The sequence below is a fragment of the Hemiscyllium ocellatum genome, chromosome 44 (genome assembly GCF_020745735.1).
Source record: "Hemiscyllium ocellatum isolate sHemOce1 chromosome 44, sHemOce1.pat.X.cur, whole genome shotgun sequence".
Lineage (NCBI taxonomy): Eukaryota > Metazoa > Chordata > Chondrichthyes > Orectolobiformes > Hemiscylliidae > Hemiscyllium > Hemiscyllium ocellatum.
In genome coordinates this window covers 2941315-3012593 of record NC_083444.1, presented here as the reverse complement: position 1 = coordinate 3012593, position 71279 = coordinate 2941315, and the positions used below count along the sequence as shown (strand labels likewise).

General features: G+C 48.4%; 2 protein-coding genes across 2 annotated transcripts in view; both read left to right on the top strand.

The window, feature by feature from the left end:
* The window catches only part of LOC132835175 (serine/arginine repetitive matrix protein 1-like), a 16241-nt gene extending 15499 nt beyond the window's left edge, over positions 1-742 (top strand). The window contains exons 9-11 of the mRNA XM_060854523.1: positions 1-38; positions 132-222; positions 532-742. The exon at positions 1-38 is cut by the window's left edge and continues 121 nt beyond it. Of these exons, the coding sequence (XP_060710506.1) occupies positions 1-38; positions 132-170 (77 nt within the window). The 3' untranslated portion in view covers positions 171-222; positions 532-742. The remainder of the gene's footprint in view (positions 39-131; positions 223-531) is intronic.
* A 14830-nt stretch (positions 743-15572) lies between these two features.
* On the top strand, positions 15573-62694 carry dvl2 (dishevelled segment polarity protein 2). The gene is made up of 15 exons (XM_060854490.1): positions 15573-15812; positions 34573-34642; positions 41040-41161; positions 41992-42098; positions 42491-42620; positions 45231-45321; positions 45686-45755; positions 46868-47007; positions 48285-48361; positions 51066-51133; positions 52249-52383; positions 54623-54754; positions 55680-55856; positions 59022-59249; positions 61245-62694. The coding sequence occupies exons 1-15, from the start codon at positions 15652-15654 to the stop codon at positions 61688-61690; spliced, it is 2154 nt and encodes a 717-aa protein (XP_060710473.1). The 5' UTR covers positions 15573-15651; the 3' UTR covers positions 61691-62694.
* Positions 62695-71279: the final 8585 nt, after the last annotated feature.

Here is a 71279-nt window from a genome sequence, read left to right as displayed (position 1 = left end):
CCAGGAACAGCAGCCCCTGCTCGATGAATGTGGACATGGTAACTGTCGCTCCCCTCCACCTTTCACCCACCTTCACTCACTCCCTGCTCATTTTCTTCAGTGTGCATCATCCCTCTTTTTTTTATTTCCAGGATGAACCAATGAAAATGCCCAAGGCAGCTTACTTCTGAGACTGTCATAGAATGTGCTGGGTTTCTGGTTGAGTCAGGACCTTCTGATGCAGTGAGTAAACCACCATTAGCTGCTGCCCTGCGCGATCTCCCCTTCCCTTCACATTGATACTCCGAGAATTCCCTGAGAATACACTGTCTCCCAGGCCAGTCAGCGGTATGTCATGTAACCCTCTGGAATACACCTTGTGCCCCAGGGGCTCTGGGGAATCCCCTCTTCCCCCAGCTTCCTGACTGCGCCCTATCCCACCTGCCCCTGGGTCTGCACCTTGCCCTCTGCCTTGCCTTGCTCCACCCTCCCCTCCCTGACCATGCCTTCCCCACTCCCCCGTTGTAACTGCTGTGTTTTGCTCTCTGATAGGTATCGATCCGCTCAGTGAGCGTGGGTTTGAAAGGAGATGGGTGACTGTGTTTCCTGTGGACAGCAAGTGCCCTGCAGCACGCCCTCCCGCTGCACAAACGACAGATTCCGTTTTTTTTAAACAGATTCCTATTTATTTTGTATTTGTATTTGGAAACCGAGGCTGTAAGTGTTCCTTGTGTCGAATTAAATTAATTATGTTTTCTTGAAAGCTGACTGGGTGGATTTTGGGCTGGTGTCTGCCAACGATTGGTATCCCCTCCTTCCTGACTCCATCCAGCACCTGTCTGAGTCCTGGAACAGCCAGCACACACACTCGCATCTGTCTGTGCCCTCTCAGCGGTCCTCCTGTCTGCTGATGCCAGGCAATCGGCCAGGGATATGGGTGCCCAGTTTGTGAGCTATGCCAAGGAGAATCATTTAGAATCCCGACAGTGCATATAGAGATCATTCAACCCATCGAGATCACACCAGCCCTCTGCAGAGCATTCCACCCAGACACACACCCTTTATCCTATCCCTGTAACCTCGCATTTCCCATGGCTAGCCCACCTAACCTGCACATCCCTGGGCACTATGGGACAATTTCCCACGGCCAATCCACCCTAACCTGCACATCCCTGGGCACTATGGGACGATTTCCCACGGCCAATCCACCCTAACCTGCATATCCCTGGACATTATGGGACAATTTAGCAAGGCCAATCCACCCTAACCTGTACATCCCTGGGCACTATGGGACAATTTCCCATGGCCAATCTACCCTAACCTGCACATCCCTGGGCACTATGGGACAATTTCCCATGGCCAATCCACCCTAACCTGCACATCCCTGGGCACTATGGGATAATTTCCCATGGCCAATCCACCCTAACCTGCACATCCCTGGGCACTATGGGATAATTTCCCATGGCCAACCCACCCTAACCTGCACATCCCTGGGCACTATGGGATAATTTCCCATGGCCAACTCACCCTAACCTGCACATCCCTGGGCACTATGGGACAATTTCCCATGGCCAATCTACCCTAACCTGCACATCCCTGGGCACTATGGGACAATTTCCCATGGCTAATTCACATCTTTGGACTGTGGGAGGAAACCGGAGCACCCGGAGGAAACCCACGCAGACACGGGGAGAACGTGCAAACTCCACACAGACAGCTGCCCGAGGTGGGAATTGAACCCGGGTCCCTGGTGTTGAGTGTTTACCACTGTGTCACCCGTAGATGCTGTTGTTCCCACCAACTCCAGTTTGAGCCCACGTGTTGAGGAACAGCGGGGCAGGAGGTGGTGGTTATTGATGAGGAAAAGTCACCCCGTTCTCCATCCTTCAATCCAACCGTTATTATACCCCAGGCCAACCCTCATACTGGAGCTGCCAATGCACCAGCAACAGCAATTCCATTTCCCCGTCCCTGAGAGGAATTACCAGGGAGCACAGGCATTCGTGTGTGCGCGCCAGGGTGGTTTGACCTAATCAAGCAGCTCACTTCCTTGGCACACGCAGAGCTGCCACATAATTCCAGAGAATTCCAGGCTGTGGTTACTGACTCCCACCTGACATGAGGCAGGGTCCTCAAGATTCAGGAAAATGGAAAGGGATCAGGACAGGGGGGTAGGATTGGGGATTGTTCGAGAGGAGCGATTCAGGATCGTTACAGGGCTGAAGGGAGGGATATGGGATTAGTTTGGGATTGATGCCGGGCTGTGGGGAGAGAGCGAGATGTGGGATTAGTTTGGGATTGATGCCGGGCTGTGGGGAGGGAGCCGGGATGTGGGATTAGTTTGGGATTGATGCCGGGCTGTGGCGAGGGAGCGGGGATGTGGGATTAGTTTGGGATTGATGCCGGGCTGTGGGGAGGGAGTGGGGATGTGGGATTGGTTTGGGATTGATGCCGGGCTGTGGGGAGGGAGTTGGGATGTGGGATTAGTTTGGGATTGATGCCGGGCTGTGGGGAGGGAGTTGGGATTTGGGATTAGTTTGGGATTGATGCCGGGCTGTGGGGAGGGAGTGGGGATGTGGGATTAGTTTGGGATTGATGCCGGGCTGTGGGGAAGGAGTGGGGATGTGGGATTAGTTTGGGATTGATGCCGGGCTGTGGGGAGTTGGCGGTGATGTGGGATTAGTTTGGGATTGATGCAGGGATGTGGGATTAGTTTGGGATTGATGCCGGGCTGTGGGGAGGGGGCGGGGATGTGGGATTAGTTTGGGATTGATGCCGGACTGTGGGGAGGTAGTGGGAATCTGGGATTAGTTTGGGATTGATGTCGGGCTGTTTGGCGGGGTTGGGGATGTGGGATTAGTTTGGGATTGATGCCGGGCTGTGCGGGGGGAGCGGGGATGTGGGATTAGTTTGGGATTGGTGTGGGATTAGTTTGGCGATAGCTGGCTGTTCTCTGTGCCCTTGGTTGATCAGGAGTTAACTTCCCATCTTTGTGATCTTTTCATGAGCCTTCCTCAAATCCTGAACTCTGTATTTTGTGTCCTTTTTGAAATTAGGGGTGGAGCACAGACAGATACTTGGCAGTTTGTCTGTGGTAAGCGGTGATGAATATTCTCTGTGAATCAGTGAGAGTGCAGGTCAATCCAGTCTGGATCAGTTTCTGGTGTGGGACCTTGCTGTGTGTAAATTGGTTGCAGTGTTTTGTACATCAGCACCAGACATCCGAGCAAGTACATTTGCTGTAAGGCACGTTGACCGAGAGGCGGTGGAAGGCATTATGGAAATGGGATTTCTCTTCAGTGTGGAATTCAGCCGGCTGTGTGGGTGTGTTTTCGGATCACTTGCCCTGGTGAATTTATTTCGATTTCAGGGACAGTTTTGGGATTGTTTTTGCCCTCCGTGTTTCTCAGCTCACAGCTGCTGGTGGCTATGAAGGTTCCTGCTTCCGATGGATTGAGGCAGTGGGGTTTCTCATTGTCTTTCTGTCTGATCACTCTCACAGCCTGACACCGTCCTCCTGACCATCCACTGATTCCCTTTCAGGTTCCATCTTAGACCACAGAAGTCAGAAACACCGGGATATGGATTTAATGGACTGTGTCTGTGTCTGTGTCTGTGTCTGTGTCTGTGTGGGCAGTGACCACCCTTTTCATTCACAGGCAGGTGGGAATGGAGCAGAGGGACAGGTTTTAAGGAAGTCCTCCATTGTTGACTTCCCACAACCTTTGTCCAAACTCCCATTAAGCTCGTTCGGCCAAGCCTCTGCTTGCTGGCCTCAGTTAGGCCCTGACCCTGGATTCCTTCCCCGCGACTTGTTTTTCCTTAGTGGGATATGGGTGTCACTGGCTGGGCCCAGCATTTCCTGCCCTGTCCCTAGTTGCCCCCCCTTGAGAAGGTGGGGGTGAGCTCTCTTCTTGACCCGCTGCAGTCCATGTGCTAGAGGGTAGACCCACAATGTCCCTGAGGGAGGGAATCCCAGGATTCTGACCCAGCCACACTGAGGGAGCGGTGATATATTTCCAAGTCAGGATGGGGAGGGGCTCGGAGGGGAACGTGCAGGGGGTGGGGTTCCCATGTACCTGCTGCCCCTTGTCCTTCTGGATGGAAGGGGCCGTGGGTTTGTAAGGTGCTGCCTGAGGGTCTTTGGTGAGTTTCTGCAGGACATCTTGTAGATGGTACACACTGCTGTTACTGAGGGGGGGTGGGTAAGGGAGGGAGGGAATGGTACACACTGCTGTTACTGAGGGGGGGTGGGTAAGGGAGGGAGAGGATGGTACACACTGCTGTTACTGAGGGGGGGGTGGGTAAGGGAGGGAGGGAATGGTACACACTGCTGTTACTGAGGGGGGGTGGGTAAGGGAGGGAGGGGATGGTACACACTGCTGTTACTGAGGGGGGGTGGGTAAGGGAGGGAGGGGATGGTACACACTGCTGTTACTGAGGGGGGTGGGTAAGGGAGGGAGGGGATGTTTGTGGGTGTGGGGCCAATCAAGCGGGGGCTGCTTTGTCCCTGGATGGTGTTGAGCTTCTTGAGTGTTGTTGGAGCTGCCCCCATCCAGGGGCAAGTGGGGAGTATTCCCTCAGCCTCCTGACCTGTACCTTGTGGATGGTGGGACAGGTTCTGGGGGGAGTCAGGAGGGGAGTTACACGCTGCAGGACTCCCAGCCTCTGCCCTGCTCTTGTAGCTGTTGTGTTTATGCGTGAATCCAGCTGTGTTTCTGGCCAATGATAAGCCCCAGGATGTTGATAGTAGGGGATTCAGTGATGGGGGGAGAGGGAGACTGTGAACAGAAATGACAGGACAGCAAATTTAACTTGTGTCACTGAGGAAATGCTCTGATTTCTCAACAAAGGAGGTTATCGCAGGGCACTTACCTCCATGCAATCAGGCAGCTTCACGTGGCTTGGAGGAAGGAAATGTTTACGACAGTTCTTTGAGGAAGTGGCACGCAGCGTGGATAAAGGAGGATCTGTAAATATGGTGTACTTTAGAGTTCCAGAAGGGAATATCTGGGTGCAGGAACTGATCAGGAATACATGTCAGATGTTGCAAAGGGGATTGAGTATTAAATAAGGGATGTGTTGTTCCAGACTTACAGGGAATTGGTGAATGTTGTGTAGAAGTTTGGTCTCATTATTTAAGGAAGGGCATAATTTGAAGGGCTTATGCTCGAAACGTCGAATTCTCTATTCCTGAGATGCTGCCTAACCTGCTGTGCTTTGACCAGCAACACATTTGCAGCTGTGATCTCCAGCATCTGCAGACCTCATTTTTTACTCCATAATTTGAAGCTACCCAGAGTAGGTTGTCTTGACTGACTCCTTGGATGCTGGGAGTTATCCGATCGGGAAGTTAGAGTCTGGAGTTTCGGAGAGGTGGTCTTATTTGAAACGCTCGGGGCTGGAGAGTGGATATTTCCACATTGTGGACAAACGTGGGGACACAGTTTAAACAGGGAAGCTCTCCCGGTCAAGACCAAGATGAGAACTGTTTTTCTCTGAGGGACTTTACCTCCCAGCGCCAGGGACCCAGGTTCAATTCCCGCCTCGGGCGACTGACTGTGTGGAGTTTGCACATTCTCCCCGTGTCTGCGTGGGTTTCCTCCGGGTGCTCCAGTTTCCTCCCACGGTCCGAAGATGTGCCGGTCAGGTGAATTGGCCATGTAGTGTTAGGTGAAGTGGTAAATGTAGGGGAATGGGTCTGGGTGGGTTGCGCTTCGGTGGGTCAGTGTGGACTTGGGCCGAAGGGCCTGTTTCCACACTGTAGGGAATCTAATATAACCATTGTCGTATTTAAGCGGAGTGGACTCGATGGGCCGAATGGCCTTACTTCCACTCCTATGTCTTATGGAACTCTCTTGCACAGAGAGTGACAGAGGCTGGGTCACTGAATCAGTTCGAAGGCAGAGATTGATGGATCCTGACCCACAAGGGAGCCCAAGGTTCGAGTGGGGAAAGTGGGGTTGAGAATTCTCAGGTCAGCCATGATCACGTTGAATGGTGGAGCTGAGTCGATGGGCTGAATGGCCTACTTTGGCTCCTACAGTCTCACCCTCCCCCTTCCCGATTTCTCTAACCCCTGCCAGTTCACTGAGATCACTGCTCTCCTCCCGTTCTGGCTTCTCTGTATAAAGTCATACAGAAACAGACCCTTCAGTCCAACCCGTGTGCACCAACCAGGTCTCTGGGAGCTGAGCTAGCCCCATTTCCCAGCACCCGGCCCACCTCCCTCCAAACCTGTCCTATTCAAATATCCCTCCAGATGTATTTTCAACATTGCAATTGTAGCAGCCTCCTCCACTTCCTCTGGCAGCTCATTCCATACACGCACCACCCTCTGTGAAAAAGTTGCCCCTTGGCTCCCTTTTATATCTTTCCCCTCTCACCCTAAATCTATGCCCTCTAGTTCTGGCCTCCCCGACCCCAGGGAAAAGACTTTGTCTATTTACCCTATCCACGCCCCTCATAATTTTGTAAACCTCTATAAGGTCACCCCTCAGCTTCCGACGCGCCAGGGAAAACAGCCCCAGCCTGTTCAGCCTCTCCCTGTAGCTCCAACCCTGGCAACACCCATGTCAATCTTTTCTGAACTCTTTCAAGTTTCCCAACATCTCTCCTGTAGAAATCCCGATTAGTGATTGCACGACTCTGATCAGTTCCACCCCCTGACCGACCTTTCCCTTCACCTCCAGGTTAGGGGGTCATCAATTTTCCCCAGACTTGGGGTTGAGCTCGGAGAGGTTTAAGATTAGATTAGATTACTTACAGTGTGGAAACAGGCCCTTCGGCCCAACAAGTCCACACCGACCCGCCGAAGCGCAACCCACCCATACCCCTACATTTACCCCTTACCTAACACTAGGGGCAATTTCCCATGGCCAATTCACCTGACCCGCACATCTTTGTGACTGTGGGAGGAAACTGGAGCACCCGGAGGAAACCCACGCAGACACGGGGAGAACGTGCAAACTCCACACAGACAGTCACCCGAGGCTGGAATCGAATCTGGGACCCTGGAGCTGTGACAGAGCAGTGCTAACCACTGAGACACTGTGCCACCTAAAGAGAGAGAGAGAGACAGAGAAGTGAATTAATTTATTAAGGGGATGGCAGGGTGAGGAGGGTCAGGATTGGTCCAGCAATGCTGGTTTATGTGTGAAATAAGTAACACGGGGGGGGCACAGATGGTGCCAAGGACCTGGGTTCGACTCCAGCCTCTGGCTACTGGCTGTGCGGCGTTTGCACATTCTCCCCGTGTCTGTGTGGGTTTCCTCCCACAGTTCAAAGATGTGCAGGTTAGTGTGGATTGGCCATGGCCGAAACATCGATTTTCCTGCTCCTCGGATGCTGCTTGAACTGCGGTGCTTTTCCAGCACCACTCTAATCTAGACTCTGGTTTCCAGCATCTGCAGTCATTGTTTTTACCCTGGGAAATTGTCCCATAGTGTCTAGGAATGTGCAGACCAGGTTGGTTAGCCGTGGGGAAATGCAAGGTTACAAGGATGGCTGAGGATGTGAGTCTGGATAGGGTGCTCTTTGGAGGGTTGGCATGAATTTGATGGGCTGAATGGCCTACTTCCACACTGTAGGGTTTCTATGATTTAGCCCCGCCCCACCATTCAATAAAATCCTGGCTGATCCAACTGTGACATCATCTCTCTCTCCCTGTCTCCGCCCTCATTCCCAATAACTCTTCCAAAACGGAAAGAAATGCAGATGCTGGAAATCAGAAACCAAAACTGAAAATGCTGGAAAAGCTCAGTGGGTCTGGCAGCATCCGTGAAGAGAAATCCCAGTTAACATCTTGGATCCAGTTCTGAGGAAGAGTCGCTGGACCCGAAACGTTAACTCTGATGTCTCTCCATGGATACTGCCAGATTTGCTGAGTTTTTCCAGCAACTTTGGTTCTTGTTCCCAATAATTCTCGCTTCCCTTGTCAATCAGAGACTGTCTAACTCAGCCTCCACTGGGATGGAGAATTCCAAAGCCAAACTACCCTCTTGAGGATAAATTCCTCCTCATCTCCATCTTAATGGGAGACTCTGTCATGTTGAAACTCTGTCCTCTAGTTCTGTATTTCACCATGAGAGGAGCAATTCTCTCGATGCGTATCCTCAGTCTTTCAATATAATGGCTTTTTGCTCTTCTAAACTCCAATAATTACCAGCACAATCAACTCAACCATTGACCGTTCATCAAATGTGTGGAATGAGCTGCCAGAGGAAGTGGTGGAGGCTGGTACAATTTATAACATTTAAGAAGTGTCTAGGTGCGTATGTGAATAGGAAGGGTTTTAAGGAACATGGGACCACTCACAGACTCTGAGAAATCTGTCCTAGTCTGTGAATTAAACTAAAAAGATGCCACAAGGTCTTTTCCCTGGGGTAGGGGAGTCCAGAACTAGAGGGCGTCGCTCTAGGGTGAGAGGGGAAAGATATAAAAGGGGCCTAAGGGGCAACTTTTTCATGCAGAGGGTGATGCCTGTATGGAATGAGCTGCCAGAGGAAGTGATGGAGGCTGGTACAATTACCTGGATGGTTATGTGAATAGGAAGGCTTTATAGGAATGTGGGCAGGTAGGACTAGATTGGATTGGGATATCCCGTCGGCATGGATGAGTTGGACCGAAGGGTCTGTTTCCGTGCTGTACATCTCTATGACTCTATGCCAGAAAAACCGACTTCCTAGCAGCACTGGAGGCCATGCTAAACAATCAATGGACTGGATGAAGAAACGTTACAGACTCTGAGACAGACAAAGGCCCTGACCCTGAGCAGGAATGGAAACTGGAACACACTCCCCACCGACGAAAGGAAAGCGCTGAAGAAACTCAAAAAGGGGGACAAGAACATAGTGATAAAGTTTGTGAGAAGATTTGTAGCTCGGGTGCTCGTTGTTGTGGTTCTGTTCGCCGAGCTGGGAATTTGTGTTGCAGACGTTTCGTCCCCTGTCCCGGTGACATCCTCAGTGCTTGGGAGCCTCCTGTGAAGCGCTTCTGTGATCTTTCCTCCGGCATTTGTAGTGGTTTGAATCTGCCGCTTCCGGTTGTCAGTTCCAGCTGTCCGCTGCAGTGGCCGGTATATTGGGTCCAGGTCAATGTGCTTATGAACACCAACTAGCCACGAAACGACACAACCAGCTATCCTTAGTAGCCACACACTCAGATGACAAGCAACATGAGTTTGACTGGGACAATACTACTATTATAGGACTATTCCTGAAGAAGGGCTTATGCCCGAAACGTCGAATCTCCTGCTCCTTGGATGCTGCCTGACCTGCAGCGTTTTTCCAGCAACACATTTTCAGCTCTGATCTCCAGCATCTGCAGTCCTCACTTTCTCCTACTATTATAGGACAAGCCAAACACAGAACAGCCAGGGAATTCCTAGAGGCATGGCACTCATCCACAGATTCGATCAATAAGCACATTGACCTGGACCCAATATACCGGCCACTGCAGCGGACAGCTGGAACTGACAACCGGAAGCGGCAGAGACAAACCACTACAAATGCCGGAGGAAAGATCACTGAAGCGCCTCACAGGAGGCTCCCAAGCACTGAGGGTGTCACCTAGACAGGGGACGAAACGTCTGCTACACAAATTCCCAGCTCGGCGAACAGAACCACAACAACATAGTGATGCTCCAAGCTGCCAAAGGAAGGATGATGGTCATACTCAACAGGAACCAGTACCCTGAGAAAACCAACAAACTACTTAGCAATACTGCTACTTATCAACAGGTGGCGATAGACCTGACCCCCACAACCCGAACCCGATTACCATTACAGTAAACCCAACCTGCAAAAGATGAAACCTGACAGACTACCCGAGGTTCACAAAGCAGCAACCTACCCCCCCCCCCCCCCCCCCCCCCACCACCCCACCTCAGAGCGATTATATCACTCCCAGGGGCACCTACATACAGGCAAGCCAAGGAGCTGCACACAAAACTAAACCACCTAACAGAATAGGGTCAGAGAGCGACACAGCACGGAAACAGACCCTTCGGTCCAACCCGTCCATGCCGACCAGATATCCCAACCCAATCTAATCCCACCTGCCAGCACCCGGCCCATATCCCTCCAAACCCTTCCTATTCATATCTCCATCCAGATGCCTCTTAAATGTTGCAATTGTACCAGCCTCCATCACTTCCTCTGGCAGCTCATTCCATACACATACCACCCTCTGTGTGAAAAAGTTGCCCCTTAGGTCTCTTTTATATCTTTCCCCTCTCACCCTAAACCTATGCCCTCTAGTTCTGGACTCCCCGACCCCAGGGAAGAGACTTTGCCTATTTATCCTATCCATGCCCCTCATGATTTTATAAACCTGTATAAGGTCACTCATCAGCCTCCGATGCTCCAGGGAAAACAGCCCCAGCCTGTTCAGCCTCTCCCTGTCGCTCAAACCCTCCAACCCTGGCAACATCCTTGTAAACCTTTTCTGAACCCTTTCAAGTTTCACAACATCTTTCCGATAGGAAGGAGACCAGAACTGCACACAATATTCCAACAGTGGCCTAACCAATGTCCTGTACAGCCACAACATGACCTCCCAACTCCTGTACTCAATACTCTGACCAATAAAGGAAAGCATACCAAACACCACCTTCACTATCCTATCTACCTGTGACTCCACTTTCAAGGAGCTATGAACCTGTACTCCAAGGTCTCTTTGTTCAGCAACACTCCCTAGGACCTTACCATTAAGTGTATAAGTCCTGCTAAGAATTGCTTTCCCAAAATTTAGCTCCAACCAACCACTCCATTCATTCCTCCCAAGAGTTCCTCAACATCATCAGAAACACCACAAAAGAAGAGGATGAAATAATGATTTCATTTGATGTAACCAGACTCTTCACATCTATGAACATTGACCTAGCCAAAGATACCATTGCTCTGTTATTGTACAAAGCAGTGACTAGGACACCTGATGACACCAACAGCATCAACAAGAACAGCATATTAAAACTACTAGATCTCAACTCACTTTATATTCAATGGCCAAATCAACGGCATACTGATGGGGTTCCCCAATATCAGGACTGAAAGCAGAAGCAATAATGTAATGCTTAGAATGGTCAATCCCGCCCCACCATTCAACCCAAACTCTGGATCCATTATGCAGATTTCTCATCACTAAACATACACATCTGGAAGAAACCCACCACCACACCAATAACATCCTCACCGGAATAAGATTCAGTAAAGAAGAGGAAAACATCAGCAGATGCCCCTTTCTGGAGGTGTTAGCAAAATGCACACCTATTGGGGGAACTCCAGACCAGTGGGTACAGGAAGAACACCCATACTGACAGATACTGAACTATAACAGCAACTACCCCAGCACCCACAAACGAAGCTGCATTAGGATATTATTTAAACAGGCAAGAACATGCTGCAGTAACCCAGAATGTCAGCGGGCAGAACAGGAGCAGGAACACCTGTTCTAAGGATTTAAACAAAACAGGTAGCCCAAGAGAGATATCCTCCGGTACTTTATGGTACAAACCTAAAGCTGAAAACACTACACAGCCAGACACAACAGCAACAATACTGTACATCACAGACATATCAGACATACCACCCAACTGCTCAGATCCCTGGGAATCTTCATGACTCACAAGTCAGTAAACACCTTCCACCAGCTCCTTACAAAGGTTAAAGACCTGACACCCACATCCAACAGGATGGATATTCTCTACAAGCTACCCTGCAAAGACTGTGAAAAACACGACGTGGGATAAACAGGAAGAAAACTGACTATAAGAGAGCACGAATATCAGCTTGCCACTGCCAGCACTCTCTCATTTCTAACCCACGCAGACAATAAAGAACACATACTCACCTGGGACAATGTAACCATCCTAGTACAGGCAAAACAGGGACATGCCAGAGAATTCCCTGAAGCCTGGCACTCCAACCAGAACTCAGTCAATAGATACATTGAACTGGATCCTGTGTACAGGGATACAGATACACTCAGATACAGAAGTACCAATAAACAGAGACATATAAATACCGGGCAGGACAGAGCACCGACACCTTATCAAAGACGCACTGATGTTGTCACCCACGAGGGGACGAAACGTTTGCAGAGAAACACACCAACCTGGCGAACAAATCCACAACCCCAGCTACAAATCTTCTGAAGAGCTCTAAATGGGACTAGGTTAATATAGGATACCTGGTCAGCATGGACAAGTTAGACCGAAGGGTCTGTTTCCATGCTGTATGACTCCGTAAATCCCTTCATCCCTGGAATGACCCTTCTGCCTCTAACGTCCCCCCCCTTAAGTAGATGGACCAAAGCTGCCCAGAGAACTCCAGGCGTAGTCCCACCAATGCCCAGTAGAGGTGCAGAAAACTTCCTTATTTTTCAATACTCCATTGTCCTTACAATAAAGATCAGCAATTCATTTGCTTTCCTAAAAGGTATTTTGTAATCAGGCCTTTAATCAGTGATTTCTGAGGAAGGGTCACCGGACTTGAATGTTAACTCTAATTTCTCACCATGGATGCCGCCAGACCTGCTGAACTTTTCCAGCAACTGTTGTTATTTTTGTTTCTGATTTATAGTGTCCGCAGTTCTCTCAGACCTGAATTCTCTCTGCCTCCCTGGTATACTTGGTGTCGATGCATACTAACATGCCATGATTCATGTTTAATGTTCCATTTGATCTTGCTGAGCTGATGTTAATGGAGGGTGATTGTGGGCAGGATTTTGTAATCTGACTCAGTGCCATTATTTTGGTTGAACAAACAAAGGCGAGACTTATACAATTAAAAGCAGGGCCCTGGGTAATGTTGTAGAACAGAAAGGCTGAAGGGTTCAGGTACGTAATTGTTTGAAGTTTGCGGCATGTTATAGGGTGGTTAAGAAGGCAGTTAGCATACTTGCCTTCATTGCACAGATCTTTGAGTATAGGCCTTGGGATGTCATGTTGAGGTTGTACAGGACATTGGTGAGGCCTGTTCTGGAGAACTGTATGCAGTTCTGGTCACTCTGTTACAGATGTTGCCGGCTATGGAGAGCTCAAGCCATGAGGAGAGGCTGGATAGGCTGGGACGTTTTTCACTGGAGCGTAGGAGGTTGAGGAGGGACCTTATAGAAGTTTATCAAATCACGAGGAGAATGAATAATTTGAATTACAGGTGTCTTTTCCCCAGGGTGGGGGATTTTAAAACTAGGGGACATATTCTTAAGGTGAGAGGAGCAAGATATAAAAAAGACACAAGGGGCATCGTCTTTTTTTACGCCGAGAGTGGTTCGTGTGTGGAATGAACGTTCAGAGAAAGTGGTGGATGCGGGTACAGTAAAGGACATTTGAATAAGTATGCGAAAAGGAAAGATTTGGAGAGATATGGGCCAAGCGCAGGCAGGCGGGGCTAGTTCAGGTTGGGATTATGGTCAGCATGGACTGGTTGGACCGAAGGGTCTGTTTGGGCTTATATTAATATCGCACAGAATGGTGAGTATTCCCCAGAAAAAGACTTCAACCATTCAGGTCAAGTGACGTTCAGTTCACTGATGCGAAATATCAACTGTTTCTCACTACGTGCCACTCGTTGAAAGCTTAGTGGCCCTCTGCTTTTCTTTCAGATTCCCAGCATGGTTCTTTTTTAAATTTAGTTTGGCCACGTCCTGTGTGATTGGTGTTGTTTCAGATGTTGCCCCATCTGAATTGAATCTGGACTACTCTGATTGCAGGTGGTGGGAGTGCCTAATGGAGGGAGGCCGTAGGATGGTCAGAGTTGGGACTCAGAGCCAGGTCGTTGAGACAGAATGTCTGGTATTGCCCCACCCCAGCCCAGTCTGATAAGGACAGCCTGAGGGCGGTGATCAGGCTGATTTGATTTATCGTAGTCACATGTACCTAAGTACAGTGAGAAGTTGTGTTTTGTGAGCAGTGTAGGCAGACCAGAGCAAACAAGGACATACGGAACATAGCATGTTTAAACAGAGCAAGGAATACAAGGTTATGACTTCATAGGAGGGGCACACAGCGTTATTCGATGTTATTGAGCAGATTTAATAGATTTGATTCGATTATTTACAGTGTGGAAACAGGTCCTTCGGCCCAACAAGTCCACATCAACCCGCCGAAGCGCAACCCACCCATACCCCTACATTTACCCCTTACCTAACTCTACGGGCAATTTAGCATGGCCAATTCACCTGACCCGCACATCTTTGGACTGAGGGAGGAAACCCACGCAGACACGGGGAGAACGTGCAAACTCCACACAGTCACCCGAGGCTGGAATCGAACCTGGGACCCTGGAGCTGTGAGGGAGCAGTGCTAACCACTGAGACACTGTGCCACCTAAAGAGAGAGAGAGAGAGAGAGACAGAGAAGTGAATTAATTTATTATGGGGGTGGTAGGGTGAGGAGGCCCAGGATTGGTCCAGCGATGCTGGTTTATGTGTGAAATGAGTAACATGGTGGGGGGCACAGATGGTGCCAAGGACCTGGGTTCGACTCCAGCGTCTGGCTACTGTCTGTGTGGAGTTTGCACCTTCTCCCCGTGTCTGTGTGGGTTTCCTCCGGTTTCCTCCCACGGTCCAAAGATGTGCAGGTTAGTGTGGATTGGCCATGGCTGAAACATCGATTTTCCTGCTCCTCGGATGCTGCCTGAACTGCGGTGCTTTTCCAGCACCACTCTAATCTAGACTCTGGTTTCCAGCATCTGCAGTCATTGTTTTTACCCTGGGAAATTGTCCCACAGTGTCCAGGGATAGCAGTGGGGAGGAAGTTGGGAGGGGGAGGTGTGTCTTTATGCTTCTGTATTTTCTGCCTAATGGAAGAGGTTATAAGAGAGCATTAGCCAGGGAATGTGGCGGGCTCCTGCATTGGAACACTTCTCCAAAGACTAGGTGAGCAGACTGGGCTAGCACAGGCAGGGGCGATGGGCTGAACGGCCTGTGGGGGCGGTGTGAGCAATATTCATAAACCCGCAGACGTCACAATGCGTGGCTCCGCCCCCCTTCACATCGAACCCGGGGACGGAGAGAACTTGAATAGGGGCGCATGCGCTCTGAGCGGATCGGTCAAGGGGGGCGGTTTCGGGAGCGAGGGGGGGCGCGTGCGCAGTGGTATAGGACACCTGGGGGGGCAGAGGCGCAAAAAGTGGCGACGCGCAGGCGCGGTTGTTCGAGGGGGGCGGGGTGTGAGGGGCGCGCAGGCGCGGTCGCGCGGGGATCTCAGGGGGTGGTGAAAGGCGCGGTGATGCGGGCAGCTGGCGGGGGAAGGGGGCGCAGGCGCGGTGGAATCTGAGGGTGAGGGAACGCGGTGGCATCAGAGGGGCGCGCAGGCGCGGTGGAATCCGCTGGGTGATGGGGCGCGCAGGCGTGGTGGAATCTCAGCGGTGAGGGACGCGCAGGCGCGGTGGTGCAGTGGAAGCTGCTGGGTGACGGGCGCGCAGGCGCAGTGGAAGCTGCTGGGTGACGGGCGCGCAGGTGCAGTGGAAGCTGCTGGGTGACGGGCGCGGTGGTGCAGTGGAAGCTGCTGGGTGACGGGCGCGCAGGCGCGGTGGCATCTCAGCGGTGTGGGAGGCGCAGGCGCAGTGGAATCTCAGCGGAGAGGGGCGCGCAGGCGCGGTGGTGCGGGGGGCTCTGAGGGCTGAGGGGCGCGCTCGATCCGGAGGGAGTGAAGCTCGAGCCGCCGCCATGGCCGAGACGAAAATAATTTACCACATGGACGAGGAGGAGACGCCGTACCTGGTGAAGCTGCAGTTACCCGCCGACAGGGTGACGCTGGCCGACTTCAAACTGGTTCTGAACAAACCCAACTACAAATTCTTCTTCAAATCCATGGACCAGGACTTCGGGTAAGACCAGGGCCCGAGGCCCGGGGGGTGGGGGGAGAGAGAGAGAGATCATACCCACCCCCAATCACATCTCACCCCACCCCCGGGTCAGACCACCTCCTCCTCCTGACCTCCCACCCCTCACCCCCTCCCCCACCCCAGGGTCAGACCTCCTCCTCCTCCTGACCTCCCACCCCTCACCCCCTCCCCCACCCCGGGGTCAGACCTCCTCCTGATCTCTCACCCTTCACCCCCTCCCCCACCCTGGGGTCAGACCTCCTCCTCCTGACCTCTCACCCTTCACCCCCTCCCTCACCCCGGGGTCAGGCCTCCTCCTCCTCACCATCCACAAGACCCCCCTCCCAACTTACCCCTGTACGTGACACTCTGTCTCCTGTCTCGCCCCCCCCGACTCCCCCACCCTCCCACGTGTGCCCCGTCTCTCCCCACATCGTGACTCCCCCTTGTAATCCACCCCTTTCCTGCATTGCCTCCCTCTCTCCACGTCGCCCCCACTGCCAGCGTTGTATCACCCCTCCCCTCGTCGTCAGCATCCCTCCATGACTCACCCCACTCCCTGCGTCTCATTCTGCTCCCCTCATTGTCTGCCCTGTGTGGCTTCCCGCCCTTCCCCACCCACCCCACTTACCTGCATCGCAACCCCCCCCGCATCACCCCCCTCTGCACCCCCCCTCCACATCGCCCTCCCTCGCGTCCCCCTCCCTCGCGTCGCCCCCCACCCCTCCTTCGAGTCACCCCTCCCCCGTGTCGACCCCCCACCCCTTCCCCACATTGCCACTCCCACCCCTTCCACGCGTCCCCCCCCACCCTTTCCCTGCACCCACCCCTTCCCTGCGTTGCCCCCCCACCCCTTCCCTGCGTCGCCCCCCCACCCCTTCCCTGCGTCGCCCCCCCACCCCTTCCCCACATTGCCCCCCCCACCCCTTCCCCCGCCGCTCCCCTTCCCCGCTTTGCCCCCTCCCCACGTCACCCCCCCCTCCCCCGTCCCCCCTCCTTCCCCGCGTCGCCCCTCTTCCCCATGTCGCCCCCTCGTCACCATCCCCTACCCTCGTGTCACCCCTCCCACGTTATCCTCCTGTGTCACCCTCCACGTTGCGTTGCCCCCCCCCCCCCACATCCCCCCCCCCCCACATCGCCCCCCCCCCCACATCGCCCCCCCCCCCCCCGGCTTTGTCACCGATCCGTGTTCTCCCCCCTCGCCTGTTTCCCCTTTGCCTGTCCGTGCCCCCTCCTCCCGTCCCCCCCTCCTCCCTGTTTCCCCACTTCTCCCCCTTTCCCCTCCACAACTCTCCTCCAGATCTCCCCCCACCCCCAACCCCCCATTCTCACCTTCCTGCCATCCGTTCCCTCTCCCCCTCCCCCAGTTCCCCCACTGGTTTTCCTTCCTTTCAATTTTTCTTCTGTCCCTCTTTCTCTCTCTGTTTCGGTTCCCCCCCTCCCTTCTCCGTTTTGAAATTCCTCAATGTGTCCCTTTGGGATTTGAAAGGAAAGTTTCCAGATGTTCCATTTTCTGGGCCCTTATTTTCATATCCTAGCGAATTTAATGCCTTTCCTTGTGTTTTGTGAAGTGTGTGGTGGTGTGGAGAGGGTATCTGGGCCCTCGGTTTTTTTGTGTGTGTGTGTCTCTGCCGGCTGCCAGCAAATTGTAAGTGTTTAACCGCCCCCAAGTCTCAGTGTGAGCAGATCGAATCTGGATCCACTTAAAACTTCCCTGCTCTGGAAACTTTGCATCTTTCTCTGAGCTGAAATCTCACCTTAATCCTATTGAGAGCAGCAAAAACTAAATGCTGTTTCTCATGTTTTACTTGGAGTTTGTACCCTGTGGTGGTGGTGGGAGGGTAGGGGAAGGAGTTGGTGGTCGCAGGAGGGAGAGAGATCTCCAATTTAAATGTTTCCATCTTGCTGGCAAATTACATTCTCATCTCTCGTATTTTTCTTGTAATTTTCCCTTGGAACCTAGAGGGTGTTTCTGTCTCGAATTCTGACTGCTCCATGCTGCCAGTAGGAGTGTCCGTGGATCTGTTTTGTCTCCACAATCTGCCTTTCTTTTTCTCTCTCTCTCTCTCTCTCGTCCTCCACCGCCCCTACTCCTGCCACCGTTTAGAATTACAAATGTTTCTGGTTGTCTCCCTCCTCGGCACTTCCTTCTCGTGTTCTTGCCTCTGATACTTTGTCCCCAGAATGTGTCGTAGTCCTTGGAGGAGGGGTGGGGGGAGCACTGTTTTGCTTTGTGTCTGAATGCTGAAAGTGAATTGGATCTGGCAAAAAAAAGTGGCAGAAAGGAATCTGTTTATGTCTGTCTCTCTCTCTCTCTCCCTCTCTCTCTCTCTCTCTCTCTCTCTCTCTCTCTGCAAAACTTTATTGAAACCCAGCCAAAATGCAATCTTGCAACTTTTGAGTTTTCTGACTTTTAGTAGGCATCCACAGATCCAAACTGGGCACATTGGAATCCAGTGGGTCACCTTTCTGGGAGCCTGTCCTCCACCGTTATTTAATCGTATCGAAGCCGGTCGTAACTAGTGTCACCCTTGGAAACATATCTTTACTTTGTGAGGGAGTCACTGGTTTCCTTGTTGCTTGATCTCACCCCCACCAACTCTCAGCAGTAAACATTCTGCATACATGTGGCTGTTGCTGGTTGAAAAGGGGATAATTAATTTGCCTTGTCACATGCTTGGACTTTGTGGAGTCTATAGAAACTGAGATGAAACGCAGCAATTTCAAACAAGCCGCTGGTCTGTTTTCTCTCTGGAGTCTGTACACGTTGTGCTTCGAAAACTTTCCTCTCGTTCAGTACTGCCTCTCCAGTCGAGCCTCAGATTGACTGCTCACTACACATTTTTGCTTCGGCTGACGGAAAGCAAGGCTGTGGCATTTCGGAGCCGCAGCTTTCAAGATTTCCAGTTGGCTTTTTTTGGCCAAACCGCAGAACAGTGTTTTTTTTTGTTTTTGTCTGTCTTTCGAGTGAGAAGCTAGTGGGGATGGAATGTGAAGCTGCTCCTCCAGTACTCTGTGTGGTTCCTCACTGGATGTATGTCCCTCTCTGCTTTTCAACAGGGAGAGCTCAGGGAGGGAGTCACTTGTTGTACAAGCCTTTGGAGCTCTCGTGTTCAGAGTACCTGGGCGAAGCCCAGAATCTGGACATTTTCTCTGTGCAGAATCGAATAGCATAGCCTTTTATTGTCACGTATTCTCAATGAGTACAGTATAGTGAAAAGTTAGGTTAGATTAGATTACTTACAGTGTGGAAACAGGCCCTTTGGCCCAACAAGTCCACACCGACCCGCCGAAGCGCAACCCACCCATACCCCTACCCCTACATATACTCCTTACCTAACACTACGGGCAATTTAGCATGGCCAATTCACCTGACCCGCACATCTTTGGACTGTGGGAGGAAACCGGAGCACCCGGAGGAAACCCACGCAGACACGGGGAGAACGTGCAAACTCCACACAGTCAGTCGCCTGAGGTGGGAATTGAACCCGGGTCTCAGGCGCTGTGAGGCAGCAGTGCTAACCACTGTGCCACCGTGCCGCCCACAAGTTTATACCTCACTAGTTACAGCACCAACTTATATTCAAAAGTACCTAGGCACAGCTTCTTTAGTTACAAGATTTTAGGCCATAAAATGTCCAGCATTACAGGAGTAAAAATTGAGTGCAGCAGACCATGCTTCCAGGTAAAAACAATGACTGCAGATGCTGGAAACCAGATTCTGGGTTAGTGGTGCTGGAAGAGCACAGTAGTTCAGGCAGCATCCAACGTTGGATGTGCTCTTCCAGCACCACTGATCTAGACCATGCTTCCAGGCAGCAATGGGCCCTGGCTCTGCAGGAGGCGTCTGTGCCAGGCCCGGGAGGCAGCCATTGAGCTGTACGATATTGCAAATGTTTTTTCAGCAATTGATGTTTAAGTCTGTGCAGAGCATATGAGCATCACGGGTAAACAAGAGTGCTATAATCTTGGAGCACAACACAGCACAGAAACAGACCCTACGGTCCATCTTGTCCGTGCTGACCGGTTATCCTAAATTGGTCTAGTCCTATGTGCCAACATTTGGTCCATATCCCTCCAAACCCTTCCTTTTCATATTCCCATCCAGATGCCTTTTAAATGTTGCAATTGTACCAGCCTCCACCCCTTCCTCTGGCAGCTCACTCCACACATCCTCTGCGTGAAAAGTTGCCCCTTCGTCGCCTTTATATCTTTCCCCTCACTCTAAATCTCTGCCCTCCAGTTTTGGACTTACCCACCAGGGGAGAAAGACCTTGGTTGTTCATGTTATCCATGCCCCTTGTCATTTTATAAACCTCTACAGGACAACGTCGATTATCTGAATGCCAGAGGTGGGGAGTATTTTGTCCAGATAAATGAATGTTCAGGTAGCACAGTTTACCCAAGCATCGGGACTTTGAGATCTTGTTTGGATAATCCAAAGTTTGGATAATTGGTGTTTGAATAACCCAGGTTGCTCCATATAAGGTCACCCCTTGCTATCTGACGCTCTGGGGAAATAATTCCAGTCTTTTCAGACTCTTCCCTGTAGCTCCAACCTCGGCAACATCCTTGCAAATTTTTCTGAACCCTTCCAAGTTTTACAACATCAATCTGCTTCATTTTCTTATCCTGAATGCAGGGATCTTTGTTCAGTCTCTCAAATTGAAGAGTTTGCAGCCCCTCTGACCCCCTTCCCCGAACACATTGCACCCGTTTCTTCCTGCCCTCCTCCTCAAAAGCACTTTTGAAATTTGTAAAATTCAGATTCACCAGAGAGCTTATCTGTCATAAGTGTGTCTACATTAGTTCAGATGTCCCAAAGTGTTTGACTTAGGGATGTTACTGGGGAATGCAAGGATAATGACAACTGAGAACAACGTGAGCTAATTCTGTTTGGATGTTGAGACTGCTAGAAGCCTCGAATCTCTTCTGCCTCCACAAATAGTCACAGAGCTCTTTTTGGTGACATCTTTTCTTCCATTTGATGCTTTAGTTGGTGGAGGTTTTGGTTTTGGTTGGACAGGAGCAGGTGGAGGAGTTAATAGTCGTGCAGTCAGAACTTTACCAATCTTAGGTGTTCCTCAGAGTAGTGTCCTAGGCCCAACCCTCCTCAGCTGCATCATCAATGACCTTCTCTCTATCATAAGGTCAGAAGTGGGGATGTTTGCTGATGATTGCACAATGTTCAGCACCATTTGCCACTCCTCAGATCCTGAAGCAGTCCATGTTCAAATGCAACAAGATCTGGACAATATCCAGACTTGAATACTCTTTCCTTTATTGGCCAGAGCATTCAGTGTAGGAGTTGGGAGGTCATGTTGCCACTGTACAGGACATTGGTTAGGCCACTGTTGGAATATTATGTGCAGTTCTGGTCTCCTTCCTATCGGAAATATGTTGTGAAACTTGAAAGGGTTCAGAAAAGATTTATAAGGATGTTGCTAGGGTTAGAGCGTTTGAGGGTTTATAAAATCATGAGGGGCATGAATAGGATAAATAGGCAAGATATTCTCTCTGGGATGGGGGAGTCCAGAACTAGAGGGTCAGAGGGGAAAGATATAAAAAGTACCTGAGAGACAAGGTTTTCATGCAGAGAATGGTGCATGTATGGACTGAGCTGCCAGAGGAAGTGGTGGAGGCTGGTACAATTACAGCATTTAAAAGGCATCTGGATGGGTATATGAATAGGAAGGGTTTGGAGGGAGATGAGCCAAGTGTTGGCCTAATGACTACATTGGGTTAGGATATCTGGTCGGCATGGACAAGTTGGACCGAAGGGTCTGTTTCCTTGCTGTACATCTCTATAACTCTGTGTTGCAGGTCAGTGAATTTCTTTCAGACTTGTTGATGAGAGGTGTTTGATCTAAAGCATTAACTCTGTTTCCTTCCCCTCAGATGCTGCCAGACCCCTGGAGATTCTCCAGCAATTGCTGAATTTTATTTCCGAATTCTGACCTCCACAGTATTTTGCGTTTGTAGGCTGTGTTGGAGAGGTGGGGTGCCCTGGTGCAGAGCAAAGAAACCGTGTAGGTCTGGAAAACAACATTATCTGAGTCATACAGCATGGAAAGAGACCCTTCAGCCCAGCCAGTCCATGCCAACCTTGTACCCAAACTAGACTAGTCCTGCCTGACAGCACTTGCCCAGTATCCCTCCAAAGCTTTTAAATTCGTGGTCTTATCCAAATGTCTTTTAAATATTGTAACTGCACCCATGTCCATCACTTTCTCTGGAAGTTCATTCCATATGAATCAACCTCTGCCCCCCATGTCTATTTTAAAACCTTTCTCCTCTCACCTTAAAATATGCTCCCTAGACTTGAAATCCTTACGGTAAAGACCCCTGCCACTCACCTTATCTCTGCCTCTCCTGATTTTATAAAGCTCTAGAACGTCACCCTTCAACCTCCTATGCTCCAATGAAGAAGTCCCAGCCTTTCCTGCCTATTTCTATGTCTCAAGCCCTGTATTCCTGGCAACATCCTAGTAAATCTCTCCAGGTTAATAATATCCTTCCTGTAACAGGGTGACCAGAACTGCACACAGTACTCCAGAACAGGCCTCACCAATGTCCTGTACAACCTCAACATGACATCGCAACTCCTGCACTCAAAGGACTGAGTAATGAAGGCATGTGTGCTTAAGTGCCTTCTTAACCACTCTGTCTGCCTGGGACAGAAATTTCAAAGAATTATGTACCTGAACTCGTAGGTCTCTCTGTCCTACAGCACTACCTCAGGCCCTATGTTAATTGTGTAGGTCCTAGGTACACATTGAGTGCGGGGTATGGATGAACTTGCTAGGGTGCATGAATTAATAATGCCAACAGCCCGAAGGGCAAGATGTTGAATTCCAGCAGCACTTGCAGATTCTGGCGAGTTTAATTTTTCCAAATTTTGTGCCGTTGGCTTCCACCCAGTAAGCACTTGGCTGGGTTGGCGAAAGGTCATGACAGTTGAGACCCATATGTCTCCGAGAGATCGGCGATTCATTCCATTTACCTGGAGTGGGAGAAAGCTCAGGTGGCAGAGGTGAAAATCCAGTCCCCTAATGTGAGTGCTGGAACCAGTCTGCCTGTGTTTGGTAGATCTCTCCCTTTCCCCCTTGATAAAGACAGAATCTGTGTCCTGAGTGCTCCTCCCATGCTTGCACAGAACACGGAGCTAACCCAGGGTTTACAGAAATCTTCAAGCAGTGATTATACTACTGAGCAAGGTGAAATGGTCAACTGGAAGAATAGGGAGCATGTGATCACTGTCTCACCGTCTGGTCGGGGATTGAAATAAAACAAGAACACTTTCAGTCAAATCTAATTGGATTCAATCCCATCCTTTTAGAATCCAGTCCCATTGTACTGTCCTAGCCTCCGTTACCTTTCTACCTGTGGGACAGCTGTTCAATCTTTCTGTGATTAAGAATTACCTGACACACTGTCCCAAATGTATACTTCATTTTTCAGCCTTGTATTCACATATGACTGACACATTAAATTAAAAATCACCCAACATCAAGTTCCTGATGAAGGGCTTTTGCCCGAAACGTTGATTTTCCTGCTCCTCGGATGCTGCCTGACCTGCTGTGCTTTTCCAGCACCACTCTGATCTAAACCAGGCTATAGTCCAACTGGTTTATCTGGAGGCTTTAGGTTTCGGAGCACTGTTGCTGTTTTGGGTGGTTTGAAGAAAGCTAGTGCCGCCAAATAAACCTGTTGGACTATATCCTGGTGTTGGGAGATTTTTAACTTTGTCCACCCCTCAAAGTTTGGGAGAAGATTTGTAGCTCGGGTGCTCGTTGTTGTGGTTCTGTTCGCCGAGCTGGGAGTTTTTGTTGCAAATGTTTCGTCCCCTGTCTCGGTGACATCCTCAGTGCTTGGGAGCCTTCTGTGAAGCGCTTCTGTCATGTTTCCTCCGGCATTTGTAGTGGTTTGTCTCTGCCGCTTCCGGTTGTCAGTTGCTGTCCGCTGCAGTGGCCGGTATATTGGGTCCAGGTTGATGTGTTTGTTGATAGAATCAGTGGAATCAACAAACACATCGACCTGGACCCAATATATCGGCCACTGCAGCGGACAGCAACTGACAACCGGAAGCGGCAGAGACAAACCACTACAAATGCCGGAGGAAACATCACAGAAGCGCTTCACAGGAGGCTCCCAAGCACTGAGGATGTCACCTAGAAATGGGACGAAACGTTTGCAACAAAATTTGTCCACCCCTGTCCAGCAGCGGCACCTCCAAATCATGGAAACACGTTAAGGCAGATCTTGCTTTAACCATGTTGACTTCAGAGCATCCCAAAGTGTCGCCACTTACTGCCAGTGAGCTTCCTGTGAATCGAGAGCAGGAGAAAGCCCTTTGAGCCTGTTCTGCCATTCAGTGATATTGCAGCTAATGTACGCCAGCACCATTTTCTTACGCCATGCCCATATCCCTTAATGAGATGGAGGAGAAGTAAACCATTCAGCCCATCATGGCTTATCTGATCATCCTGAACTCCAGTGAGACAGTATCTTAAATAAACCCCTCTGGTTGAAGAGTTGTGAAGATTCACCATCTGCTGTGTGAAGACGTTCCTCCTCCTCTCAGTTGTTAAAGCCATGGCCATTATTCTGTCCGCTGGTTCTAAATGTTTCTTCCCCACCACCACCCTCCCACCAGCGGGAAATGTCCTTTTTGCATCGATTCTTTAAGAATTGTACATGTTTTTTGAAATGTAGTCACTGTTGTAAAATAGGAAATGTAGGAGACAGGACTTTTGCCCGAAACATCAATTTTTCCTGCTCCTCGGATGCTGCCTGACCTGCTGTGTATTTCCAGCACCACTCTAATCTTGACTCTAATCCCCAGCATCTGCAGGGCCCACTTCCACCTAGTTTGTACACAGTAGGCTACCGTGAAGCAGCTCTATAACAATAATCAATCTGCGTTTGTGATGTTAGTTGAGGGATTGACATTAGACCCAGAACAGCGGGGGAAGCTGCCCTGTGTTTTGTACTTGCCACAGGGCTCTCAGTTTAATATTTTACTGCCTCGGGTGAATCAGCATTCACTCAGCCCTGGATTGCAGCATTGTGATATTCTCAGATCTGGAGTGGGTTTATTCTGCCTTGGAGGCTGTTACTTAGGAAAGCATATTTCAAATTGTGGGTCTTTTCAACTTGGCACTTATTTTTTTAAATTTCAAAACTATGCTTTTCATAAAATATATCTTGAAATGGGTTCATAGTCCCAAACACAGTTTGTGAGGAAGCAGTCAAATCTTGGAGTTCAACTGTATCCAACAAACCCCTGTAACGTAGCACCTCCACACACCTACAGGCTGTGTGTCAACTGGTAAATTGTCTCAGATGTTGGTATCTCGGTCGTTGTCTGATGCTTGTTTGGCTGACTGTAACTGTGCCTGAATTTCCCCCGGTTGGTTTGGCTTGGACCAGGATTGGTGGCTGACTGGGCGGCTCCACAGTAATCACGATCGTTCGTCCCCGAGCTCTGAGGAACAGTCATTCTCGAGTATTACTCATGTCCGTTCACGAACACGGGTTAACATGGCATGAAAGTTTCTCCAAATCAGAGAGAATCTCACCACACGGAGCAGAGCATTTGGCCCAATGTGCGCACACAGGCTGCTTCGATAGGGTTATCCAAGCAGTCCTTCCCACCTTTGCTTTTTCCCCACATCTCTGGTTCCCTTTTGAAATTTCCGGTTGAACTTGCTTTATCTGCCCTTCCAGGCAGCCTATTACAGAATCATACGATCCCTTACAGTGTGGGAGCAGGCCATTCAGCCCATCGAGTCCACACTGAGCACCAGAAGAGCGTTCCACTCAAACCCACCCCCCACTCCCTTGTCCCTGTAATCCCGCATTTCCCATGGCTAACCCACCTAGCCTGCACATCACTGGACATAACAGGAAACTCTAGCATGGACAATCCACTCTAACCTGCACATCTTTGGACTGTGGGGGGAAACCGGAGCACCCGGAAGAAACCCACACAGACACAGGGAGAATGCGCAAACTCCACACACACAGTCGCCCGAGGGTGGAATTGAACCCAGATCCCTGGCGCTGTGAGGCAGCAGTGCTAACCACTATGTCACCCACAGCAACTCACTGTCTGAATTTTTCGTCAGTCTCCTCTCTCGTTGCCGGTTATCTTGAATCAATATACTTGACGGGCAAGATACTGAGAAAGTGTAATCCTGCCACGTGCAAGTCTCTGATTATTGGTGAAGACCTTTGTTTCCACGCACCGTCCACTGGTTTCTATGTTGGGGTGAGAGCAACAGCACCCCACCCTTCCATCTTCACACACACAAACTCTGCGTATCATTTCAAAATGGTTGGTTGTCATCAGGCCTCTGCTTTTCCTACAAATCTAAAGTCAGGTTAAATAGACCCGAATAAAAACAGGTTCTAGGGTTAATGGAAACTTGTGAATGGATCAAAATAACTTTTATCTAGGATGGTGATGCTCTTCGGCTCCAGTGGTACCCACTGGTCTTTGAAGGCTTCTATCAGGCTGGCCTGCACTGCATGCTCCTTGTCTATACAGTGAATTTAAACCTGTTAGATTATTACTGCTAAAACAAACTACACAGTGTGCTGAGCCAGGGATGTGTGGGCAAGGAAGGAGGGGGTGTGTTTGAAGCTGTGACAGGAAGAAGCTGTGTACCCCAGGGTTATACAGTGACAGACCTGTCCCCCAGGGTTATACAGTGACAGACCTGTCTCCACCAGTTCTGTACCCCAGGGTTATGCAGTGACAGACTTGTCCCCACCAGTTCTGTACCCCAGGGTTATACAGTGACAGACCTGTCTCCACCAATACTGTCCCCCAGTGTTATACAGTGACAGACCTGTCCCCACCAGCACTGTCCCCCAGTGTTATACAGTGACAGACCTGTCTCCACCAATACTGTCCCCCAGTGTTATACAGTGACAGACCTGTCCCCACCAGCACTGTCCCCCAGTGTTATACAGTGACAGACCTGTCCCTACCAGTTCTGTACCCCAGGGTTATACAGGGACAGACCTGTCCCCACCAGCACTGTACCCCAGTGTTATACAGTGACAGACCTGTCCCCACCAGTACTGTACCCCAGTGTTATACAGTGACAGACCTCTCCCCACCAGTACCGTACAGCAGTGTTATACACTGACAGACCTGTGCCCCAGTGTTGCACAGCGACAGTCCTTGGTCTTTAAAAATTATTATTGAGTTGGACCCACCAAGTATTCAACAGCTGGGAACGCTCTCTCGAGGTACAATGACAACATGTGTTTATAACATGACTCATAATGTAATCAAATGGCCCCAATTGTGTCTCACAAATAGGGCACAGTGTGACACTGAACTGCATAAGCCTGTATTCCGGCAGATGGTAAAGACTTTGGTCAAGGACTTTGGGTTTCATGGACAGAGAAGTTCAGGAAGGGAATTCCAAAGCTTGGAAGTCAGGCCCCTGAATCCACAGCCACTAAAGATGATGCGGTGGGAATCAGGGGATATTCAAGAAGCTGGGATTGGAAGACCACAGAGATCTCGTGTATTGTGCAGCTGGAAGTGATTGGTGATTGGAACAGATAAGCCCTGAAGGGGTTTGAAAACTAGGGTGAGAGTTTTATAATGAAATTGCCTCTTCGTCAGGAATCAGTGCAGGTCTGGGAGAATGAATGACCAGGGTTTGGGCAGCAGAGTTTCTGATGACTTCATGTTTCCAGAGGAGGAGCCATCCATAGTGTCCAGGGGTGTGTTGGTTAGGTGGACTGGCAGTGCCAAATTGTCCATAGTGTCCAGAGATTGGCAGTGTGAAGTTGCCTATAGTGTCCAGAGATTGGCAGTGTGACAGGCAGGAGGCTGGAAGAACACTAGATTAGATTTCCTACAATGTGGAAACAGGCCCTTCGGCCCAACATGTCCACACCGAGCCTTCGAAGAGCAACCCACCCAACTCAACATTTACCCCTGACTAATGTGGGCAATTTTCCATGGCCAATTCACCCTAACCTGCACACCTTTGAACTGTGGGAGGAAATCCACGCAGATTCGGGGAGAATGTGCAAACTCCACACAGAATCGAACCTGGGTCCCTGACATTGTGAGGCAGCAGTGCTACCCACTGAGCCACCGTGCCGTCCTATGTGCAGGTTAGGTAGATTGACAGTGCTAAATAGCCCATAATGTCCAGGGATGTGTATGTTAGGTACATTGGCTGTGCTAAATTGTCCATAATATCCAGGTTAGCCATGATAAAAAAAATGCCAGCAGTGTTATATAAGTTTGGGGTGGCTTTTGATGAGCTGAATGGCCTCTTTCTCTGCTGTAGGGCTTAGAGTCATAGTTCTGTGACATTTCTGTGAATTGAATTGAATACGTGGTTGGAAACTGATCTCGGGATCAGCAGAAATTGGAAACATTCTGGGGCTGGAAGCCCAGTTTGGGAGATGTACTCATCTTTGTCACTGACCAAGATGTGTGTGAAAGCTGCAGTCTCTCACTCTCACCCTCCCCCACCCCTTGGACTGGCCTGAACACTCCGTACAGCAGGATGGGGGGATTGTGTGACTGTTCCCTTGGTAGTGAATCCTGTTCCTTTCGCAAGCTGATTAGCTGGGCTGATTGAACTCTGAATATTAAGCAGCTTGTTAGTTCAAGCATTGTGTTGCCCTCTCTGAACAAGCCCTCCTTCAGAGCCTGTGACTGTTTAGAAAGCAGACAGGAGCCTATCCACTAGCAGGAATTTGGCCTCTTGTTAATTAAACGCCAACCCTAGCCTGCACTGAATGGCCTCAGAGAGCACTTTGTACATTCCAGCTTATCGCTGCTGAAAGGACTGCATTTTCAATGGCTCCACTTTGTATTCTGAGCTGCTGAATGACTATCTGTGCTGATGTGTGCTTAAACATCTGAAGACTTGAGCCCCCAGGGAATGTGGGGGGAGGGCGCGGTGGGTTTGCTGTTTATGAGCATCGTTGATATTTGGCTCTCGTCTAACTGTTTAATCGTTTTGGTTTTGCGCTAGGTTTGTGAAGTGAGCAGGGCTTGTTAACCCCGTCAGCTCTCAGTATAGCGAGGCGGTCAGCTTCCAATGTGGAGTTCAGCCTGAGTCACCTTGACCCCAATCACCTGAGTCCTGACTTCCTTATGCCCGAAACGTCGAATTTCCTGTTCCTTGGATGCTGCCTAACCTGCTGTGCTTTAACCAGCAACACATTTTCAACTGTGATCTCCAGCATCTGCAGACCTCATTTTTTACCCCATTCCTTACTCTGCACCCCTGTCCTCCAGCCTTTCTCGGGACTGCAGGAGTGTGGTTCCACAGTCTAACTGAGCCATTTGTGGCTGGGCCTAGCTGAGGATTCAGGTTGGAAACTGGCAGGCTCTTTAACTGCGGTCACCCAGCTACCAGTCAGAACCCGGACTGACTGTTTCCAGTGCCCCAGGGGGATCGTTATAATCCATCCACCTCACCCTCAGTCAAGATGAATCAATAATGTGGAGGTGCCGGTGTTGGACTGGGGATGGACAAGATTAAAAGTCACACAACACCAGGTTATAGTCCCAACAGGCTTATTTGAGCGTGCAAGCTTTCAGAGCACTGCGGATTCATTAGGTAGCTAGTGGGGCAGCATCATAAGACATAGAATTTATACTAAAACCTGTTGAACTGTAACCTGGTGTTGTGTGATTTTTAAAGATCAGCCAAGTCAGTAGAGAGCAGAGGTTGTACTTTCCAGTGTGGTTTGGGGGGGTCAAGGCAATGTTGCCCGTCACTTCACAGAGAAAGGCAAAAATCCCAGCCCCGCTGTGAGGTGCGGCTGCAGTGCAAGGTTTAGCAAGCAGCTTGCATTTGTACACCTATTGTTCTGCAGTTGCACATACCTTGTGTTTGTCTTCGTTTTGGTAAGCCAGCAGGAAAGATCAAGGGAGGTAACAAATCACTTGAATGAAGAGTTTGATTTTGAGATGATTTTCAAACAGGGTCTAAGAGTGCCAGGCTGTCTGCACTCTCTGTGGGCTTCCAGACTAATGTTGTTTCGTTGCCTTTTGGCATTGCTGCCTTCCCGAATGACCCTTTACCAGAGAGGTTTGTTCAGCCATTTCAGGAGGCAGTTAAGAGTTGGCTATGGGTCTGGAATCACATGGGGGCCAGACCGCATAAGGATGAGTTTTTACATCGATTGCTGACTGTTATTGCCATTATGTGGTGGTCATTATTCCACGGTTTTATTAGCTGACTTCCACCAGCTGTTGTGGTATTTGATCCCCAGCATTAGCCTGGACTTCTGTTTTGTAAATGACGACTGCGCCACCATCTTCACCCAATCGGTGATGCTCAAAGAAGGCAGAGCACCGGTTCACAAAGGCCAGTTTCCTCAGGGAGGTACAAGTGATGAAGGTGGAAAGAATGTGTAGACCAGAGAGGATCCCTGCATTGAGGAAAGGACAGGGACTAGCTGGTTAACAGGAGACAAAGTCAGCAAAAATGGGCCGTTGGTTGGCAGCAAGGATCAGTATTGGACCTCAACTCTTTTCATACAATGTCTACAGTGTGGAAACAGGCCATTTGGCTCATTGAGTCCATACTGACCCTCCAAAAGGTATCCCAGTCAGACCCACCCCATTACCCCTGTATTTCCTATGGCTCAGCTGCACATTCCTGGACATTTAAGCATGGCCAATCCACCTAACCTGCACATCTTTGGGCTCTGGGAGGAAGCCAGACCACCTGGAGGAAACCCATGCAGACAGGGGGAGAATGTGCAAACTCCACCTAGACTCCACGGGCGGTACGGTGGCACAGTGGTTAGCACTGCTGCCTCACAGCGCTAGAGACCCAGGTTCAATTCTCAACTCACGCGACTGACTGTGTGGAGTTTGCACGTTCTCCCCGTGTCTGCGTGGGTTTCCTCCGGGTGCTCCGGTTTCCACCCACAGTCCAAAGATGTGCAGGTCAGGTGAATTGGCCATGCTAAATTGTCCGTAGTGTTAGGTAAGGGGTAAACGTAGGGGAATGGGTGGGTTGTGCTTCGGCAGATCGGTGTGGACTTGTTGGGCCGAAGGGCCTGTTTCCACACTGTACGTAATCTAATCTAATCCATTCCTAAGGGTGGAATCAAACCCAGGCCCCTGGCACTGTGAGGCAGCAGTGCTAATTACTGAGCCAACATGCTGTTGTTTCACATTTGATATAAATGCCTGCGATGAAGGGAGCAAAGATCTGGTTACTAAGTTTGCTGGGAACTCAAAGATAGATAGGAAAGTAAGTTATAAAGTGTATTTAAGGAAGCAACAAAGGGATATAGAAAGGATAAGTGAACAGACAAAAATCCGGTAAATGTGGTCTGTGCGAAAATTTGATACGATCTAGTTCAGCCCAAAGACTTATCAAAGAAGCATTCTGTCTAAATGGTGAGAAATTGCAGAGCTCTAAGATACACTGGGATCTGGGCACTGTAGAACATGAACAGTAAAATGCTGCATGTCGATAAAGCAAGTTGTTGGAAAGCTAATAGAATGTTAATGGTGAGGGGAACTGAATGCTATGCTTCAGTTACCCAGGAGAGTTGTGAGACCATGGTTATAGTGCTGGGCACTGTGTTGGTCACATTATTTAAGTTGTGCAGATGCTGGTGTTGACTGGGGTGGACAAAGTCAGAAGTCACAAGACACCAGGTTATATTGCAACAGGTTTATTTGAAATCACAAGCTTTCAGAGCGCGGCTCCTTTGTCAGGTGAAGTGGAGAGAGCCATACAGGCACAGCGTTTTTATGCAGAGAGATAATGGGAAGATAATTCCAGGTAGTTAAGGGTTTCAAAAGATAAATACAAATGGTATGAATGGAATGTCGACAGGCTGAAGAATAGGTCTCTGCAGGTGATCATAAGTGTCAGACGGTGTGAGTAAAGTGTCAACCGCTGAAGAGCAAGTGAAGGGATGACCTCTGATCGATTAATAATTACAAGAAAATCAAAAATCAACTGACCAAGGAACAGCACGGTGGCACAGTGGTTAGCACTGCTGCCTCACAGCGCCTGAGACCCGAGTTCAATTCCTGACTCAGGCGACAGACTGTGGAGTTTGCACGTTCTCCCCGTGTCTGCGTGGGTTTCCTCCGGGTGCTCCGGTTTCCTCCCACAGTCCAAAGATGTGCGGGTTAGGTGAATTGGCCATGCTAAATTGCCCGTAGTGTTAGGTAAGGGGTAAATGTAGGGGTATGGGTGGGTTGCGCTTCAGCGGGTTGGTGTGGACTTGTTGGGCCGAAGGGCCTGTTTCCACACTAAGTAATCTAATCTAATCTAAAAAAGCACTCCAAAAGCTTATGATTTCAAACAAACCTGATGTCATGTGATTTGACCTTATTTAAGGAAGGATATAAATCTGTTAGAAACCGTTCCAAGAAGGTTTACTAGACCAGTCATAGAGATGTACAGCATGGAAACAGACCCTTCGGTCCAACCCGTATTCATATACCCATCCAATTGCCTCTTAAATGTTGCAATTGTACCAGCCTCCACCACTTCCTCTGGCAGCTCATTCCATACACATACCACCCTCTGCGTGGAAAAAGTTGCCCTTTAGGTCACTTTTGTATCTATCCCCTCTCACCTTAAACCTATGCCCTCTAGTTCTGGACTCCCCCACCCCAGGGAAAAGACTTTGCCTATTTACCCTATCCATGCCCCTCATAATTTTATAAACCTCTATCAGGTCACCCCTCAGTCTTCAATGCTCCAGGGAAAACAGCCCCAGCCTGTTCAGCCTCTCCCTGTAGCTCAGATCCTCCAACCCTGGCAACATCCTTGTGAATCTTTCCTGACACCTTTTAAGTTTCACAACGCCTTTCCGATAGGAAGGAGACTAGAATTGCACACAATATTCCAACAGTGGCCTAACCAATGACCTGTACAGCCACAACATGACCTCCCAACTCCTGTACTCAATACTCTGACCAACAAAGGAAAGCATACCAAACGCTGCCTTCACTATCCTATCTACCTGTGACTCCACTTTCAAGGCACTATGAGCAAGTTGTCTTATGAGAAGAGGTTGGACTGACTAGACTTGTATCTGTTGGTGTTTCGAAAAATAACAAGATTGAAACATTTTGAGAGCTCTTGACCATGAATGTGGAAATGATATTCTCTCCAGAACTAGGCATACCTGTTTAAAAGTGACTTCAACGTTTGTGGTAATTTATTTCTGAAGGTTGTAAGTCATTGCCATTCTCTTCCCCCAAGAGGCAAGGATTCAGGAGAAGAAGAGTGTTTAAATATTTTTAAGCAAGAGATAAATTCTTGAAAGGCAAGAGGGTGAAAGGTTACTTCGGGTAATTTGGAATGGGAGTAATTCAATCAGCCATGATCGTATTGAACAGTACAGCAGGGTCAAAGGACTGAATAGTCTCCTGCTTGTAATTCATATGCTCTCAAGTCCGTTTCATGATATTTTTGCAAAACTCAGTGTGACACATAATAGATGAGCCCTTCTTTTCAACTAGCCCCCCACAGCACACGCATTACTCAGCCAATATAAACGCTTCTGTTTACACAGTTGTAATATTGGAGTGCAGCCAAATGACTCTGCGCTTGCCACCAGATACAATTCTGCTGCTCCTTTGGTGCAGGAAAGCAGCTCCGTGATGGAAACGAGGGGGAAAAGTGTTCCAGAGGAGCATAACTTTCAGTGCTGTCCTCAGCAGAGACTCTGCTCCTTTTGTTTTGTCTTTGGCAAAGGGTTTCTTATTCTTGGGCAGTTTGTTACTCAGACTTCCGCAGCAGTGAAGATGTTTTTTCCGTGTTGCCTGGGTGGGCTTCCTAGACAATGTACCACCAACAGGCAGTGGAGTGTGTCCATTGTCCAAGAGGGGGAATGGATTAGACTGCTGCTTGGATCAATTCGTAGATCCAGCTGTGATCCAGTGAGGAACATCCTTGCTGCGGATCAGGCAGCTGTCAGTTTATACCTAGCTACAGAGAACCCCAAAATCTAAGCTCCCAGAAGTGCAGCACTGTCAGAGATGCTGATGTTCACATGAGGTACAATGCTGGGATATCATCTCCTCCTCAGTTCTTCCTGTACTCTGGCTAGTTTTTAAACCTTCAACCAGTAATAATTTACCTTGTCATTATCACATTGCTGTTTATGGGAGCTTTCTATGCACAAATTGGCTGTTGAGTTTCCAACAGTGACGACACATTAGATGAATAGCAAACTAGGTTTTAACCGGCTCCTTACGAACAGGCACTCTTGATAAACCAGCACAAATGATCTCTCTGAGAAACCAGGAACTTAGTGTTTTATCACGATTCCTGAGTAGTCAGTTGAGGGTGAGAGTGAGAAGGCTCTCTGCTGGTAAGTTTATTTAAGGCAGAATTAGATTATTAAGTGATTTGTGATGTCAATAAATTATAACAGTGGTGTGTATATCCCCTGCGTTATGTTTCTATTACTTAGTATGTGTGTTTTCACCTTGATTATGTGGACATCTTAATTACATGGAATATTTAATCAACCAGCACACTTATTAACTCTAAATAAAGAAAGCTTTGGGAAATCCTGAGATTGTAAGATGCACTATATAAATACAAGTCTTTTATTAAAAATGGAGAAGTGTGAGAGAGCCGGGAGAGTAAAGGTGTTTTATGATTATTGCTCTATTTCAATTGAAACTTTATTGAAGAATTCTCTTGTTTCCTGTCCCCCAAAGTGCCAGCCGTGAGCTAACAGCATTTCATTCTGATCTTTGTTTGGCTTTCAGTGTTGTGAAAGAAGAAATCTCTGATGACAACGCAAAGCTGCCTTGTTTCAACGGGAGGGTTGTCTCCTGGGTAAGTACTGAAAGACTGCAGCACCCTGAGGATCTTGTTCCGACTCTGTCTTGGTAATATCCACTCGCTCGGAGTCATAGAGTCATACAGCACGGAAATAGACCCTTCGGTCCAACCAGTCCATGCTGACCATAATCCCAAACTCAACTATTCACACCTAATCTTGAAATTCCCCATCCTCAGGAAAAGGCACCTATTAGCAATCCTACTGATACAGCTCCGGATTTTACAAACTTCAAGAAAGTCACCCCTCAACCTCCTGCGCTCCAGTGATAGAAGTCCCAGTCTTCCTTTATAACTCAAACTTTCCATTCCTGGCAACATCCTGGTAAATCTCTTCTAAACCCTCTCCTGCTTGATATCCTTCTTATAACTGGGTGACCAGACCTGGACACAGTATCCCACAACAGGCCTCACCAATGTTCTGTACAACCTCAGCATGACTTTCCAACTCCTTTACTCAAAGGTCAGAGCAGTGAAGGTGCGCATGCTAACCACCCTGTCTATATGTGATGCAAACTTCAAAACATGATGTATGTGAACCCCCTTGGTAACAATTCCTCAGGAAGTATGCTTAATCATACAAGGAGCAGTTAGACAAATCGGTCCTAAATCCATTGGAATTTCGAGGGTCAGAAGGTGATCTTACTGAAGCATGCAAGTGCCTGAGGGGCCTCAACAGGATGGATGTAGCAAGGATGTGACCCTTTTAGGAGAGAGACCTGAACAACCAAGCACAGTTTAAAATGTAAGGGGTCTCCCATTTGAGACGAAGCTGAAAAGAAATATCCTTTCTGAGCCCCTCCAATCTACGGCACTTTTTCCTCCAAGAGATGGAGGCAGGGTCATTAAGTATTTTTAATATTTTTCGGACCGGGTGAGATTCTTGAGTAGCATTGCAGTTAAAGGTTGTCGGGGGAGGCAGGAATGTGGAGTCAAAGCTACAGTCAGATCAGCAATGTCACTGCTTTGATTGAAAAGCATGCTAGAGCTCACGCTAACTTTTTCATCAACTGTCCCAAATGTATAAATAGCCAGTTTAATCATGTGAATGGTTAACTTGTGGTGACCAGTATCTAATTTAAAAGAAGCACCATGCTTCATTCATAAATAAGGACACAAAACTTATTTGTTTAACCAGTTATTTGTTAACTACTAGGAAAACCAATTATTAATTACTAATAAGTGAACTTAAACTATATCCTCTTTAAATCGGAACACACCCATTCACTTACAAAAATACAGGTAAGAAACAAGCAAAAAAGGAACAAGTACTGTGCATAGAGAGTCCGAACCATGAGGGTGGAATGAAGTCACTTTCTTATGTTGTTTGGTGATCATAGAATCGCCATAGAATAGCAGGCCCATTAACTCTCCAAAGAACATCTCACCCAGACCCCCTTCCCCCAACCCTGGATTTCCCATGGCTAACCCAACTAACCTGCACAGCTTTGTCTGTGGGAGGAAAACCGGAGCACGCGGAGAAAATCCACGCAGACATAGGGAGAATGTGCAAACTCCACGCGGGCGTTTGCCCGAGTCTGGAATCGAACCCTGGTCCCTTGCGCTGGGAGGCAGCAGTGCTAACCACTGAGCCACTGTGCGGCGATAATGTCGCATTGTTGCTGACCACGACGATCCACAATTCAATAGTCTGTCAGTTGGACCGAGGCTTTTCTCTTGACTTGAGAGTTATCTCTCCCGAAACGTTTTGTGCCATCTCTTTGTGACTCTATAGAAAGGAAAGAACTGGCCTGGACTTGTAAGTTTTCTGGAGGTCTAAGTACAATTGCCACTTGTCTCCATTCTGTGAGAAATGTTAACTGAATTAGGAAAACTTTAGTTAGGCGGTATTTCAGAAACTCAAAGGTGCCAACGTGCCTCTCAGAAGCTCTCAAAATTTTATCACCATGTGTAACCATTAAGTGACCACCATACCATTCTGCTCTTGCTTGGATTTTGACAAAAAATTGATTCATTCTCTGCAACGCAGGAGATTCCAACCTTCCGTTTTCCCATTCGGTACTTCCGAATAGAAATATCTGTAATGGGTACAGGAGCAGGTGGAGTGTGGGAGTGTGTATGGGTACAAGAATAGGTAGGACAACAGAGTTTAAACATCCATGTAGCCCTTCCAGCAGTGATCATATTGAATGGTGGAGAAGGGCCAAATGGCCTGCTCCTACTCATGTTCATGAATTGACTGCCTCCCAAAGGGATTCTGAAAGGACAGAGCATGCTCCCTTCCCTCTGATCGAAGAGGGTGGTGTTTGGGATTACAAATTGCCCTTGCTCATGGTCGTCCATTCTGAGAATAAGTAATACTAACCCAGAAACTAGCTTGTTAGGATCTGATGGCCCGGTAAATTTCTTTCTGCTTCAGATTGACACTGTTTTCAACGATTACAAACTTGTGTGAACGCCGTACCTGACACCAGAGACGCTAAGTGTATAATCGGCTTGCAAAGTGAGTTTGATCTCACCAGTGAAAATAACTCGCAGATAAAATAATCTTAACTCCTTGTTCGTGGAACACAGTTGAGAAGACAGCTGATTAACTTCAGTCCTGGGCCGTTCAGTATGTTTCATGACTCTGCAGTTGTTTCTGCCTTATCTCCATAATGACTCAGCTGTCAAAGGCAGTGATTTATAGGGAGCGAGGGAGGGAGGGATCTACACTAGGACCAGGAACAGGCTCCTTGAGTCTCCTCCAGCGTAGCTGATCTGACTGTAACTTCAAGTCCACATTTCCCCCTTTTACCCCCTTGTTTAACAAGAATCTAGCTTCCAACATCTTCTCAGGGCAAGAACTTCCAAAGACTCCATGCTCTGATGGAAACAACTTCTCTTTACTTCTGTCTTAAATGGTCTTAAAAAGTGACCATTTGTCCTAGATTCTCCCATCTTAATAAGCATCCTTTCCCCACTCACCCTGTCAGCACCCCTCACCATCTTTATATGTTTCAATCAAGTAATTCTTACCCAGTAGACCGCAGGAGATGCAAACCCTTACCTGTCCAATCTGTACACAACACAACCCATCCATTCCAGTTATCAGACTGGTAAACCTCAGTCTCCAGTAAACTTTTCAGAGTTCCTTAAATAAGGTGACCAAATTTGGTACACAGTATTCCAAATGCAATCTCAACAATACCCTGTACAACTGAATCCTAAGTTTCTTACACCTTTCAATTCCCCTCACAACAGACAATAGCATTCTGTTAGCTTTCATCATTACTTGCTGTACCTGAATTCCAGGCAGGTACTGGGGTACTCAGATCTTTCTGCATTCAGAGCTCTGCAATCCATCACTGTTTCGATCATATGCCTTTTTTTAAGCTTCCTGCCAAATGGACAGTGTTGTATCATTATGCTCTATTTGTCGCAGTTTGGCCAACTCTCTCAATCCGTCTATATCCCTTTGTAGTCTCCTTCCGTCCTCTTCACACTTCATTTTGCACTTACCTTCGTGTCATGGACGTGTGAGAGAGATGCGCGATGGGTATTCAATTTGCTGTCAGTCATGTCCTCAAATGGCGCCTGAGCTGACACAATGCTAAGTGAGTTTGGACAGAGGGGAAGCTGTCAGCAGCTCGCTGGAATGCTGTGGTTGAGGAGATCAAACACCATACACTCCTCAAAAGCCTGTGAATTCTGTCATTACACCAACACTGTGGGTACGTGGGGAGTTGGGGGGTGGGTGATGGCGAAAAGGACACAGATAATGTGGAAACTGCTTTCCTTCCAGGGGAAGACAGACTTAGATCGAATAAGATACATCTTTTGGTGGGTTTGTGGCTGTCTTCCTTAGTTGTCTTGGCAGACTGCCTGTTATTAGTGGAGGGCACATCACAGTCTTTGCAGCGTTAAGTCACTAGGGTCCTTTATTAGTTGTCCTGGCTGAGTGCCTGTGGATGTTGTTTCCTCTAGGATGCTAATTAAGGAAACAATCATTTCGCTGATGGGAAGCTGCTGTTGCAGAATCGAAAGTTCAGACAGTGCTTTAGACTTGCCATCTATTGTGACGGATTAAACCGGTAGAGTTATTACAGGAAGCTGTTCCTTCAGAATGTCGTGTTCACTCCTCGCTGTGGGACCATTTCCCATCTCATAGTTTATTGAACTCCATGTGCTTGGCGGTCCAACCGGACGCTTCCTAAAGACTGACAGCCATTCGTGTCCTAAATGCTTCCCCCTGCCCCCAAAAGAAAAAAATACACACACAAGAAGAGTTAGTCACCTTGTGTTGTTTATGTTTTCCTGACGAAAAGCCAAGTGCAAGTCAATCAGGCAGGGTAGTGAAGCAGCCCAGGCCTCCACTTCAATACTCTGCTCACTCTGGAGCAACCACTTTGGGCCAGAGGGGGAATCCTTGCTACCTGTAACCTATAGGAACCCTGTCAGTGTGAATCAGATAGTGGGTATCCCCCAAGTGCGGGAGAGTGCACTGACCATGGCTAATACCAGGGGGCATGCCTTTAAGGTGGGGAAGTTCAAAGGGGATGTGAGGGGCACGTGTTTAAACACAGAGTCCTTGGAGTCTTGATCGTGCTGCCAGGTTTGGTGGTGGAGGCAGATAAGATAGGGGCGCTTAAGGGACTTGTAGAGAAGCACATGAGCATACAAGGAATGGAGGGATATGGATTAAGGGCAGGCAGAAGGAATTAGTTTAATTTAGCATCAATGTTGTATGCTGAAGGGCCCATTCCTGTGCTGTTCTATGTTCTAACCAGTAAATTTTAGTGAGGACCCCTTTCCATTGTTCCGATTTTAATATGATTTTTCTCTTCCACCTTGCTCTGTCACAAACTCTCAGAACCGTCCCTACTCAGGAAGCCATTCAGCCTGCATTGTCCGAATGTCTGATGTGTCTAATGCAACTCCCCTGCCGCCTTGATTAGATTCTTGATTAGATTAAATTCCCTACAGTGTAGAAACAAGCCCTTCGGCCCAACCACTCCACACCGACCCTCCGAAGACTAACCCACCCAGACCCACTTCCCTCTGACCAATGCACCTATTAGCATGGCCAATTCGCTTGATCTGTACATTTTTGGACTGTGGGAGGAAACCGGAGCACGCAGACACGGGGAGAATGTGCAAACTCCACACAGACAGTCTGCCCAAGGTTGGAATCGAACCTGGAACCCTGGTGCTCTGAGGCAGCAGTGCTAACCACAGAGCCACTGTGCTGCTCTGTCGCCTTTCACATGCTTCCTTTTCAGATTCCCTGTCAATATTCAATAGACCTTGCACTACATGCTGAGGCAGCGTGTTCAGGATCCGAACAGCTCACTGCATGGGCTTGCGTTGATGCCTTCCTGCACCAGTTCCATCTGAACCCAACTTGATGCATGTAACTTGGTCAACAGAAACAGGCTAAGCTGAATCCTGACATCCCAAGACCATCCCAGTGAAGGTGGTGTGGGACAGGGTGCTGGACTTTCCCTGGTCCAGCAGTGTAGTCGGTTATAATGACAGTTCCACTGTCTGAGAGCACACAACACACCTTAAAATTACTGATCACCCTGGTCCCTCCCAGTTGTAAATGTAAACACATGTTAAGCAGGGGAAAAGATATCCTGTACAATTTAATCTATGTTGAATGATCTTAATTCTTGAATCGTTTGAATGGATTTCTGAATTCTTGCACTTGATCGTTGTTTTGAAGTTTTTAAAATTTGTTAATGGATCATCACTGGCTGGGAGAAAGTGATGACTGTAGATACTGGAGCTCAGGGTTGAGAGGGTGGTGCTGGAAAAGCGCAGCAGGTCAGGCAGCGTCCGAGGAGCAGGAGAATTAACATTTCGGGCATAAGCCCTTCATCAGGAAAACATTGATTCTCCTCGGATGCTGCCTGACCTGTGCTTTTCCAGCACCACACACTCGACTCATCACTGACTAGAGCTGAAAATGTGTTGCTGGAAAAGCACAGCAGGTCAGGCAGCATCCAAGGAGCAGGAGATTCGGCGTTTCGGGCATGAGCCCTTCTTCAGGAATGAAGGGCTTATGCCCGAAACGTTGATTCTCCTTCTCCTTGGATGCTGCCTGACCTGCTGCATTTTTCCAGCAACACATTTTCAGCTCTGATCTCCAGCATCTGCAGACCTCACTTTCTCCACATCACTGGCTAGGCCAGCATTTATTGTACTTTAGTCCCACAGCAATGTGGTTGACTCTTGAGTCATGTGTAACCAGACCAGGTAAGGACGGCAGAGATTAGGCAGCCAGATAGTGGTGACGTGAGCGCCATCGCGTTAGTCCAGATATTGTAAATTGAATTCAAATGTCACCACCTGCTATGATGGGATTTACGCCCATCTCTCCAGAACATTAGCCTGGATTACTAGTGACACTTACACCACCCCCTCCTTGTTGCTGTTATGTTTCTCACAGTTGGTATCTGCTGAAGGCTCACAGCCAGAGCCAGCGCCTCACCCAGTTAGCACAATGCCGGATGTACCTCCTCCAATCGAACGAACAGGTGGAATCGGAGACTCGAGACCTCCTTCTTTCCAGTGAGTAAACTCGCTGATTTATTAACAGTGCCACTGAAGCAGAATACAAACGTCGACATTGGATGCAGGAACCTGAGAACTAAACTTTATATACGTTGCCGATAAAGTGACACGCTGTCAAAGTTTTATATCGTTCTTTCATCAGGCAGATGGGAGCAGCAAATTATACAGCAGGTGGTCAGCGGGCAAGTTAACTCTGGTCAAGTCATTGCCATGGAAAACACAGCAGGGAATTATTGCTTGTTCAACTCTTGCTTCATGATTAAATTAAATGCTTTTGTTTCAGTCAGAAAGCTACAATGCCTGGATATGTTCCTTTCCTCCTGCAGCGAGTCGTTCCTGATTATAAATGTTATTAGTTTCTAACCAAGTCACATTGCTGGCCAGACAGGAAATCTTAACAACTGTAGATCTTTAAATTTTAAAGTGTAATTTTTAGCATACTCGGGATTGTTAGGTGAGTGCTGTCAAATCGCAGAGTGGTAAGAAACATTACTGAGGGTTGCAAGCGTCGGCTGGGTGAGTGCAGTTCATATTGTGTTCAATATGTTCCATGTCAGTTGTTGAAAATTATTCAAGTGCCTTGCTTTGATAAGTTTTAATTAATATGTAAACTATATCGATAGTACTTGGCATGTCTTTGACACTCTAAGGATGTGTAAGATGATGTGTGACTCAGTTGATTCCCTTCTTGGCAACCATTCCTAACGTGTTGAGGTTTGTGTTGTTTTTTTCTAATTTATTTTAGCTGCAATTTCTTGTTCTTGTGTGATTTTTATTTTTTTCTACCCCCCTGAAGTGGTGTGAACGCTCTCTTCAATTTCTTGCAGTGCAAACGTGGCTGGGAGTCGGGAGAATTTGGATAACGAGACCGAGACGGAATCGGTGGTGTTGTCCCGGAGAGAGAAGCCGCGACGGAGGGAGAGTATGGAACATGGTGTGTGTAAAGGCCTGGGTTTGCAGGAGGGCAGACTCTAACCTGCGTTGGCAGACAGAAATTTATTGTCCACACGGACATCCAAATCTGGAGCAGCGGCTGTTCAGAATTTTGACGTCTCTGAAAATGTCTGGTGCAGCTCTGCACTCGAGTGTTGTCAGAGTTGTCTGGGAGAGTTATAGTGGCTCCCTCTCAGTTGGGTGGTGATTGAATAAATTGCACCGTTCATTAGGGTATGTTATTTTCCCCTCGGTTATTGTTTTTAGTTTGAGAAGGAGGAAAGCACTCACTCCCCCAGTGCTCTTGATCTCCGAAGTGTGCAGTGAAACCTCTGTGTGTTTAGAGCAAGCTTGTTGTGGAGGATTTAAAGCGATGTGTTCTGCTCCCCACAGGTCCCAGAGTTAATGGACACCCAAAGATGGAGCGACATCTTGCTGGTTACGAGAGCTCGTCCACACTCCTGAGCAGTGAGCTAGAAACCACCAGCTTCTGTGACTCGGATGAGGATGATGCAGCCAGCAGGTACTGCTGACAGATGCAGCAACTGTTTCCTTGCCTCTGCTTCACAAAATAAACTGTGTGGGCTAGGTCTGCATTTATTACCCATCCTGCTTACAGTCGAGAGTCAGTTACAGTTTTAAAACCAGCAGTGGTTGCTGTTAGATTAGATTAGATTCCCTACGGTATGGAAACAGTCCCTTCGGCCCAACAAGTCCAGACTGACCCTCCAAAGAGTAACCCACCCAAACCCAATCCCCTACATTTATCCCTGACTAATGCACCTAACACTATTGGCAATTTAGCATGACCAATTCACCTGACCTGCACATCTTTGGACTGTGGGAGGAAACTGGAGCACCCGGAGGGAACCCACACAGACACGGGGAGAACGTGTAGACTCCACACAGACAGCTGCCCGAGGCGGGAATTGAACCCAGGTCCCTGGCACTGTGAGGCTGTGTATTATACTGGGTCCTTATATTATTATTTTCTAAATTGAATTCCGATTTCGACATCTGTCATTGTGGGATTGAAACTCGAGTCCTCTGTTCATGAGACTGGATTTCTGGGTTACCCGTCCCCTAGTGTTATCGCTGTGCCTCCCTGACTTGCCTGTCGTTCCTCTCCTCGCTTGTACTTCCTGATCTTCACGTTTGTCCTGCTTTGCATCCTCACCCAAGTTTATGCACATCACCATCTCCTGAACTTCCTCACTCCCGGATCGCAAAGGAATGGAGCTCTCTGGCTGTCACAACTTTTCCCATCTACCTACAGTTTCGGGGCTGTCAAAGTTCAAGCCGACCGTCAGTTTAAAAGAAAATGAAAGAACTGCGGATGCTGTAAATCAGAAACTAAAACAGACGCGCTGGATCTGGAAAGGTTCAACAGGTCTGGCAGCATCAGTGCAGAGTGAAAAGGGAAGGGTCACCAGGCTGGAAAAGTTAACTCTGATTTCTCTCCACAGTTTAGATTAGATTCCCTACAGTGCGGAAACAGGCCCTTCGGCCCGACAAGTCCACACCGACCCTCCAAAGACTAACCCACCCAGACCCATTCACCAACTCCCTACTAATGCACCGAACAATGCATGACCAATTCACCTAAACTGCACTTTGGACTGTGGGAGGAAACCCACAGACACGGGGAGAATGTGCAAACTCCACACAGACAGTCACCCGAGGCTGGAATCGAACTCGGGTCCCTGGCACTGCGAGGCAACGGTGCTGACCACTGAGCCACTGTCTGGCAGGTCTGCTGAGCATCACTGTAGTAAGCTACACTTGTCTAGTCTCTTCCTCTGTTAGAAAACGCAGAACAGTACGGCACTGGAGTGGATCTTTTGCCCCACGATGTTGTACCAAACATGATGCTAAATGAAGCTAATCTCTTCTGCTTACCCAAGGTCCATATCCCTCCATTCCTTGCTAATTCATGTGCTTCCCTAAAAGTCTCTTAAACACCCCGAATGTATCTGCCTCTGTCACTTGTTGCAGGAACCCCCCACTCTCAATTAAAAAAAACTTGCCGCCTCACGTCTCCTTTTGAATTTTCTCCCCCTCACCATACCCTCTTTCAACTCTGCAAGAAAGATTCTGAACGTCAACCCGATGTACGCCTCTCATAATTTTATGAACTTATATCAGGTCTCCCCTCCGCCTCTCCCGATGCAGAAAAAAAAGGCAACCCTAGTTTGTCCAGCCTTTCCTAACAGCTCATCCCCTCTAATCCAGGCCTTGTTCTCGGCCCTGATATTCTCTCTCAGTGGCTCCCGTTCTGCTTGCTCTCCTGGTGAACCTGACTGGGTCCACCTAATCTGCGAGCTGAGGAGTGGGTGGTTCCTGGCTGACAGGGAACCGGAATGTGATCTGATTGAATGGTGATCTCGGTTCAACCACCAAACCCTTCTCCAATTTCTTATGTCCATGTGTCTTTGTTCCTGAAAGACTTAAGAAGTCCGCGTTTGGAATACTACGTGCAATTCTGGTTTCTCTGCTATGGCAAGGATGTTGTGAAACTTGAAAGGGTTCAGAAAAGATTTACAAGGACGTTGCCAGGGTTGGAGGGTTTGAGCTATCGGGAGAGGCTGAACAGGCTGGAGCTGTTTTCCCTGGAGCGTCAGAGGCTGAGGGGTGACCTTATAGAGGTTTACAAAGTCATGAGGGGCATGGATAGGGTGACGAGCCAATGTTTTCTCCCCAGTATAGGGGAGTCTAAAACTAGAGGGGCATTGATTTAGGATGAGAGGGGAAAGATTTAAAAGGGCCCTAAGGGGTAACCATTTCACACAGAGGGTGGTGCATGTATGGAATGAGCTGCCAGAGGGAAATGGTGGAGGCTGGTACAATTACAGCATTTAAGAGGCATCTGGGTGGGTAAATGAATAGGAAGGGTCTGGGGGGATATGGACCAAATGCTGACAAATGGGATTAGGTTAGTTTAGAATATGTGGTCAGCATGGGCGAGTTGGACTGCAGGGTCTGTTTCCATGCTGTACATCTCTATGACTCTGAGACCTCTCTATGACTGTTGTGATCTTCCATGAGGCAGTGGGGAGCGAGAGCACCTGGTGGAGAGATATCTAGGCAGGTTAGTTTGGTTTTGATGTACCTGTTTGTTTACTCCCCTCTCTAGATTCAGCAGCTCCACTGAACAGAGCACCAACTCGCGGATCCTGAAACGCCACCGGCGCAGACGGAAACAGAGGCCCCCACGACTCGAACGTGTAAGAGCACAGTCACTCCTTGACCGCCCTGTGTGCACAGCTTTTGTCTTTGTTTCTGTTCTGAATCACCAAAGCTCAGTATAAGCTAGGTAGAGGGTTTCAAGCCTCCTCCTCCTCCCGTGCTGCCTGCCCCCCAGTCCGTTACAGCCCGTTTTAACATCCCGAGATTTTACCTGTGCTCGTTCCCCAACTCCTGAAATCTGATTCCGTTGCTGTGTGTGAAGGGGTGTCTCTGGAAACATCCTGCTCGGAGAGAGAGAGCCATCCAAAAAGGCTAACAGCTGTCTGCCTTTCTCCCTAACAGCTTTGCAAACCTTTAACAGTCTGTGTCTGACCTTGCTTTTCTGTTTCTAATCCCACACAGGCCTCCTCGTTTAGCAGCGTCACTGATTCGACAATGTCCCTGAACATCATCACAGTCACGTTGAACATGGGTAAGGGAGTAACCGCAATCTGGAAAGCTGTAGCTGCGGCTAGGGTATGTCTAAAGCTGGAAGCAGGAGCAGGAGTAGACCATTCGGCCCATTGAACCTGCTTCACCATTCAGTACGATCATGGATGATCTTAGCTTTCAACCAGACTTGCCCACCTTCACCCCTGATCCCTCGATTCCCTGAGAAACCAGAAGTATGTCTATCCCAGCTTAAATACCTCCCCCTGCAGCACTTTTGGGGAGAATTATTGCAAAGATTCCCAGCTTCTTTAAACTATTTCCAATCTCAGTCCCAAATGGCCAGCCCTTTATACCTGGACTGTGCCCTTGCCCTCTGTGTCTCAACACCAGCCCCAGGTTTTAGATTCCCCAACCAGTGTTATGATCTCGGCATGTACCTTGACAGTCTCGTTCAGAACCTTCAATGAGATCACCTCTGATTCCAAACTCCAGAGCACACCAGCCTAAGTCTCTTGTCCAAGGGACCAATCTAGTCAATCTTCATTGTATTGCGTCTAAAAAAAACAAACTTGAGGAACCAGAACTACACAGTGTTCCAGATGTGCTTGGCGCCAAAGTCCCTTTGCAGTGTGAGTTGACTCTTCCTAGTTGAAACCCAGAAATTTCAGCGAGGGAGTGGGGCCATTTGGTTGGGAGATGTTTGTTTGCCAAGGATCAGGCAGCACTTGTGTGCAAAGTCTAGGCTGGCATTCCCACTGGGAATACAGTGTTGTTGAAGGTGCAGTCTGTCAAACCAAGACTCCCTCGGGTGTGTGGCGTCCCTTGGTATTAGCTGAAGGAAGTACGGGAGATTTCACCCAGTGTCCTGGTCGGTATTTGCTCCTCAGCCAAGTCACTGAAGCACCCAACCTGGTAGCGGTGTGTGTGGGAGCTGTCTGTGTGCAAATTCAGTGCTGTGTTACCCACAGTGCAACAGTGACTGCACTTCGCAAAGTTACATTAGAGTAACATCCTGAGGTCAGGAGCAGAGTTCTAGAAATACAGACTTTTCCTTTCTCTCCACGAAGTAAATGGAACAGTTGCAACCTCATTTGGTTTGATCCGATCCACCATCAAAAGTAAAAGTACAGATTCTGCTTTCTTCAACTCTAGAGAAGTACAACTTTCTGGGTATCAGTATTGTTGGCCAGAGTAATGAGCGAGGGGACGGAGGGATCTACATTGGATCAATAATGAAAGGTGGAGCAGTGGCTGCAGACGGGAGGATCGAACCTGGTGACATGCTGTTACAGGTGAGTACAACCACCTCTCAAACCTTGTAAACTGAAACTCAGTTCCTGACGAGGCCATTCCAGAGTCTGCAGAGGTGGAGTAAATGTGAGACTAGGAATAGCAGCATGTAGTTAAATGCTGTTAGATTCTCCACAATCACCTGATGAAGGAGCAGTGCTCTGACAGCTAGTGCTTCCAAATAAGCCTATTGGACTATAACCTGGTGTTGTGTGATTTTTAACCTTGTCCACCCCCGTCCAACACCGGTGTCTCCAAATCTTAAATGCTGTTGACATCTAACTGGAGTAGAGTTTCACCGGCAGTGGGACTGCTGTTCCCAGCCGATCACTGTCAACATTGATGGTTGTCCCTTATCTTCCAGCACGGGATTAGCAATTAGCTGCGCGAGCTGTTTTGTTTCACCTTTCCCACTCACCAGGAAACAGTGTCCATGAGCAGTCGGCCAGCACTGGGAGATCAGAAAGAGGTCACTTTCACATAGTGCTCTTGACCAACTGAGCAAATTCTCCGATTTGAGACTAAATTTTCTTGTGTCCCTTCCGACAGTGATGGGTGTTGTTGGCTGGGCCCAGCACTTTGTCACCCATTCTTAACTGGATTGAGAAGGTGGGAATGAATGTGAACGAATTGTTGCATTCTGTCGTGCAGCTTTCTGGAAAGGAGTTCCGAGATTTTGACCGAGTGATAGAGGAGAAGCAGCGATACATCGTCCTGACTTGAAACTGTATGACTTGAAAGGGTAGTGTTCCATGCATCCTCTGCCCTTGTATGTCTAAGTGTTAGAGCTCACAGCTATGGAAGGTGCCACCTGAAGGGCCTTGGAATGTTACTACTATGAATCTCTTTGATGGTCCACACTGCTGTGACTGTCAGCAGTGATGAAGGTGAATGTTGAAGGTGGTGGTGGATGGGGTGCTAGTGATACTTTGTACTAGATGGTGTTGAGTTTCTTGAGCGTACCATCCAGGCAACTGGGCAGGATTCCATCACAGTGTCTTTTGAATGGTGGACCTTCTTTAGAAAGTTGGGGCGTGTGTAACTTACTGCAGAGTTTTCAGCTTTCCCACGTGTTTCTGTATTGTCAATGTTTGCTTGATTAGCCAGCTGTATTCCTTACATTGGCAGTGGAGGGTTCAGCCATGTCAGTGCTGTTGAAAGTCAGGGGATTGGAGTGAAGAGTCAGTACCTGGGTGTGACCTTTATGTCGGCTGTAGCATGGTTACTTTCACTCGTGTCTTCTGTATCACTCACTCCCACCTACTTCTGTCCCCTCCAGGTGAACGACATCAACTTTGAGAACATGAGCAATGACGATGCTGTGCGGGTTTTGAGAGAGATAGTTCACAAGCCCGGGTAAGTGGGAATGCCGTCTAATGCTGGCAAAACATCTCTTGTCCTGAGTTGGCCTCATCTTCAGATGCAGACCGTGATGATTGTTGCTTGCTTGCCTTGCAGAAGGTGCACTGTGGATATCCCAGATGGTAGAGAGGCCAAAAGGGCTATCCCAGCTTGTATTCTGTTGTGTTGAAGATTAAGGGGATGCCTGAAAGGGATGCTAGGGCAAATAGAGGGAAACAGTTTCTCCTGGGGGAGCAAGTGTTGAACATCATCTAAAGGTAAAGGCAGGCTGTGCAGTATTGATATCAGGAAGCACTCCTTCCAACAACAGGGAGTGGACTTTGGGAGCTCAACCACAAGAAAGCTGATGACACTGGAAATCAGTTGGAAATTTGAAAGCAAAGATGTTGACGAGTTTGAGTACTGTATATACTCAAGTATAGGCCGAATTTTTAAGACTATTTTTAGAGGTTCTAATACATGGGCACAAGTTTTGAGGAGCTGAAATTCATGCTGCAGTTCGAAATACCGTATTATTAGCCAAAGTTGATTTGATCGCTCAACTAATCCCAGGTAGAGAAGAAAAACACAATGAATCACAGTAAAGGTAATTACTGGATAAAAGCAAGAGACCAGTACAAGATTTTAACATGTTAAAGATTCATTGTAATCCTGCAAAATCACATTGTTCCACATCATCATGGCCTGGTATAATAGCACACCTAAAATGAAACATTTATTAAATTCTGAGCGTGTAAGTGTCTTGAACTTCCCCACCAAATCCTTCCGTTTCCCTCCCATTTACTCTCATATATTATGAATCTCAACAACATAACAAATTGTCAAAGAATTAAAGACATACCGGTATGTAGCAAACATATCTCACTTTTATTCAGATATAATGGCACAATTAAAATGATTAAAGTTTGAACGATATTAATGTTTAGATGTACAGTGAACAAGATGTGATAAGAACAGATAGACTTGGTGCCGGTCTGAATGAATGAATCAAAACGTACTGTAGTGGGCTAGGTAGGGTAATGAATGAATAGAGAAGCAATATAGTAAACAAACAATGATGAGGACAGTAACAACGATAAGTGAATGAATGTGATTTTGTTTAAATGGATTCATGGAACTATGCAGTTTCCTTTGTAAGAAGTTTATAATGCGATATAGTGGGGTCGACTTACACACGAGGTATGTGGAAAATACAAGATTTTTTGGACAGAAATAAGGGGCCGACTTATCCATGAGATTGACCTATGCACATGTATATACGGTATTAAATGGATGAAAAGTGGGTGGTTGGAGTTAAAATGCAAAGCAGCTGCCATGTCATTAAATGGTGCTGGATGCTTGAGGGGTTGAATGGCCTTGTCTGCTTGTTGTTAGATTGAGCACCCTCTCTCTCCCAGGTTCAGCGCAACGTGGAAAGGGGTGAGTAATCAGCAAGAGCAGTGTTGTATGATTAGATTAGATTCCCTACAGTATGGAAACAGGCCCTTCAGCCCAACAAGTCCACACTGACTCTCCGAAGAGTAATCCACCCAGACCCATTCCCCATATTTACCCCTGACTAATATGACTATGGGCAGTTTCCCACGGCCAATCCACCCTGACCCGCACATCTTTGGACTGTGGGAGGAAACCGGAGCACCCGGAGGAAACCCACACAGGCACGGGGAGAACGTGCAAACTCCACACAGACAGTCACCCAAGGTGGGAATTGAACCCAGGCCCCTGGTGCTGTAAGGCAGCAGTGCTAACCACCGTGCCACCCCTAAGATAATGAAAAGAAAGAGTGTGCAAACTCCAGCCTGGGATTTGTATACAGGGACCCATTCTCTGCAAACAAGAGAAATATGTTCAATCTTTTAGTCCTTTGCAATGCTGTAGGAGCTTGGATGGTTCTCCGTGGCCAATGGCTCTTGCAAGAAGCATCCTTCCCTCCTGTGGTGTAAATGGTTGTAACTGTCTGAAATTTGGATTTCTGATGGGTGTGAGATAAAAATCATTGATAACATGTTGCTCTTTCCAGCACTATTCCAGTTCTGTACTCCTTCTTTTGGTTTTAGTTGCAGGGGACTTGCTGCAAGCTTTTGAAATTCTGTTAGGTTTGGAAGACACTCAGGAATCTGGGTATGTTGGGGGATCGGGCAAGGCTTGAACCAGGGACTGTCCGTATAAGTATATCCAACAGGGCGTTTAAGAGACTGGAGAATGGTGAGAATGAGGACCTTGAGGTAAATGGAATTGATGTGTTTCAGGGAGGGGTAAGCTGGATCGACCCTGGTGCGGAGAAAAGAGTGGAAGGATACACTGATAGGGTGAGATGGAAGTGGAAGGCTCATGTGGAGCAGAAACTCGGGCATGGAATAGATGGGATTATGGCCTGGTTGTTCTCTGCAGGTCTGTGTAACACCTGAGGAAACTGCCAGTAGCAACCTCAGAACTGAGTACCACTTGTGGCTTACAACATTATCTGTAAGTAACACACTGATTTGAGAAAAAAAAATCCCTTCTGGTTTAGTTGTGTTAGCTTCAATGTTTACTCTGGTTTTGAATGTGCTGAAGGTGAATCTTGTTGAAGGAGTGTGATGAATGCAGGAGCGTTGCTATTCCTGTCCCAGCCCCAGGTGCTTTATGATATATTGTCCCTCCTTTCAAAGCTACTTACTTGACTTGGCTTTAACCTGCTTGTTTTCCTCTCTCTCAGGCCAATCATTTTAACGGTTGCCAAATGCTGGGACCCATCACCTCAGGGCTACTTCACTTTGCCCAGAAGTAAGTGTTGACTTAATATCTCGCCGCACATATAGCAGTGTGTGCTGTGCTACTGAGGTTCATGTTTATTGACAACTGATGAGACGAGGTTTTCTAATGCTTCAAGTTGAAAACTTTTGGTGACTCTTTGCAGTCCCCCATCACACACTCCCAGGACAGGGACAGCACAGGGTTAGATACAGAGTAAAGCTCCCTCTACACTGTCCCCATCACACACTCCCAGGACAGGGACAGCACAGGGTTAGATACAGAGTACAGCTCTCTCTACACTGTCTCCATTAAACACTCCCAGGACAGGGACAGCACGGGGTGAGATACAGCGTAAAGCTCTCTCTGCACTGTCCCCACCAAAGACTCCCAGGACAGCACAGCGTTAGATACAGAGTGAAGCTTCCTCCACGCTGTCCCTGTCAACCATTCCCAGGATAGGGACAGCACAGAGTAAAGGTACAGAGTAAAGCTTTCTCTACAGTGTCCCCCATCACACTGTTCCAGGACAGAAGCAACATGGGGTTAGATACAGAATAAAGCTCCTTCTACAGTGTCTCCCATCAAACCCTCCCAGGACAGGGACAGCACGGGGTTAGATACAGAGTAAAGCTCCCGCTACACTGTCTCCATTAAACACTCCCAGGGCAGGGACAGCACGGGGTTAGATACAGAGTAAAGCTCCCTCTACACTGTCTCCCATCACACTGTTCTAGGACAGGGACAGCACGGTTGATTGGGCTGATTGACCTCCTGCTATCCTGATTGGAGGTGATGACTTTGCTGGGAAGTGAAAGTGGAGAATTATGCTGAGGACAGAACCTGGGACTGTTGAGGACAGAGCAGGGTATGCCAATGTTTGAATCAATTCTACCAAGTGTGTTCAGACTGGAAAAGTGACCACTTGGCCAATGGACTGCTGGACACTCTGCCAAACTAGTGCCTTTGAGAACAATTTGAAAGAAAAGAAAAAAGACAGGAATTTAATGGCTCAAGAATTGAAATGTGTTGCCATTTTGTCACACCTTGACCTGAGTGACCAGCATGGTCCGATTTGTGTCCTAGCTTGTATTTTCTTGTTGTCCTTTTGCGCACACTGATGCGATTCTCTGTTCCTCTTTCTGTAGATGAGCCGATCCGACCTATTGATCCTGCTGCCTGGGTGTCTCACTCTGTTGCATTAACTGGTGCATATCCAGCTTATGGTGCTAGTTCATCCATGAGCACCATCACCTCGAGCAGCTCAATTACCGAAACCGAACGTAAGTGAATTCCTCCCAGTGGTTCCGCTATTATCAGACAAGAGGCTTGAACTCTGAACGTAGCAATTGGGTTAATGTCTGTCTTGGGTCACTGGCATATAGCACCTGTGAAACTTGCTAATAAATGGTGGCATTATTGCTTACTGCATGCCTTAGTCCCTGTGGAATGTCTCGTGCCGCTCTGTTGGATCGTACTGTGCGTAGTCAGGCCCAGTGAACGAGCAGGAGTAGACTGCTCAAACCCCTTGAATCTGCTCTTCCTTTCAATTTATTTGTGCCTGACCTTGAGATTCAGCTCCACTCTCCTGACCGCTCCCCATTTCCCCTTGGTTCCCAAAAATCTGTCGATAATAGCTGCAAATATACTCAACAATTGAGGATCCGCAGCCCTCTGGGGTAGAGAATTCAAAAGATTCAGTCCCAGAAGATTGGCCAATTATCCTGAAAGTCTGCCTCCCACCCCCTGCCCTGGAAATCATCTCTCATCGTCTACCCTGTGTAACCCTTTCACAACCTTGAGTGTTACAATGAATCACCCCTCACTTTGCTAATCTCCTGAGAGCATCGTTGCAGTTTACTCAGCCCCTCATCATAAGGCAGTGCGATTATCCTCCGGACAAATCCGGTGAATCTTTACTGTGCTGGAAATAAATGTTGAGTGAACTGGGTCTGCGTGTTCACAGATTGTCAAACGACCAGTATTTAAGGGCAGCTCAGTGGTTAGAGCTGCTGCCAAACAGCACCAGGGAGCCGGGTATGATTGTAAGCTCTGGCGACTGTCTGTGTGGAATTTGCAACAATCTGCCTGTGTCTGCAGGGGTTTCGTCCAGGTGCTCTCTCTCCCCCCACCCCCACCGCAGTCCAGAGGTGTTCGGGTTAAGGTGGATCGGCCATGGGAAATTGTCCAGGAGAAAGTGAGGACTGCAGATCAGAGTCGAGAGTGTGGTGCTGGAAAAGCGCAGCAGGTCAGGCAGCTTCCGAGGAGCAGGAGAATTGATGTTTCGGGCAGGAGCCCTTCATTCCTGACGAAGGGCTCTTGCCTGAAAAGTTGATTCTCCTGCCCCTCGGATGCTGCCTGACCTGCTGCGCTTTTCCAGCACCACACTCTCGACTCATGCTAAATTGTCCCGTAGTGTCCAGAGATGTGTCGGCTAGGTGGATTAGCCATGAGGGTTACAGGGATAGGAGGGGTTTGGGTGGGATGCTGTTCAGAGATTTGGTGTGGATTCGATGGGCTAAAAGACTTGCTTCCATGCTCTGCTTTCTCATATTCTAAGCAGCTAAAACCCTGCTGCTGTTACTGAGAAGTCACAAGCTTTCTCGCGTTGGTTCCCATGTAATAAACCTGCAAAATAAGGGATCAGCATTCCTGAACTCAAATCCTCTTCCTCATTTCCATACGCGTAGCCAGCAGTGCTCGGAGTATTGTCTGAATTTTTCATTTACGTATGAGACTGCTGGTTCTGCCTCACAGGGTTGATTAACTTGATTCCAAACTATTGATCCTGACATCAGTTCAGGGAATCAGTGTCCCATGAAGTGACTTTGTCCCGACCCAGTCCACCAGGATGATGGCCACAAGTTGATGAAGTATTTTGGGACGCGGTGGACGGAACTAAGTTTTTTTAGAAGTTGTTTTTAAACTGGACCAAAGGCGACTGAAGAGTTTTTTGTAGTCACTTTGGTGGTCGTTATTGTTATATAGGAAACACAGCAGCCACTTTGGGCACAGGGAGATCCCGCAAACCGCAGTGCGATCATAACCAGATATAATGTGTGTCTAATTTTGTCAAATATTGTCCCAAAGATGTTGGGGAGAGCTGCCCTGTTCAATTTCAAAATAACACTTCAAAATGTACCAGGCAGAGCCTTGGTTTGAGGTCTTGTTTTAACCCAGGCACTTCTGACAGTGCAGCACTCCCTGGGACTGAGCTGGGAGGGTTATCCTCGGTGTGGGATTTGAACCAAGGACTTTCTGACTAGCTGCTGAGCCACGGCTGGCAGAGCGGTAGGCTGGAATAAAGGTTCATCCCTCCGCATGTTCAGCTCCTGATCTTGATCATTCACTGTGGTAACTGGAGTGAGCTGAACCCCATCTCCAGTTCACCAGCAGTTACCAGCGCCTGCCAGTCGTTGTATAAACCTCAGGACGAATAAATGGACAGAACAAACTTGTGTTCGTGTTGGTCTCTGTTTGGATCTTCTTGTGTTGTAACAAATTTGCAAAATCTTTCTCCAGGTTTTGACGACTTTAACCTGTCCATCCACACGGATATGATGTCTGTTGCTAAGGCGATGGCTTCCCCAGAGTCTGGCCTTGAGGTTCGAGACAGGATGTGGTTGAAGATTACAATCCCCAATGCATTCTTAGGTGGGTTATTCCTTGGTCAGTCTTTTATCTTCCAACACCGATAAGCAAAGCAGTGGTGTTCGCTGCAAATAGATAGGGAGCACCTTTTTATTGGTCAGGGTGTGAAAATGAATGAACATGGAACCGTAACATTTCAGTGTGGCATACAGGTCATTCACAGTCCAACCACATGAGGTTCCTGCTTGTCTAGGAGTGAGGTTATTTTGCTGTGTAACTACAAATTTACTAGTGGAAAATTGTCCCGTAGTGCCCAGGGATGTGCAGGTTAGGGTGGATTGGCCGTGGGAAATTGTCCCATAGTGCCCAGGGATGTGCAGGTTAGGGTGGGTTGGCCATGGGAAATTGTCCCATAGTGTCCAGGGATGTGCAGGTTAGGGTGGATTGGCCATGGGAAATTGTCCCATAGTGTCCTGGGATGTGCAGGTTGGGTGGGTTGGCCATGGGAAATTGTCCCATAGTGTCCAGGGATGTGCAGGTTAGGGTGGATTGGCCGTGGGAAATTGTCCCATAGTGCCCAGGGATGTGCAGGTTAGGGTGGATTGGCCATGGGAAATTGTCCCATAGTGCCCAGGGATGTGCAGGTTAGGGTGGATTGGCCATGGGAAATTGTCCCATAGTGCCCAGGGATATGCAGGTTAGGGTGGGTTGGCCATGGGAAATTATCCCAGAGTTAAGGCTGCTTGTTATCTGTGCATGGCCACAATTTATTCTGAAGTATATGCATTAATCATTGTGCAACTATATCGAGTCACTCTTCAGCAGGTTAAGGAGGGTTGCTCACTGTATGACTCTGCGTTGACCAGTGTGCTTTAGTCCTCTCTGTCTCTTGGAGACGCCCTAACCCATCCACCTTTCTTGTTTGCGCTGTGCCCACAGCCTTGTTGTCGGAGCGATGGGGACTGAATCTTGTGTTTCTGACGCACAGGCTCCGACGTTGTGGACTGGCTGTACCACCACATCGAGGGCTTCCAGGATCGCAGGGAGGCGAGGAAGTACGCGAGTAACCTGCTGAAGGCTGGCTTCATCCGTCACACCGTCAACAAGATCACCTTTTCCGAGCAGTGTTACTACATCTTTGGGGATTTCAGTGGTTGTGAAAACTGTGAGTGTGTGTGTGTGTGTGTGTGTGTGTACGGACGGGAGCTGATTCCCCTCCGTCTGACCTTGGGCAACAAGATTTCAAGGAGCTCATCTCAGTAAAGTCTTTACCCAAAAATGGATAGCAGCTTTCCTGCTCCTTAGGCACATGGGGAATTTGTTCAGGCTGGTCATGGCCTTGGAGTGGACTTGGGCTCAAACAGTTCAGTTACAAAGACAGGGTTTCACAGATTATGTTTGTTAGGTGATTAAGCAGTCACCCCATTTAAGTAGTCAGGACAATTAAAGGGTTTGATTGGATCAATGGAAACAATTTGCGCTGTTGAGGGCAGTGCGGTGGCTCAGTGGTTAGCACTGCTGCCTCACAGCACCAGGGACCTGAGTTCAGTTCCACCCTCAGGCGACTGTCGGTGTAGAGTTAGCACCTTCCCTCCCCCGTGTCTGTGTGGGTTTTCTCCTGGTGCTCCAGTTTCCTCCCACAGTCCAAAGATGTGCAGGTTAGGGTGGATTGGCCATGGGAAATTGTCCCATAGTGCCCAGGGATGTGCAGGTTAGGGTGGGTTGGCCATGGGAAATTGTCCCATAGTGTCCAGGGATGTGCAGGTTAGGGTGGATTGGCCATGGGAAATTGTCCCATAGTGCCCAGGGATGTGCAGGTTAGGGTGGATTGGCCATGGGAAATTGTCCCATAGTGCCCAGGGATGTGCAGGTTAGGGTGGATTGGCCATGGGAAATTGTCCCTCAGTGCCCAGGGATGTGCAGACTGAGTGAACTAACCATGGGAGATGCTAATTGGTGTGAACCCAATTGGCCAAGTGCCTTGTTCCCGCACTGTAGGGATCCTGTAGTTATGGGGATGTTGGAACAAGGGGACAGAAACATCAGAGACTTAAACAGGTAATCTTTCCAGTCAAGATTAGAGTGGCGCTGGAAAAGCACAGCAGGTCAGGCAGCATCTGAGGAGCAGGAAAATCGACGTTTTGTGCATAAACCCTTCATCAGGAAAGCCCTGATGAAGGGCTTTTGCTCGAAACATCAATTTTTCCTGCTCCTCGGATGCTGCCTGACCTGCTGTGCTTTTCCAGCGCCACTCTAATCTTGATTCTAAACCCCGGCATCTGCAGTACCCACTTCAGCCCAGTTAATCTTTCCAGTCTAGTCTAACTGTACTTCAGATATTGGCAGCTTCTTTGGAAATAGCTGTATTGACCATTTGGCGTGTTGAGTCTGCTGCATTATTTAACATGATCTTGGTCTTCAACTCTCCTTTCCTGCCTGCTCCCTGAGACTAGCCGAATAATTCCAGCTTTAAATCCGTTCACCATGGAGCACCCACCATCCTTTGGAGTCGAGAATTCCAGGGATTCAGAACCCTCTGAGTGAAGATGTTTCTCCTTGTCTCAGTCCGAAATGACCTGTTCCTTTATCCTGAGGCAATGTCTTTGTGTCTGCCCTGGCTGGGGACTCAGTCTTTCAGCGTCCAGTTGTGCCTGTACAGAATCACATACATTTCAACCAGACTGCTTCAGGTTATGGCGATGTACAGGGAACAGACCATTCGTTCCAACCCGTCCATGCTGTGACCAGATATCCTAAATTAATACAGTCCCACTTGTCAGTATTTGGTTCTTCCAAGCTAGCCCTGAATAAAGGCATCAGAAGCAGAGCTTGTAATATTTGACCAATTCTTCTTAGTGTCAGTGGATGTGCAATGAAAATGTTAAGTATGTGGGGTGGCTCAGTGGGTAGCACTGTGGCCTCACATTGGCCGGGATCCCAGGTTCGATTCCAGTCTGGGGCAGATGTCTGTGTGGAGTTTGCACATTCTCCTCATGCCTGTGTGAGTTTCCTCTGGGTGCTCCGGTTTCCCCCCACAGCCCACAGATGTGCAGGGGAGGTGACTTGGCCGTGTTAAATTACACATAGTGTTAGGTGCTAGTCAGAGGGAAATGGGTCTGTGTGGGTTCCTCTTCGGAGGGTTGGTGTGGACTGGTTGAGCCGAAGGGCCTGTTTCCGCACTGTAGGGAATCTTAAAAAAAACTATAGCTCACCCATTATCTAATGGCATAACAATTTGGGGCTGACTCACCCACCCACCCCTGTTCCTATTGAGCAGTTCTTTTAGAGGGATGTGACGTTGTTGGGAAAGATGTCTGAAAAAGTCACTGAGTTAGAAGGATGTGAATGACAACCGCGGGAATTCTGCGGGTGGGGGTGTTGGCCTGATTTTATGTGTAGGTGGCCATGAAGGAGGGAGGGAAGATGTCACAGCAGGTTTGAAGCTGTTGGGTGTTTCTGGAGGGGTGGAGCGTTCAGGGGGTGAGCTTGAGGCTAACATGAGAAAGGGATGGTTGCTCCCCAGCCTTGATGTGATGGTTGTTCTCCCCATGTTGCTGATTCGCCTGGACTTGTTGCATTGTGAAACCAAAACAGCAACTGCTGACGAATCTCAGCAACATTTGTGGAGAGGAGGCAGAGCAAACACTTCCGTCAGAACTCTGACAAAAAGTCACCAGACTTGGAACGTTAACTCAGCTTTCTCTCCACACATGCTGCCAGGCCTGCTGAGTTACTCCAGCAGTTTCTGTTTCAAGTCTCCAGCATTTGGTTATATTGTCGCATTGTGAACTGGTTCATAGAACAGTGCAACACAGGAATGGGCCCTCTGGCTCACCATGCTGTGATGATCATCCTTAGATTAGATTGGAATTTTTTTTATTAGTTTGGGTAGGGCAGCACGATGGCTCTGTGGTTAGCACTGCTGCCTCACAGCACCAGGGTCCCAGGTTCGATTCCAGCCTCGGGAGACTGTCTGTGTGGAGTTTGCACATTCTCCCCGTGCCTGCGTGGGTTTCTTCCGGGTGCTCCAGTCCAAGGATGTGCATGCTAAATTACCCACAGTGTTAGGTGCTAGTCAGAGGGAAATGGGTCTGGACAGGTTAGTCTTTGGAGGGTCAGTGTGGACTGGTTGGGCCGAAGGGTCTGTTCCCTACACTGTAGGGAATCTAATCTAATCTAATCATGCCAAATTAAACTAATCCCTTCCACCTGCCCTTGGTCCACGAAACAATAAAACCGTTGCAGTTTATGGATGCAAGGATTACTTTGGGACATCTCGGTTAATTATCAGGAAGCAAGTGCATAACGTTCATGTTTCTTTCCAATGCAGACTTGGCCAATCTCTCCTTGAATGACAATGACGGTTCAAGTGGCGCCTCCGACCAGGACACGTTGACCCCTCTCCCTCACCCGGGTACCACCCCGTGGCCGATAATGCATTCCTTCCAGTATCCCTACCCGCCTCCACATCCCTACTCCACGCAGCCACCCAGTTACCACGAGCTAACTACCTACAGCTACGGGGGAGGAGGAAGTGCTGGCAGCCAGCACAGTGAAGGTGAGCGAGGGATTTGTGCGAGTCTGAGGCTGTTTGGGATGTTGTGCCTGGGCTGGGAGGTTTTGGCCGGATCATTGAAACACTGAGTCACTTTGAGTCATAGAATAATACAGTGCAGGTACGGGCCCTTCCGTCACCATGTACTGAACACGGCGCCAAATCAAACTAATACCTCCTCTCTGCCCTTGGTTTGTGTATCTCCAGTGCTTGCATATTCATGTGCCTATTTAATAATCCGTTTAACGCTCCTAACACATCTGCCAACACAACCATCCGTGGCAGCTCAGTCCACACTCCAACCACACACTATGGAAAAAAAAAGAACTTGCCCCTTGCATCTCCTTTGAACTTTTCCCCTCTCATATTAGGCATTTGACCTCTGAGGAAAAAGATTCTGACAGTCAAACTTATCTATAGTTTTTAAAACCTCTGTTAAGTCATCCCTCGGCCTCTGCTGCTCCAGAGAAAGCAACCCAAGATTTTCTAGTGTCCCCTTATAGCTCATACCCTCTAATCCAGGCCGCATCCTGGTAAACCTCTTCTGCACCCTCTCCAAGGCCTCCACATCTTTCCAGAATTGAACGTAATACCCTGCATGTGGCCTAATCAAAGTCTTATAAAGCTGCAAGATGACACCCTGACTCTTGTGTACAATACCCTGATAATAAATTCATTCCTGATGAAGGACTTATGCCCGAAACGTCGAATTTCCTATTCCTTGGATGCTGCCTAACCTGCTGTGCTTTAACCAGCAACACATTTTCAGCTGTGATCTCCAGCATCTGCAGACCTCATTTTTTACCCTGATAATAAAGGCAGGTACGCCGTCTTTACCACTATCTCCTTGTGTGGCCACTTTCAGGGGGCTATGGAGTTGAACCCCAAAATCCTTCTGTATATCACTGCTGTTCAGGGTTTTGCCTTTAACTGGGTACTTTTCCTTAACATTTGGTCTCCCAAAGTGCCTCACACATACCAAGATTAAACTCCCATCTGCCATATCTCCATGTATTTTTGCAACTGATCTCGCTGTATCCTTTGACCATCTTCTCTGCCATCCCCAACTCCACCTTTTTGTGTGTCAGCTACAAGCTTACTCACCCGCCCGTACGTTTTCATCCGAGTCATTCACATGGATCACAGTTGTCCCTGTGATGAGTGGCTTTCTTGCCCTTTTCAGAGGGTGGTTCAGGAACAACCACATTGCTGTGGGTCTAGAGTCACATGTAAGCCTGACCAGGTAAGGACAGTGATGGTGTGGCCCATCGATAACTTATTCAAGGTTGCGTACCCACATTGGGAGGAGACCATTTGACCCTTTGATCCTGCTCTGCTATTTGGCTGCTAGGACTGTGGCCTTGAATTGACTTTCCTGTCTGTGTCCCCCACCCCCGCCATAATTCCTGACTACTTTATTGATCAAACATCTGTCTCTCCACCCAGAAGGGACCTAAATTCATATGGAACGACCTGCCCTCTGTCGGGAGGAAGGAATGTGAACAGGCAATGTGCCTGTTTTTCAGTTCAACAAAGGCTTATGGGGCACTAGTTCAGGGATGAGTGCTCCATGGCAACATGTTAACCAATCAGAGTGTACTTGCCAACCAACCTCGTGCAGTGTAAGTTGTTGATCCTTTTGAAATATGGCATTCTTGCATGTGTCCTGATGAGTGAAAGCTTGGATGCCATAGAGTTATATAGCACAGAAACAGCCCCTTCGGTCCAACCAGTCCATTCCTACCATAATCCCAAACTAAACTCGTCCCACCTACCTGCTCCTGACCCGTGTACCTCCAAACCTTTCCTATTCATGTCCTCATCCAAATGTCTCTTAAATGTTGTAACCGTACCCGCATCCACCACTTCCTCAGGAAGTACATTCCACACACGAGCCACCATTTCATTTATTTCATGAATTAATGTAAACCCCCGTGGTGGGATTGAGCAGTAACATGGTCACTGTTCCTTAGAGCGCTGTGATTCCTTCCATTGCAGGAAGCCGGAGCAGTGGGTCCAACCGCAGCGAGAGCGAGAGGCGCACGGGCAAAGACAAAGACAGTAAAACGGTGGACTCCAAGTCGGGCAGTGGCAGCGAGTCGGAGTACTCCACCCGGAGCAGCGTGCGCCGCGATCACACCGGGAGCGAGCGCTCGGCTGCCAACAGTGAGCATAGCCACCGCAGCCACCACCACTCGGTCATGGGCAGTGTGCGCTCCCACCATTCTGTCCACCCCTACGGGCCGCCGGGGGTCCCGCTGCAGTACAACCCCCTGATGGTGATGATGGTGCCCCAGCCGCCACCACCGTCATCTGCTGCCGTACCCCCCGGAGCGCCCCCAGTCCGTGACTTGGCCTCCGTGCCTCCTGAGCTCACTGCCAGCCGTCAATCCTTTCACATGGCCATGGGAAACCCCAGCGAGTTCTTCGTGGACGTCATGTGACTCAGGCGGTGGAGCGGCACTTCTCCAGTTTGTTCTCTTTCTCTCTCTCTCTCTCACACACGCACCTCTCTCTCTCTCTCACATCTCTCTCTCTCTCACATCTCTCTCTCTCTCACATCTCTCTCTCTCTCACACATTTCTCTCTCTCACATCTCTCTCTCTCACATCTCTCTCTCTCTCTCTCACATCTCTCTCTCTCTCACATCTCTCTCTCACATCTCTCACATCTCTCTCTCACCTCTCTGTCTCTCTGTCTCTCTCTCTCTCTCTCTCTCTCTCTCTCTCTCTCTCTTCCCTTCTATGTCGCTGCATCAGTCTCAAAGAAGTGGGGAGGCGGGAGGTGGGGGTGAAGATTCTGGTGCTGACATTGTAAATAACGTCACTTTTCCACACCCACGATGCTGAAACACTAATCCAGGAGGGCTGGCTACACAAGCAGCCGCTGACCCTCGACAACATGAGGCAGCCGTCACTGGAGCTGAAACCGAGACAAGTATTTCAAAACGAACTGCGTTTTTTTTTTAGTATAATTTAATTGAAGTACCAATTAACAAGTGCAATTCTAGTCTTTTATTTCTTGTTTTTTTTTATATATATATATTATATACCAGGACGGAGTATTATCCTCCACTGTAATCACTACGTCCCTGATGGGTTTGTACCTGCAAACTCCAAAAAAAAAATACAGTAACAATTTAAACAACTGCATGGCCACTGCCTGTGAGCTGCCCGGGGCCTGACATTTCGGTATCACGACCTTGCGGAGTATTTGATTGAGGGCCGGTCTGGCGGTCAGCCTTCTATTCCCGTGCAGTGTCATTCCAGGGACCAAGTGCAACGCCTGGGCTTGTGTTTTTTTTAAAAATTGTAGAATAAAGGTAACTCGGTTACCTTGTTGGAGTGTTTTCAGAAGGAAAGTCCGTTGGTAATCCAGCTGTTAGCTCAGTATTGCAACGATTTTTGGAGTTTTTACAAAACATAAATAAACTTTACAGTCTTATGAATCTTTGCAGTAAAGCCGATTGTGTCTCACTGCCTTTTTCCACCCTGTTTTGCAGCCACTGTCTCAATATGATTCAAAGTAAGGAGCACCTTGAGCTTGGCCTGGCCTCATTCTGAACTTTCACCAGCAGGGAGTTGCAGTATTTGTGCTTAAACCTTTCCTGAGTTGCCCCACGGGAGCAATATCAAAGAGTCTTAATACCGAGCTGCCTGAGCTAATAGGACAGGTGATTAGAAGCTCACTCATAGAGGTAGGTCATAAAGGAGGAGGGAGAGAAGATGGGAGAGTTTAGGGAGTTTTTATTCCAGGCAGCTGAAGGCACGGCCACCAATGGGGGAGCGATGGGAATCAGGGGATTCGCAACGGGTAGGAATTAGAGGAGCTCAGAGACAGTGGACTTTAGGGGCTGGAGGAGATGACAGAATAGGGCGGGTTGTCAGAATGGAGGCAGTTACAAAGAGATGGGGAGGTTAGAGACCGGGAGAGGCGTCTGGTTTGGAGGTTGAAGAGGTAAGGAAGAGTGAAGGGTTGAGAAGAAGCGATTGCAGGAACCGGAAGAGGTTATGGAGCCAGGGGTGAGCCGACAGGAGGGGGAGGACAATACACAAACAGTCGGGTTGGAGGGGATGGAGAATTCCTCACGGATGGGCAGCTGATTGGGACCAGAGGAGGTGATGGTGTTAGAACACAGCTTAGGGAATTGGACGAAAGGGCAGAGTTACAGATTGTAGGTTCCGGAAAGGTTATAGGGATGGGCTGGAGGGGGTTACAGAGATAGGGAGGGGCTGGAGGGGGTTACAGAGATAGGGAGGGGGTGGAGGGGCTGGAGGGGGTTACAGAGATAGGGAGGGGGTGGAGGGGCTGGAGGGGGTTACAGAGATAGGGAGGGGGTGGAGGGGCTGGAGGGGGTTACAGAGATAGGGAGGGGGTGGAGGGGCTGGAGGGGGTTACAGAGATAGGGAGGGAGTGTAGGGGCTGGAGGGGGTTACAGAGATAGGGAGGGGGTGTAGGGGCTGGAGGGGGTGTAGGGACTGGAGGGGGTTACAGAGATAGGGAGGGGGTGTAGGGGCTGGAGGGGGTGTAGGGACTGGAGGGGGTTACAGAGATAGGGAGGGAGTGTAGGGGCTGGAGGGGGTTACAGAGATAGGGAGGGGGTGTAGGGACTGGAGGGGGTTACAGAGATAGGGAGGGGGTGTTAGGGCTGGAGGGGGTTACAGAGATAGGGAGGGGGTGTAGGGACAGGAGGGAATTACAGAGATAGGGAGGGGGTGTAGGGGCTGGAGGGGGTTACAGAGATAGGGAGGGGGTGTAGGGGCTGGAGGGGGTTACAGAGATAGGGAGGGGGTGTAGGGACGGGAGGGGCTTACAGAGATAGGGAGGATTTTGAAGGGATTTGAAACGCATTTTGCCTGACTGTGATGGGCAGTGTTGTGTGGTATCATGGATCACTGCTTCTCCATGCCTTGCAGCCAGTGTCCCCCTGTGTCTGAGGCAGGGACGCTGCAGATTTGTCGCATTGGGCTCTGACCGGGTCCCGCAGAGCCACTTCCCTCTGGTGACTGGGTCCATAGCAAATGGTGGCACTGTGTCCAGAATATCCTCGGTTATTCGAACGTCGATTCACTGAACAAGATCTTAAAGTCCCATTAAAAACCTTATCAAAAGAAAGTACTCCCCCCGTCTCGTTTGGATGATCCATCGAGTCCGCTCCGCCATTCAATCATGGCTGATAGGCATTTCAACTCCACTTACCAGCGTTCTCCCCGTAGCCCTTAATTCCTCGAGACAACAAGAATCTATCAATCTCGGCCTTGAAGACATTTAGCGTCCCGGCCTCCACTGCACTCTGCGGCAATGAATCCCACAGGCCCACCACTCTCTGGCTGAAGAAATGTCTCCGCATTTCTGTTCTGAATTGACCCCCTCTCATTCTAAGGCTGTGTCCACGGGTCCTAGTCTCCTCGCCTAACGGAAACAATTTCCTAGCGTCCACCCTTTCCAAGCCATGTATTATCTTAAGTTTCTATTAAGTCTCCCCATAATCTTCTAAACTCCAATGAATACAATCCCAGGATCCTCAGCCGTTCCTCATATGTTAGACCAACCATTCCAGGGATCATCCGTGTGAATCTCCGCTGGACACGTTCCAGTGCCAGTATGTCCTTCCTGAGGTGTGGGGACCAAAACTGGACACAGTACTCCAAATGGGGCCTAACCAGAGCTTTATAAAGTCTCAGTAGCACATCTCTGCTTTTATATTCCAACCCTCTTGAGATAAATGACAACATTGCATTCGCTTTCTTAATCAAAGTTGTTCTGTATAGTGATGTAAAAGTTGTGATTTGAAAACTGGCCGAGGTAGACTTTGACATGAGCAACATTTTGGTGAGATTAAGAACCTGCTGTCTCGCTTTCCCAGCCTCCGCCAGCAGGAGGTGGAGCTGCCAGCCCCACTCCCAGGAGTAGTGTATTATAGTTCAGTAAGTTCCGTGTGTACGTCATCATAAACAAAAGGAATATGTCCAAACATGTTCCATTTCATTCGGGTTGTTTTCACAAGAGAGTCTGACACAGCAGCAGAACACGTACTGAATGTGTATTAAAGTCCATACGAACCACTCCATCGTCTTCAGACGCAGGTGCCTTGTCCCTGGTTGTTGTACGATGACGCTGATCATCAACAGCATCTTCCTCAGTCATCATGTCACTATCATCCAGCTGAAGATAATCATGCATTTCTGTAACGGTTAGACTGCTCAGTTCATCCCTGGCCTCTACAACTCATTCACCTGGCATTGTGAACATCAGAGCCCTCTCCACGGCTTCAGTGTCATCTCCAGTCAGTCATTCCCCTTTTCTCTCCAGCTACCCTTGAAGAGACTGTTTGCAGATGGGCTGACTGGTTGGACCACCAAAAATCATTGTCCATTAAGTCCCTCACTGATTTTTACAGGAGCCCCATAGAAAGCATTCTATCTGCATCCATCACAGCTTGGTATGGCAACTGCCCTGTCCAGGGCCATATGAAACTACAGAGAGCTGTGAACACAGCCCGGTCCGTCACACAGCCCGGTCCGTCACACAGCCCGGTCCATCCGTCTCACAGCCCGGTCCGTCTCAAAGCCCCCGTCCATCACACAGCCAACCTCCCGTCCACTGACTTCATTAACACTTCCCGCTGTCTCGGGAAGGCAGCCAACATCATCAAAGACCCACCCCACCCCAGTTATAATCTCTTCCAACCTCATCTGTCAGGCAGAAGCTGAAACACATGTACCAACAGATTCAAGAACAGCTTCCTACCTGCTGCTAATCCGACTTTGGAATGGACCTCTCACATTTTAACGTTACTGTTGATCCTGCTCTCTGTGCACCCTCTCTGCAGCTGTCACGTTGTATTCCGAGCTCCGTTCTATTATCCTTTATTTGGTCTGATCTGCTTTTTACTCTACCCAGGTACGTGTGATAATAAATCACATCAATGACGAGCTGTGATCTGACCATGCCACAGATCTAACATATGATCAACGGCTGAGGATCCTGGGATTGTATTCATTGGAGTTTAGAAGATTAAGGGGAGACTTAATAGAGACGTACAAGATAATACATGGCTTGGAAAGGGTGGACGCTAGGAAATTGTTTCCGTTAGGCGAGGAGACTAGGACCCATGGACACAGCCTTAGAATTAGAGGGGGTCAATTCAGAACAGAAATGCGGAGACATTTCTTCAGCCAGAGAGTGGTGGGCCTGTGGAATTCATTGCCACAGAGTGCAGTGGAGGCCGGGACGCTAAATGTCTTCCAGGCAAAGATTGATAGATTCTTGTTGTCTCGAGGAATTAAGGGCTACAGGGAGAACGCTGGTAAGTGGAGTTGAAATGCCCATCAGCAATGATTGAATGGCGGAGTGGACTCGGTGGGCCGAATGGCCTATGTCTTATGGAAGAGACTTATTTCCTTCACATAGTCCCCCTGGTCTGAATCCTAATGGGAATTTCTGATCTGTCTTCACACCAGCAGCTTCAACTTTATGTTTACACAGTCTTCTGTTTAAATAAATTAAGGAACCTTATGAAGAAGAGTCCTACGAGACGAGAAAGGGACCTTTTGTTTCTCCACCGATGCTGCCAGAGCAGCTGAGTTCCTCCAGCAGTTTCACTGCGTGTGTTTGAAACTTTGTCCTGTCTGATAAGCATGGTCGTGCGACAGTGATTCTGCCTCTTTCCTCGCCAGCCGGTTTCGTTAACACCGTGTTTCTCCTCACCTTCACGGGCTGGCCTGTTCCATTCCCTGCGTCTGCGCCACATCCCCAGTGCAGTCTCTATTCTTTAGCCGACACTTCCATGCAACTGGCTGAAAATGTGACAACTCTTTGTCGTCAGCTTCTGCTGGGGAGATCCTGTGGGATCCTAGTCTTTTGTAACAGTGTTCCATCCAGGGCTGGCATTTTAAAAAAAAAGCCTGCATTTTGCTGTTTGCTTCAGGGAAAAGATTCCAATAACTCCTCAAGCAGCCGAGACCCCGTTCAGGCAAGTTTTCAAGAGCGTGATTTGCAAGTTCCTTGTGTCACGCGCTAGGCTTTCTCGCGTTTGCACATTTGTTCCTGCTCACTTCGCTTCGCTGGGTGGAGAGTTTAATCCCATCTCAAAGCATATTTCTTCCACACCTTTCTCGCTCCTGCTCAGTTAATTGTCTGCTCTATGTTCTCAGTTTGAAATGCGCTGTCATTCCTCCCGAAGGCAGCGTTGCCGGATGAGAGAGTGGGATTGGTGCGTCCACTGAGGTAGGAGCCCTGACATCACACGTTAAACCTGTGCAGGGACAAGGGGCCTGAATGTCCACCTTCAATGGTATGCTATTCAGGACGTTGCGCAGGAAGCGTTGGTGGTGCTGCTCCAGTGCCTTGAGATGTCTGTTATAGACAGTCTACATCCACCCAATGCAGCCAGCACAGGATCCTACACACAGCTAAGACAAAAAACCGCACCAGTGTCCTTGACCAGGCTAACATCCCCAGCATCGAGGCACTGACCGCCCTTGGTCAGCTGCAATGGCTGACATTGTCCGCAGGACTGACACGATACCCTGGTAGGTGCCCTCCTCTTAGCTCCAAGACAGCAGGGTGGACAGAAGAAATGCCTCAGGGATACCCGCAAGGCCTCACTGGGGAGGTGCAGCATTCCCACTGACACCTGGGAATCACTGGCCTGAGACCATCCCAAAGTGGAGAGGGAGTGTCCTCCGGGAAGGTGTGGAGTACCTCATGACGGGGGAACAGCAGAAGCCAAGCGCAAGGAACGCGCTGCTGCACCAACACCCCACCCACCCCTGTTCCAGTGACCACCATCTGCCCCAAGTGTAACAGAGCCTGTGGTGGTCCCATCAGTCTGTGCAGCCACCTAGGGACTCCCCCTGAGAGGGGACGAGAGTCACGCTTATCTGTAAGGGACCACCAATGATGATGATTCAGAATCTGTCAAGTGGGTGTGTAGCCTGAGGAGTTTGACCCCAGTGCTGAGTAGGAAATATCTGCAGACGGCTTTGGATTGTTTTTGGCTAAATGGTAGGGGTTAAGATGTACAGGAGATTGAATGTTAGTGGAGTATATGTGCTACTTCAGTCAACACCATTTGGGATGTTCAATTAATAGACAATAGGTACAGGAGTAGGCCATTCAGCCCTTCAAGCCTGCACCACCATTCAATATGATCATGGCTGATCATCCTTAATCAGTATCCTCTTCCTGCCTTATCTCCATAACCTTTGATTCCACTATCTTTGAGAGCTCTATCCAACTCTTTCTTAAATGAATCCAGAGACTGGGCCTCCACTGCCCTCTGGGGCAGAGCATTCCACACAGCCACCACTCTCTGGGTGAAGAAGTTTCTCCTCATCTCTGTCCTAAATGGTCTACCCCGTATTTTTAAGCTGTGTCCTCTGGTTCGGCACTCACTCATTGCACTCATGTCCAATCCTTTCATAATCTTATATGTCTCAATCAGATCCCCTCTCAGTCTTCTAAAGATTGTTCCAGAGTAGCTTTGACTGACTGGTGAACTTCAGCAAAGCAGATTGTCAGATCTTTTTCTAGTTGGCAGGATATTAGTTGTAGGGTCCAAAGGATTCAGTGGTCAGACCCCCAGCTATTTACAATCTATACTGATGACGTGGATATGGGGATAGCAGCTACTGTAGCCAAATTCACACTAAACAAGCTTGAGTGAATGGGCCAAAGTTCGGCAGATGAAGTTTAATGTGAGTGATTGTGAGGTTATGCATTTGATCAGAGAAATGGGAAAGCAACTTATTAAATGGAGAGAAACGTCAGAATGTTTTGATGCCGAGGGATCTGGGTGCATGCATTGCAGAAAACTAATGCACAGTAGGTCATGAGGAAGGCAGTGTTAACACTTACTGCTGAAGTGATAGAGTAGAAAAGCTGGGAAAGGGTCACTGCAACTGCACAAGGTATTAGTGAGAGGCGGACCTGGAGCATTGTGAACAATTTTGACCCCCCCTTATCTGAGGACGGGTGTATTGAAGACTGTTCAGAGGATGTTCACCAAATTGATTTCAGAGATGAGGGTTTGTCTTATGAAGAGAGATTGAGCAATACTCTCAAAAAAAATTTCAGAAGAATATTGTGAAGGTGTTGAAGTGTACTGTACCTTTAAGAGAATGAAGGACTCAGCAAGCACACGGTGCTGGAGAATTTACATTGCAGAGTTCGGTCCAGCAGCTAGCACTGGCTGAGTTGCTATGAGACAACAGCAAATTCGAATTTAACCAATCAGTTTAAATTATACCCCAAAATACCAACCTCCAATCAAGTTTGAATTTAGTAAAATGACAATATTAATAACCAGTGAAATAATCTTATGCTTTGGGGTATAAGGCTGGGAAAAATTGAACAGTTGAGAGGAGAACTGCCAAACCACCAGCATGTACAGACTTCCCGAAACACAGTTCTCTTAAAGGTGCCTTAATTATCAATGACCTGTGAAACAGAAATCCCGAAGGAGAAGAAAATTATGGAGTAGCCCTCAGAAGACCTAGAAACTGAGGAGTTAAAACAGATATATCCTGGTATCTTCCCAGACTGTGTGGGGTAACCAGATCCCACGATCATAAGGGGAAGATTTGACGGGGGTTTTATTGGACTAGTATTATAGAAGGGAAAGTAAAAGGATTGCAGAAGCAGTTGTAAATAGTTGTTAGTTAATTATTCTCTGTTATACTTTAAGAAATAAAGTTGTCACTTTTTACTTTAAATAGTCCTTGGCCTCTCGAACTTTCACAGATTATGGCACGGGGTAAATCATTTTTGTGTTGCTGGTTTAAATTAGCAAAGGGTGGGGTTACCCCGTGTCATAACAGTTTGGGGGCTCATCCAGGATTTCAACCGGTTTAGATTTGGGGATGTGAAAACTCCCAGCAGATTTGAACACTCACAGGTTGGTGTCCTCGATCTTCAAATAAAATGTAGGTCAGACAATTTGTTTTCTTTCGGTGGCTTGTGGTTGATTAAAATTGGATTCTGGGTAATCCAAGATGGAGGATGGGAAACATTTCTGGCTGTAAGAGCTGCTTCTTTTTTTTGAGGTATTTTAGGTGTTGGAGGTGATTTTCTCGAATTCCAGGAGCAGCAGTTACTGTTTTATATGCTGTTGCATTGTTTTGGAATTTTGGGAAAAAAAAGTCAAAACAACAGCAGTTTTAAAAGGGAGAAGAGCAGACAAAGGAAGCACATGGAGAGGACAGTGCAGGAGACAGACAGAGAGAGAGAACCTGCACAGTTACTGCCTTTGCTGTTTGAATTCGTGTATCGCTGGACATCGGAGTGCATCTGGGAAAATTAACACACAATGAAATTCACAACTAATCTTGGAGGAACTGGTTTGGGTAAAGTTCACAGCACAGAATCAGTTATTTGTTGTTTTAAGTCTGTCCAAGAGAGAGGCTGCAGTAGTGAGTACAGTGGGTTCTTTTTTGATTATATGTTTTTGGAGATAAGTCTCTTGATTAAACTTAAAATATAACCCATTGCTATTAATTTAACCGGGGGCAGTGTTTGTAGAGGAATAAGACGGTGTTATTTTCTGGGTCTGTAGATTGTGAAGGAGCAAAAATGGCCTTTGCAGTGATATGTACTTCTTGTCAGATGTGGGAGTTTAAAGAGAGTTTAAGGGTTACTGCGGATTATATCTGCCATAAATGCTGTTGGATGTGAATCTTATCAGATCGAGTGAATTGGTTGGAGAGACAGTTAGAAGCAATGAGGAATTTGCAACAGCAACAGTATGTGATGGATGGCAGTTATAGGAAAGGGGGAAAGTCTCAGATACAGTCATATAGATGGGTTAACTCCAGGAACGGTAAGAGAGGTAGGCAGCTAGTGCAGGAGTCTTTTGTGGCTATCCCCATTTCAAACAGGTATGCTGTTTTGGAAAATGTAGGAGGTGATGGATTCTCAGGGGAACATAGTGCGAACAACCAAGTTTCTGGTATTGAGACTGGCTCTAATGCAACAAGGGGTACGTCGGCTTCCAAGAGATCAATTGTGTTAGGGGATTCTGTAGTCCGAGGT

Coding starts and splice junctions, on each gene's coding strand:
- dvl2 (XM_060854490.1), top strand. CDS start 15,652: ATGGCCGAGACGAAAATAATTTACCACATGGACGAGGAGGAGACGCCG. Junction 34,643..41,039: donor ACGGGAGGGTTGTCTCCTGG/GTAAGTACTGAA, acceptor TGTTTCTCACAG/TTGGTATCTGCTGAAGGCTC. Junction 45,756..46,867: donor CACAGTCACGTTGAACATGG/GTAAGGGAGTAA, acceptor CTTCAACTCTAG/AGAAGTACAACTTTCTGGGT.